At 36.4% G+C, this 72,089-nt stretch overlaps 3 protein-coding genes and 2 pseudogenes across 5 annotated transcripts; 2 read left to right on the top strand and 3 right to left on the bottom strand.

The window, feature by feature from the left end:
* Window positions 1-1,338: 1,338 nt before the first annotated feature.
* LOC143582719 (cytochrome P450 78A9-like) lies at window positions 1,339-3,795 on the bottom strand. Its single transcript, XM_077065207.1, has 3 exons — window positions 2,803-3,795; window positions 2,048-2,314; window positions 1,339-1,764 (listed from the first exon to the last, which is right to left on the bottom strand). The coding sequence occupies exons 1-3, from the start codon at window positions 3,751-3,753 to the stop codon at window positions 1,387-1,389; spliced, it is 1,596 nt and encodes a 531-aa protein (XP_076921322.1). The 5' UTR covers window positions 3,754-3,795; the 3' UTR covers window positions 1,339-1,386.
* A 26,992-nt stretch (window positions 3,796-30,787) lies between these two features.
* On the bottom strand, window positions 30,788-32,024 carry LOC143582717 (serine/threonine-protein phosphatase 5-like; annotated as a pseudogene).
* Window positions 32,025-39,030: 7,006 nt separating this feature from the next.
* Window positions 39,031-43,376, bottom strand: LOC143582724 (CDPK-related kinase 3-like). 2 transcript variants are annotated; one of them, XM_077065210.1, is made up of 11 exons: window positions 42,725-43,376; window positions 41,863-41,993; window positions 41,740-41,781; window positions 41,556-41,664; window positions 41,384-41,462; window positions 40,875-41,171; window positions 40,670-40,779; window positions 40,081-40,188; window positions 39,938-40,000; window positions 39,692-39,859; window positions 39,031-39,162 (listed from the first exon to the last, which is right to left on the bottom strand). In XM_077065210.1, the coding sequence occupies exons 1-11, from the start codon at window positions 43,262-43,264 to the stop codon at window positions 39,031-39,033; spliced, it is 1,779 nt and encodes a 592-aa protein (XP_076921325.1). In that variant the 5' UTR covers window positions 43,265-43,376. The 2 variants fall into 2 exon arrangements, with proteins under 2 accessions (XP_076921325.1, XP_076921326.1); XM_077065211.1 differs by lacking the exon at window positions 39,031-39,162 and adding an exon at window positions 39,165-39,193 and having other exon boundaries at window positions 42,725-43,374.
* A 15,020-nt stretch (window positions 43,377-58,396) lies between these two features.
* Window positions 58,397-61,553, top strand: LOC143582718 (rho GTPase-activating protein 5-like). The gene is made up of 5 exons (XM_077065206.1): window positions 58,397-58,977; window positions 59,841-59,961; window positions 60,053-60,172; window positions 60,239-60,469; window positions 61,038-61,553. The coding sequence occupies exons 1-5, from the start codon at window positions 58,583-58,585 to the stop codon at window positions 61,446-61,448; spliced, it is 1,278 nt and encodes a 425-aa protein (XP_076921321.1). The 5' UTR covers window positions 58,397-58,582; the 3' UTR covers window positions 61,449-61,553.
* A 2,127-nt stretch (window positions 61,554-63,680) lies between these two features.
* On the top strand, window positions 63,681-67,294 carry LOC143582723 (transcription factor bHLH14-like; annotated as a pseudogene). Its single transcript, XR_013144036.1, has 3 exons — window positions 63,681-64,433; window positions 65,785-66,111; window positions 66,773-67,294. The product of XR_013144036.1 is annotated as a transcription factor bHLH14-like (transcript).
* The last annotated feature ends 4,795 nt before the right edge of the window (window positions 67,295-72,089 follow it).

Genomic DNA, 72,089 nt, shown 5'->3' with positions numbered 1-72,089 from the left:
TCTAATTAAAATTATTGTTGTCTCTTGAAGATGTCGACATTTTGTTTATAAATTAGTAAAATGTGTCATTTTGAAAAGGAAACAATACATATTATAGTACTAAGGATTGATGAAAGTTATATTAATCCAGAAAAAGGTGAGTAGTTGTCTGCTAAACTGTAATCTAGTCCCAAAGACACTGGAACACCAACGATTATGTTTCTAATAATGTTTCATACACACACGTCACAATGTTCATATACTCACTTTGTTATTATTATAAAAAATTAATATACATACATGTATAAAAAATTTATTTACAGAAGCCGTCATGACTTATGACTTATGACTTATGACACAAGTACCTAAATTTACAATGAATCCCACAACAAAAGATAAAATAATGAAAGGAGAATAACAACAAAACAAAAACCACTTGATTCTTGTCCTTTTTGGATGGTTGCCAATTTGCTTCTATAAATGCCTTGATATAGAGGGATATCATGTAGAGTGATGACATCCCTTTCGTATTTATAACATCATCAATTATTTTGGATAAACTTTGCACTTCAATTACATATAATTTAAATTTTTAACTTTACCTTTTATTTGTTATAGAAAAGGTAAAAGTGAAAAGAAAATTATACTATAGCTATTGCCAAATACTCTTTTAACACTTTAATAATAATCGGTAAAACTTCACTTTTCTTCATGGCATACCACTAATCAATCGGTTCAAATATACTCAGCCAAATTATGTTTCTGATTGACCTGGATATAAGATTAGTTGTTTAGAAGAAGTAATACTTGGGGAAGCTTTTGCAATGACATCTTGATGACTCTATGACAGTTTAGAAACGATATGATCTTCCAAGTCAACAAGATTATAGAAGAAACAATCTTCTAACTCTATTGTCAATTATTTGTTTTTGTGGTTCATCAATACAAGTATGATCGTCCAACTCAACAAGATTATAGAAGAAACAATCTTCGACTCTATTGTCAGATCGTTAAGCTAACACTAGTTAGGTGGAGTGACTTTTGAACCCTCTAATGTATATGTAATTCTTTTCAGTAAGTTTCTAGTTTAATCATCGTTTCTCGAGTTTTTATGTTTAGAATTAAATTAATTGGACTTGAGGAGGTTGCATGCACACCGTACATGTGGCCATTTTAGTTTTTGTTTAAGCAAACTTAAACATATTATATTATAAATATTTATTTTACAAGGAATATATACATCCAAAATAAAAGCAAAATACACATACACTAAAATAAACCCTTCCAAAACATAATAAAGAAAAGCCAAAGTCACTAGCTTAATTTGCACACGGTCTATTTTTCATTTTTTTCCCTCCATTATTATTATTATTTTGTTTTTTCTTGGTTTCAACATATTACGCATTTCTAGACCTCACCATGAAGTGTGGTGGACCTAGGTCTTGATCGCAAGGTAACACAAAGTGGGTTAGCCATTTCACAAGATAACTTCAACACTTCTGACAAGTCAACATCGTACCCATCACATCTCTCAAACACAAACTCTTGCAACAATGACGCCACCCAAAAGCTCACCGTAGCTAGCCCAAGGCTCTTCCCGGGGCAACTTCTACGACCGGACCCAAATGGAGCCAATCTCATATCTGATCCCATAACCGACATATCCATTAACCCTTCCGTTTCATCCAAGAACCTTTCTGGTCGAAACTCTTGTGGCTCGCTCCAGATTTCTGGGTCCCGGGATATGGCCCACATGTTCACCATTGCAGTCGTCCCAGCTGGTACCTAGATAGAATCAAATAATGAAAGGTTCGATTCAATCAAATCAAGCACACATCATCATTCGGTTATAATGGTATTAGTATTGGTATCAACTAACTAACCACAAGTTCTTTAAGCTAGTTACATCATTAATCCTCGATCTTTACAATTTTACATTCTCAGTCCTTGACCATATTTTATTTATTATTATTATTATTATTATTATTGTTACTATTACTATTTTTTAGCTTGGGATTGAATTGCATATCTATCATGTAAGCTAGTCTCACAATATTCTGCAACGTACCTGATGCTCGTCGATTATTGTGTCCGTGATCGCTAGACGAGCCCATGACAATAGCGGCCCTGGAGGGTGTAACCTAAGAACTTCTTTCACCACGGCCGAAAAATACACCAAACTCGAGATGTCAGCTTCTGTCACTGCACGTGACCTCCCCACGACACGGTCTAGTTCATCTTGAACCTTTGTTTGAACATCAGGATGAAGCACTAGCCTTGCTAAGATCCACTCTATTAACACTGCCACCGTGTCGGTACCTCGGAATATCATTTCCTGTTTGAACAATAATAATATTATTATTTAAAAACATTAAAGATACTAAATATGGTAATGATAACGGAACAAGTCAAAACATAGCTACCTTACCTAGATAGTCATGTTTTTTCTCTTAATTATTTCCAAAAAGGTTTTCTTTGTATTTTCTCATAATATATTTTAGGATTATTTGTTTATTACTAGGTTAAATAAGCACTTTTAAGAGGAATAATTAGTTTTTTTTTTATTCTTTGTTATTATATTATATTGTTTGTTGTTCTAAGGTAAGGTATTCAAATGCCAAAAATACATGTTATACTTGTTATGTTGTATTTATTTTAGAATATCTAATTTTTTTTAATAATAACAACCAAAATCTAAAACAAATAAAAAGTCCTTTAGAGAGACAGGTTAACGTTTAACAAGCTGCACCGCCACCCTTTGAATGACAAAACCGATTCTCCTGAAAACAAATTTTATTTAGAAGAAATATATTGTTTGCTTACCCAAAGAACCGCGATCATGTCCGGTTCGGATAACTTATCGGGGCCTTCAAGCGATAGCAAGACGTCGGTGAAGTCACTGATATCCTGAGAAGGTTGAGCTCGGTGTTCATCGATAATCTGTTTGACGAAGTGGTTAACTTGAGGAACAAGTTTGGAGCAACGGGACCGAACCCCTTGGGGGTCGAAATCGGTTAACCATGGAAGATGGTCAGTCCAATTAAGCACCCCCAAAAGCTCATACCCTTCATACACAAGCTTCTTAAGCTCAACCGAACCACCATCGTTCGAGTCCACTCTATACTTCAGTCCAAACACGGACCACATCATGTTACACAACGAACCTCGCTTTAAAACATCACGAACCGTTACGGACAACGTTGTTTTATTTTGTTCATGTAACATGTTTTTCATTTGAGATATAGTAACCATCCTTTGACCCTCGGACACCTTAATCTGCTTTGGACAGAAAAGATGAGTAGCGGCTATTCGTCGTAACGTTCGCCAATAAACCCCATAGGGTGCGAACCCGATAGCTCGGTTAAACATTAAACTATAAGCCGACTCTTTAACAGGCCGGTCAGCAAAAACGGAGCTGTTGAGAATCTCCTTAGCCACGTCAGGGTTGCACGTGACAACCACTCGTGTCTCGCCCAGGCTGAAGGCCATGAGGCGACGGGCGTGACACGAGTTTGCGGTAGCATAAATTTTCCGGTGTGCCAGACCGGTCATAATCTGCATGCTGCCGATGAAAGGCAGGCCTCTGGGGCCAGGGATGGTGGATTTGAACCTGGGGCTCGACCAGGCTGGGCCGCCTGGTCGAGCCCATTGGAATAAAATTTTGATATAACAAGCTACTGCAAAGATAGTGAGAAATAAAAAGAAGTTGATGGAAGTGCATTTAGATTTGGAAGCAAGTGCAAAAAGCCATAGAGCATCTATGTGTGTGGTCATGAGTGTGTGTTTTTTAATGTTGTTTGGTGATTGAAAACCGGTGGAAATGAGTTGGTATTTATAGAAGTAACTGCCGACAAGGTGAATCTAATATGTAGTTTGAGGGTCAATAAGTCAATATATATAACTAGTAATATTCTAAATGACCACTTTGCTTATTACTACTACCGACATACTCGTAAATATATTTAACCAAACTTACACACCTACACATTTTGTTGTCTTTTTATATTATTATAATAATAACGTACACGTCAGTAGCACGCTTTCTTTGATGTTTTGTAAATAAAATTTGATAATCTTAAATTTGGTCTCATTCATACTATGTGGTTGTAAAGAAACACTAGGTGATCCCAAGTAGATTATGGATAATCTGGGGGTTAAGTAATGTTTCCCACGAGGGTTAGGTCCGGCAGAGATGGTTATTCTGATGACCTGCAAAACAGACACCGTGAGCTCGTCACTGAGAAGGGGGGGGGGGGGGGTCCTCCTTGTGACCACCCTCCGGCGTGAGAATCAGACTAGATTGCTCTGAATATAAGTGTATATAAAGAGAGATTGCTAGAGAAGATAAGATGCAAGATAATGATACCGTTCTAAGGTGTTGGAGTATTTATAGCCGAATGTAGGTTTCCAAGCAGGTACAGCCAGCTGTATAATATTCCTTTTCCACCAACTGTGGGCTACGCACGTGCCATGCTAGTTGGTGGGTAGGCAGCGGCTGATAGTGACATGGCCGGCTGTGTACTATTCCTTTTCCACCAACTGCAGGCTATGTACGTGCCACGACAGGGGTTGGTGAGTAGGCAGCGGCTGATAGTGACATTTTGTACTAAAGCGTGCTCCTCGTACTGTTGTCGGTGAGCTGTCACCCTGTGATTGGTTCATGGGCCGCTCTGGTCAGATCTTGTCTATTTTGTCCATACCTTGGTAGGTATAGTACAAAAGACCTTCCAGAAGCGTACGGACTGGCTCATTTGGGCGGGAGTATTCCCGCCTTGCTCATTCCTTCAGGTGACATTACTGAATTATTGAGTTAGTGCCTTATGCGTGTAGCCTTGCTGTTAGTGCGGGTAGCCTTCCCTGATGGCTTGTATCCGCAGCTGCGGGAACAGGCGGGGTACTTCACCATTGGGAGGCTTTTCCTGCGGGAACAGCTGGCGTACTGCGCGTAAGGTCTTCATCTCTGAGCATGGTTGGTCCTGCGGAACCAGTTGGTCCTTGCGCAGACGTCCCTCTTCAAGGTGAGTCTTGCGGGTCCAACTGGGCTCTGCTGGGACCTACCTCTTCAAGTCCCCCCAGTCCAATGTTCTTCTCATGAATTGTTAATAAGTGAGGTGAACTTTTGGACTTAAGCAAGGGGTTTTGAAAAGGGTTTTTAGTTTTAAGGTTTTCCGTGGGGATTCTTCCTGCGGTTTTCCTAATGTCACTCGCAAAAATTCCCGACTTTTCTGCCTGATCTTTGGCTATGATGCGGGTAGGTGTTTAACCCCTTCGCATATCGGGAGCGTTGAGTTTCACTTGCATAAATTCTTCACGAGATTTTGGTAGTTTCGGACATAGTGATCAGTTATGTTAAACCACCAATTCCGCCTTGAAGTTTCAAACAAGGTAGTTCTCAACGTTCCCGCTATGCGGAGGTGCTATTTCTCTTTCCGCAAGCACGGTCCAGAAGATCCTTCTTGGTTTCAATTCCCTGCAAGTGCTAAGTATGTGAAGGGTTTCGCCTTGACATTGTACCCGCACTCGTCTTATAGTTTCTTTACTTCCAAGGTATTCTTGGCTTCAATTCCCTGCAGGTGCTAGGTATGTGAAGGGTTTCGCCTTGACACTGTACCCGCACTTGTCTTACGATTTCTTGGATACCAATGTAAGGGGGTATATTCCCTCTTATTTTTGAATCTTTGAATCTTTTTGAATTTCTTTGAAATTCGAAGAGTTGGTGAAAGGATAAGAACAGTCCAAACTGTTGAAGGGACGTTAGCGTCCGACGGTTTCTTCTGACAGTTTCAGGACGTGCAGGAAGTTATGACGACGTGACAGTATGTGGTCATTCCAGACGCTTTTTCAGGCGCGTGGGCGCGAGTTTTCGGGCGCGTGGGTGCGGATTTTACGGCGCGCGTCCTGTCAGCAGCTGTTGCCAGCTTGCTTTTTTCCACGTGTCATAGTTTCATTGCACCAGCGCTTTTCTCTCTCCTCCGCATTAAATTCATCTCATCATTGCGATAAGTATATAAAGGGGGAGAGGGTTCATCTTAATCCACACTTTCACTTCTCTCTTCTTCTTCTAAACGATTTCCGGTGAATACTCTAAGCTTTGTCGAGCATTCTCCTGAAATCGTTCCTTCTTTACTTCTAAAACATGTCTTCTGCTCACGATCTTGAAGCTACCGCCGAAGAGTCTGACGTGTACGTCGAGAACCCGACATCTACGTCTGATAAGGACGATAAGAGCACTGCTGGCGAATGCCAGTGTGCTCTTCCCATCGAGCTTTACCAGAACATCATCAGGAAGTTCATGCTCGAGCCATTCGAGCCTGAGTTTCCTGAGCCTCACCAGACCGTGTATGATGCCCCCAAGGGCAAAATAGGGGTATATGCCGCCTTCTTCGTTTATGGGAATCTCAGGTTCCCATTGACGAAGTTTGAATACCGTGTCTTGGAGAGACACGGTGTACACCTGACGGAGGTACACCCAATGGCGATCGCCAAGATCCGCCATTTTGAATGGGTATGCCTCATTCTTGGCGTGGAGCCCCATGTTGACCGCCTGATGACCTTCTACTCCTGGAGGTGCATCCAAGGCTGGTACACCCTGGTCACCCGGATCAAGGGTTTGAAGATCTGCGCTACCGAGCGCAGTCTTCGGTCTTGGAAGCGGGAGTTCTTTTACATCTCTGCCCGTGTCGTCCCTATTGCGATGACATTTAAGAACGGGAGAGCACTCCCCAGCTTTCACGCCTCCAACTACCAGGAGGCGGAATGGTTTGCCAAGATTTCCCGGATCCAGTCTCCGGTTTACCGCTTTGCGGAGTCCGGGATGGTGATGCATGGTATGAGCCGGGTGTGGAAGGATGCTGGGGCGGAGGCGCCACAGATTCCCATCGTCCTTGAATACGGTTTGAACTTTATCCCTTACGGTATGCTCCGTCTTCTTTGTTGATTTAGGGTTTTATTCTAACTCTTTTTATTTCAGAGGGGAATGACTTGCAGTCGCTCTTGCATCCGCGGGAAGCTGGTGGTCCCGCTCGGCTAGGTACTCGTGCTCTTGATGAGAACGAGTTGCCCAACCTCGAACAGACGGCTGATCGGTTTGTGGAGGCCTACCCGCCAGGCCACGAGATACTGAGCGCCACGCGGCCAGGTAAAAGACTATTTAACCCTCGCCCTCTCAATGCTCAAACCTCTGCTGGAATTCCTCTAATCTTGTCATCTTCTGATGAGGAATCCGCAGATGGTCCTTTCCTTGCGCGGAAGAAGAAGGCTGTCGGCGGGAAGGGCAAGGCGAAGGTTGCCTCCACTGCCGATCAGGGGAACCGGTCTGAGTCGGAGACCGAGAGTGAAGAAGCGGCGGGGAACCCAGGTGGTGTTGAGACCACTGCTCCGGAGGTTGAAACGGCTGTCACCTCCGAGCAGCCCAGGACGACGACGGTGACCGGTACGAAGAGGCCGGCTCCATCGGGTTCGTCCCCGCCTGTTCGCACCTTCAAGCTTAAAAGGACCCGTAAGTGTACATAACTTTAACTTCATATCTTTCCGCTATTATACTTATATATCTTGTCTTCGTGCAGGCGTGGATGCTACGGCATTCCAGAGTGGAGCGGGAGGGGGCAGCTCTGGACCCATGAAGGTAGGTTTGGTCAACCTACCCGAGGCGATGACCCAGGCGTCTACGCCTGCTTGCAGTACTGGTTCAGTTGCTCATCCCGTTGAGCCAACTGTTCCAGCTGTAACATTATCCCCGCCGGCTGTCAGTGCCATTTTCACAGAATCCATCACTGAGCCGGCGGTGATTTCTCTTGCGGGTTCTTCCGCAGCCGCGGCCACGGTTGTGAGTTCACCTCCGGTGGTTTCCACTGCGGCAGCCTCCACCATGCCTCCTCCGGCGCCTGCGACTACGGCCAGTCCTTCAGGTACGTTTGGGGTTGGGGCGTCTAGCCAATCCTTGCCTCCTTCCCGTCTCCTTGACCTTTTGGATGGATATCCCTTAGGTTCAGGTGATGAGTTTGGTGGCTATCGGCCTGTTGTCGACCCTACAGGTGCGTAGGGTTATTTTGGCCTATATCCCTTTCATCATTTCTCTCTCTTAACTGTTTTTTGTTTTATTGCAGTTCGTGATTCCAACGAGGTGTACGCTCCTCGGTGGAATATCCGCCGGGGAACGACCCTCCGGACTGCTGAGGAGTGCGTCGAATGGGCGCGTCACGCCGCCCCAAGCGGTGCGCTGGGGGAGGCCATGGCCAGCTACCAGGAAGGTAGGCTGTCCAACGAGCTCCGAATCCTCCTCGCCCGGATGCAGCCGCGCGTCGAGCTACTTTGTCGTGAAAACGAAAAGTTAAAGACGGCGCGTAGCCTTGAAGTGGCTCAGGCGCGGGCTATCCGGGAGGAGAATGCGTAGCTTGCCGCCGTTGCTGCGGAAAAGGAGAAGGCCTTCAAGGCCCTCGAGGTTGAAGTTCAGGCCCGGGTCGAGGCCCGTTCCAAGGCTGCCCAAGCTGTTAACGAACAGCTTCGGTTGGCCAAGGAAACTCCACGGAACGCAACCGAGAGGGCCACCAAGGCTGAAGCTGTTGCTGAGCCTCTACGCATCGAGAATGAGGAACTTAAAGCCAAATTAGAGAGGCTCCAGTAGGCTCATGATGCTTTGGCCATGGAAGATGCCAAGAAGCTCCAAGAGATCTTGGACCAGAGGGGGGTGCTTGACCAAACTGAGCGTAAGCTAAAGGGCGTCGAAGAGGCTGCAGCCAAAGATGTGTTGCTTGCCAACCTTACAAAGAACGAAGCCGAACGCGCCCGTAATGAAGCTCAAGCTGCCCTCCAGGAGGCTCTGGTTACCAAGGAATGGCTTCTTCGAGAAGCGTTGTCGCAGGTATGTGCAGTTTCACAATTTCTTTACGCTTTTCCTTACACTTAGAAGAGTTTTTGATATACTTCTGTTTTGTGGGTTGTGCATCGGGTCTTTACGAACACATCATATGACGATGCGATGAGCGCAGCCCTCAACGCTTCTCATGAGGATGGGGAAAAGGCTGGCTTCCTGCTTGGTCTAGGGTTTGTTGAACAAGGCATGCCGCCTTCCAACTTCCCTCTTTACGATGTGGATACTGAAGCTGCTTATGACCAAGCAGTGAATCAGTATGCTGCCTTCCCGTATCCGGTGGTGGAGAAGGTGAACGAGATTAGTGTTGCTGATGATGGGCTAACTCTTCTCAAGGCTTTCCTTGAACCGCCACGCTCTACTGATGGTGCGGGTCCGAGGGGAGTAGTTCTGAAGCTTGATCCTTTAGATCCCTTTCCACCGTTAGAGTAGATTTTTATTTTTGTATAGATTTATATTCTTGTACGCGGGTATGTGCCCAGCAATTCTTGTAATATTTGAATTTTGATGGAATATAAATCTTTTGTTAATGCTTTGCCTTGTAAACCTTATATGTTTTGCTTATGCATATTCTAGTTTAACTTGGCAATTTCCTAAGTACTTTGGATAAGTTAACCTTTCCACGTGGTAGATAATAGGTTAAAGTTCTGCTTCCTCTTTCGTGATTGTCCGGGTAAGACCGTCACTTTCACTTAGTGGGATGGCTAAACTTTACCTATATCTGACCTGCGTGGAGGTTTTCCTCATCTTTTCCTTAGAAATTTTCTAAGTGTTTTGAATAAGTTAACCTTTCGACGCGCGGTTGTTAATAGGTTAATGTTCAGTTTCCTCTATCATGATTGTGCGGGTAGGACCGTCACTTGCATTTAGTAGGATGACCAAACTTCACCTATAACTGACCTGCGTGAAGGTTTTCCTTATCTTTCCCTTAGAAATTTTTACCGTTTTATGTGTTTATGCGGGTTTTGCCGCCTTCCACACGCAACGACTTACTTCTTCCCATATTTATGCGGTGAATACCGGCACATCAGTGTGGAAAGTTCATAAGTATAAAGGTAAGGCTATCAACACAATGTGATAAAGGAGAATCATTTCCATTAGAAGTGGCTCTAGGCCTTTTCTTTACAAGTTTGGAATTGATCTACATGTAACATTTGCGTAATTGAGCTCCATTCCATGTTCTTGGGATGGGAGTGCCATCGAGCCTTTCAAGCCGGTATGCGCCCTTTCCCAAAACTTCTTTGATAATGTATGGTCCTTCCCAGACCGGGGCCAGCTTTCCTGGGCGCTCTTGGTTTGAAGCCTCGTTGTTACGCAGTATGTAGTCTCCTACATTGAAGTTGCATAGTTTTACCCGCGTGTTGTAGTACTTTTGCATTTGTCGCTTGTAGTTCTCTTCACGCACTGCGGCTAAGTCTCTGCGTTCTTCGGTTAGCATAAGGTCTAACCGTCTTTCCGCATCATTGTCTTGGTGAGGGTAAACCAATTTCGACCGGGACCATGGCTTCAGTGCCATAAGTGAGGCTGAACGGGGTTTCTCCCATACTGGCCTTTTTCAGCGTTCTGTTTGCCCAAAGGACGTGTGGGACTTCGTCCACCCAGCCGGATCTGTGTTCCAAGAGTCTTTTCTTTATGCCGTCGACGATGCTTTTATTTGCTCTTTCCACCTCACCATTACCCTGCGGGTGCGCCACTGAGGTAAAGGTGTGGGTGATTTGAAGTTCTTCCAGCCACTCTTGTAGCTTCTTGTCAGCAAAGTTGGTGCCGTTGTCGCTCACCAAAGTCTGTGGAAGTCCAAAACGACAAATAATAAATTCCCAAATAAATTTTTTGATATGTTTTGCGGTTGTTTGGGCTAAGAGTTTTGCTTCTATCCACTTGGTGAAGTAGTCGATGGCTACCACTAGGAATTGAACGTTTCCTGCTGCTGTGGGAAATGGGCCTGTCACATCGATGGCCCACTTCTGGAATGGCCATGAAGAGGTGACTGGAACAAGTTCATTCTTCGGGCGATGCGTGTTGGGTGCGTAGAGCTGGCAAGACCTACATTTTCTGATGTATGCCAGTGCATTCGTATGCATCCCCGGCCAAAAGTATCCCGCATTGTTAAGCTTAGCTACAACAGCGCGTGGACCTGCGTGTACTCCACAGATGCCCTCGTGTACTTCCCTTAGGAGGTAGTCAGCATCTTGGTTGTCCACGCATCTTAGGAGTGGGCCAAGAAAGTTACGTCTATAAAGGACGTCATCGATGAGTTGATAGTTCAGTGCTTTACAACGTATTTTTCTTGCCTGTGTTTTTGACTCTGGTAGTATACCCGCCGCAAGGTAATTTATTATTGGTGTCATCCATGATTCTGTGCCGATTTGGATGACACGGATTTCCTTGTGCGGGACTGATGGTGCTCCAAGGAGTTCAATGCGGATATCATTTCCCAAGTGGGTGAAGGCTAACGATGCAAGCTTGCTTAACGCATCCGCAGATTTGTTTTCGCGACGCTTGACGTGTATGACTTTACAATCGTTAAAATCGCGCATAAGAGTCTTTGCTTGTGCAAGGTACAGGGCCATTGTGTCGTTCACGGCCGTGTACGTCCCGTTTATTTGGTTGGCTACTAACATGGAATCCACGTGGGCTTCCAAGTTTTTCACTCCCATTTTACGCGCAATTCTCAGCCCGGCCAAGAATGCTTCATACTCCGCTTCGTTATTCGTACTTGGAAAATCCAGTCGAATAGCGTAAGTATATTCTTGACCTGCTGGGTTGGTTAGTTTCAACCTTGCGCCTGAACCCTCGTTGCTGGCTGCTCCATCAGTGTAGAGTCGCCAGACCTCCTGGATGTCCTGTGCTGGGAAGGGTTGAGCCTCCTCCTGGCACTCTTTCTCCCGCGAAGCGGGGACTTCTGCAATAAAGTTGGCCAAGACCTGGCCTTTTATGGCTGGTCTTGGCTTGTACTTTATCGCGTATTCTCCCAATTCTATTGCCCATTTGGCTAGGCGTCCCGACAATTCAGGTTTGCCTAGAACGTTTGCAAGTTTGAAGTTGGTGAGAACGGTGATTGGGTGACCTTGGAAATATCGTCTTAGCCTGCGTGAAGCCTGTACAAGTGCTAAGACTAATTTTCCAGGGTAGAGTACCGGGTTTCTACGTCTGTTAGGACACGGCTAACATAGTAGATTGGCATCTGGATGCCTTTTCGTTCTACTAGCAGGACTGCTCCGGTTGCTCTATCTGTGGCTGAAAGGTATAGGATTAATTCCTCCCCCGCTTCTGGTGCTGTGAGCGTTGGGAGTTCGATCAAGCGTGACCGAATCTCCTGAAAAGCTGCTTCCGCTTCTGGTGTCCAGCGGAAGTGCGTTTTCTTTAAGCAGTTTCTCAATGTTGACACGAATGGAAACGACTTATCCGCATGGTTTGCCAAAAAGCGGTTAAGTGCGACTAGTCGTCCATTCAGTGTCTGAGCTTGCTTGATGGTAGTCGGTGATTCCATTTTGATAATGGCTTCGACTTTTTCAGGGTTCGCTCTGAAGCCATCTTTAGTAACGATGACTCCTAAGAACTTCCCTTCTTCCATCCCAAAGGAACACTTGCTCGGATTGAGCTTCATGTTTATCTTCCTGAGCGTGTTGAAAGTTTCTTCGATGTCTTTCAACATCGCTTCCGCGTCAGGGCTTTTGATGACCAAGTCATCCATGTAGACTTCCAAGTTTCTCCCAATTTGGGCATGAAACTCTTTGTCCATCAGGCGTTGGTACGTGGACCCGTCATTCTTAAGTCCGAATGGCATCATTTGATAACAAAATGTGCCATCGGGCGTCCGAAAAGCGGTTTTGTCCTGATCATCAACGGCCATGTGGATTTGATGGTACCCCTTATACGCATCCAGGAAGCATTTAAGGCGAAACGGTGCTAACGAATCTACCTTAAGATCAATTTCGGGTAACGGATAACAATCTTTGGGGCATGCTTTGTTTAAGTCTTTGAAGTCTATGCACATGCGCCATTGTTTGTTACTCTTCGGTACCATAACGGGATTTGCAACCCATGTTTGATATCTGCTAACGCGTACGATGCCCGCGTCAAGGAGTTCCTTGACTTGGGTTCTACACGCGTTAGCTTGTTCCGCCCCCATTACTCTGCGATTTTGTATGACTGGCGTAAAAGCCGGGTCACACTTGAGCTTATGCTCTGCCTTACTTCGAGGTACCCCAGTCATGTCAGCTGGTGTCCATGCGAAAATGTCAGCGTTTTTCAGTAGTAAGTGTTTGAGTAAGGTGCGCGTAGGATCAATGACTGTTGGGCCAATGGTAACGGCATGGTCAGGGTATTTGCCATTTAAGGCCCATTCTTCCGGTTCGGTGATGGTTGGTTTAGCCATCTTTGGTTTGGGTTTAGATGAGACAGATGCGATGCATACCTGGGGAATGCCGGTGATCATCGCTACACCCTCAGCTGTTGGCCATCCCATCATGCCGTGGACTGAAGATACCACGGCATTGAATCTTGCCATCCCGTCTGGTGTGGCTTCCTCATCAAGACAAAATCCACATCTTCTGTGCGGGAGTGTTTCCCGTCTGTGAGAATGACGGGGAAAGATAGGATACCCAGGGGGGTGTTTGTGCTGCCGTCGAACCCTTCCATCGAGGCGCAGACCGTTTCCAGACGTTCCTTGTCTTCGTCGTCTAGCTTGTCGAAGAACTGCTTATACATCACCGTTGACGAGGCGCCGTTGTCAGCAAGAGTGCGGGAAGTGATGTAGTGCCCCAGCTGGCTTTTGATGACGATAGGGCTTTCTTTGCTGGGTCCTCCTGGCACTCGCGGGAAGCGCACCTCAGCTTCCTTCCACGCGCATGGTTCTGTCATTCGTCTTTTTCTTCCTCTGATGTTACTATGAACCATGTGGATGCTGATGTCAACGGGCTTTCGTCCGTTGCCTTTGTATCGTTTATCATTCCTCCCTCCATTCTTGATTGATGCCACAAGGTGTGTAAGTCTTCCATCCTTGATGAATGTTTCAACAATATCCTTCAAGGATGTACACTCCTCAGTGTTGTGACCCTTTATCCCGTGGAAGTCACAGGATTTGCTCTGATCCGCATTAGGTCGCTGCCGGATCATTGGAGCTTTTGGCCATGGGAGTTTTTCGGTGGCAAATATCTCCGTGACGCTTTTGGTGAGTGGCGTCCACCGGTGTTTTCGGCTTGATAGGTGCGTGTTATCCCTTCCGCCTACTAAAGGGCGAGAGCTGGATGAGGTGTCAAAGTTTACCCTTGACTGCCAAATACCTAGCTTCCTCTTTTTGTTTTGCCGAGCGGTCCGAACGTTGTTTTCTCTAGTCCTCTGCGTGTAGAGGTGTGTATTCTGGGGAAGATCCTTACCCAGTTGCTTCTCCGTTTCGGCACAGCGCTTGGCCGCCGTCATGATGGCATCCCATGTGGATGGCATGCCGTCCTTACCCGTCAACGTGCGGATAAGCTCTGGGTATTCGGCGCCCTGGATGAAAGCGGCGCGAACAAGATCTTCGCTTATGGTGCCCAGACTCAGCTTTTTGGAGTTGAAGCGCGTGATGAAGTCTAGTAAAGATTCATCCTCCTCTCTAACGCAGTTGAGGATCGTCCACTGCTCTTCAGTATGTTTCCTCTGTTGACTGAAGTGTTGGCTGAACTTGTGTTGAAAGTCCGCCTAATCATAGATGTGGTGGACCGGTAAATGATCAAACCATGCCCTGGCCACTCCAACCAGCGTCATCTGGAACATATAACACCACGTGGGTTCCGTCCAGTTGCTGACGGTTGCCCCCGCTATGAATCTGTTCAAGTGATCGTCTGGGTCGACATACCATCATAAGTGCCTATGTTGGACATTTGTTTGGCACTTTTCGGGGCGATTGCTTCCGCAATGTCCCTTGCAAACTTGGACGTTCCCGCATTTGCAACAGTTGGTCTAAAGGTTTTGGAGAAGTCACGTGGGTTTCCCCCCGCGGTCCTTGGTTTGAAGGTTTCTCCGAAATTCCTTCTTGGTTGGAAGTCCGTTTCCTTACGCTTCCCTTTCGCCCTATGGCGAGGGTTTGCGTCAGTGTCGGATTCCTCCCGATCATCGTCCGAGTACTCGCACTCACTGCTCATGTTGAGCTGTTGTCGAGTGCTTCCGAATTCGTCAGCCTGTTGGAGTGAACGCAAGCGTTCATCCAACTCAGCTTGGAATTCCTTCTGACGTGCTTCGGCCCACGCCTTAACTTGATCGAGTGTTTGGCGGGGGAGCCTCGTCTGTTTCTCCAACTGGGCATCGGTGAGTCCCGGTGAAAGATTGTTTACTGCACTTGCCCCGGCTTGGGTAACCGGGGTAGTGTTCGTAAAATTTATGTAACTGCCGGTGTTCCCTCCAGTAGCTGGGGTTGTGGTTACCGGGGTTTCTTGGTCACTCACTGGCCTTGGGACCGGAGTAACGTTAACCATCTTTTCAGAGGTTTTTGAAAAAACTAAATTAGTTCTAGCTTTTATGCATGGACGGCGCCAATGAAGAAACACTAGGTGACCCCGAGTAGATTATGGATAATCTGGGGGTTAAGTAATGTTTCCCATGAGGGTTAGGTCCGGCAGAGATGGTTTATCTGATGACCTGCAAAACAGACACCGTGAGCTCGTCACTGAGAAGGGGGGGGTCCTCCTTGTGACCACCCTCCGGCGTGAGAATCAGACTAGATTGATCTGAATATAAGTGTATATAAAGAGAGATTCCTAGAGAAGATAAGATGCAAGATAATGATACCGTTCCAAGGTGTTGGAGTATTTATAGTCGAAGGTAGGTTTCCAAGCAGGTACAGCCAGCTGTATAATATTCCTTTTCCACCAACTGTGGGCTATGCACGTGCCATGCTGGTAGTTGGTGGGTAGGCATCGGCTGATAGTGACATGGCCGGCTGTGTACTATTCATTTTCCACCAACTGCAGGCTATGTACGTGCCACGACAGGGGTTGGTGAGTAGGCAGCGGCTGATAGTGACATTTTGTACTAGAGCGTGCTCCTCGTACTGTTGTCGGTGAGCTGTCACCCTGTGATTGGTTCATGGGCCGCTCTGGTCAGATCTTGTCTATTTTGTCCATACCTTGGCAGGTATAGTACAAAAGACCTTCCAGAAGCGTACGGACTGGCTCATTTGGGCGGGAGTATTCCCGCCTTGCTCATTCCTTCAGGTGACATTACTGAATTATTGAGTTAGTGCCTTATGTGTGTAGCCTTGCTGTTAGTGCGGGTAGCCTTCCCTGATGGCTTGTATCCGCAGCTGCGGGAACAGGCGGGGTACTTCACCATTGGGAGGCTTTTCCTGCGGGAACAGCTGGCGTACTGCGCGTAAGGTCTTCATCTCTGAGCATGGTTGGTCCTGCGGAACCAGTTGGTCCTTGCGCAAACGTCCCTCTTCAAGGTGAGTCTTGCGGGTCCAACTGGGCTCTGCTGGGACCTACCTCTTCAGGTTGATTTCTTGTTTGACTTGAATTCTCGTTTTACGGTAGATGTTTTTTAGGGTGCTTTTGAAAAGAGATATGGTAATATGAAGGAGAGAGGATAGGGATTGGTTCTTCTATAAAACATTTAAAAACAGGTTTTTGATTGTGACTAGGAGAGAGGTGAAAGCAGTGGTGTTTTTAGGGTTAGAAATGAGCGGAACAAACATGAAAAGGTCTCTCATGTTCATTTGTTTAATGTGTTCATGTATAGTTCTTGAGCACTTACCGAACAAAATATTATGTTCGTGTTTGTTCAGTAACGAAATGAATATGTTCCCTAACACAAATCAAATCGAGGGAGTCTGGATATTGAGATTAATATATTCATCAATGTGAATAGATGATAAAGGAAATGGGAGCAACGCAAAAATAATATGAGAATATGGTTTACTATTTTATGTTACGGGTAATAAATTAAACAATATTAAATGTTTAGCTAAAATAAATATATGTGCAAAAAACTTTCAATAACACAACATATACAAACGAACATGAACGGATGTTCATGAACACATTACCGGAACACAATTGAACGAGCGGGGGCTTTGTTCATGTTCGTTTGTTTAACTAATCGAATGAAATGTTTTGTTTATGTTCATTCATTTAATTAACAAACGAATATAAACGAAGTTCCCTATGAAATGTTCACGAAATGCTCGCTAAACGTTTGGTTCGTTTACATCCCTAGGTGTTTTTAACATGTTGTGAGTAAGGCAGGAGAAATAAAGATAGTGATTGGTTAGGGCGGTGCAAACTTGACACGCAAAAACACCTTGTATTAATGAGATTATTACAATGTGTTTGGTATGAAGTAATGATAGGAGGAATGAAATAAAACATGTTTGGTTGCTATTTATCAATTGAATGAATTATTCCTAATGAATACAATTCCTTTCATATATAATATTTTTCATTCCTTAATAAAAGATAGTTTTTCTTTCATTCCTTCTAGGAATAAAATGAAAAATGATCAATAATAATAATAATAATAATATTAGGGGTGAGCAAAAAACGGTTCGGAACCGAACCGGTGCCTCAGAACCGCTAATGTATATACCGGTTCGGTTCTCGGTTCTCAGAATTTGCATTAAACGGTTCCGGTTCGGTTCCGGGTAAAACCGGCGGTTCTAGACTTGTAACCGAAGAACCGGAAGATTCAAAACGTTTTAAATAAATTTACCAATCCCCATTTTTTTATAGAGTAACTTATTAACCGGCATTCATTCAATCATTTTTTAATTCAAATCTTCTTTATTTACGTTCAAGAACTAGCAACCATGATTAATTTTGATTTAAGTTATCAAGGTAATTTAATATAAAATGATATGATCTTCCATTAATCTATCAACTTGTTTTGCAACTTGCCAAGTTTGCATAACTCATTTGATAAATAAATGATCGAACCGGTTCTAGCCAGAACCGATTAGTGAGAACCGGCTTTAGCGGTTCAGAAACCGAACCGGTTTACTATAATAGGTTCCGGTTCTATTTTTCACTCATTTTCGGTGCCGGTTCCGGTTCGATTCTCACGGTTCTGAACCGTTGCACAGCCCTAATTATTATTATTATTATTATTATTATTATTATTATTATTATTATTATTATTATCACTCCTACTGTTATTATTGTTATTTTATCATCATCCTTATTATTTTATTATAGTATAAATATTATTAATTTATAATTATTATTATATTTTTATTACTATATCGCATTATCTTATTACCGTTTTATTAATTCACAAAAAAAAATTATGATTGAATAGGTTACTATTTAATAAAAATAATAATAATAATAAAGTGATGATTCATTTCATTCCTATATGTTAACCTAACAAGACAATGAAATAGTAATGATTCATTTCATTCATTTGTTTATTTCATTCATTTGCCATTTCATTCCCCCTTTCATTCCATCACCCATCAAACAGACCCCTAATGTCACATGACATCTCCTAACACCTCTCGATCCTATGTGGCACTACATAAGGCTTTCTAATCCCCCATTTTACCACATGTCAACTAATAAATACCAATAAATAGTAAATACTCATAATAAATACAAACTCATAATTAATCATTACAAATAATAATATATCATCATTATTACTATTATAAGTGGTCTTTTAGTAATCAGGAAAGACGTGGAAAAAAAGAGACAAAGTAGCTAAGAAAATAAGGATCGATCATCGGAATTTTATAAGTTTATATGTACAAAAGAGTAATTTGTCATAGTCAATTTTTTACAATAGATTAGTTAAACTGAATCAAGGGTTTTGTACAATTGGGAAAAAAATGATTACATGTTATAATCTCTAGCAGCGGGCAGTTTAGGAACGTTTTTTTACTGCAAAATATTGTTAATCGATTCATAATTTGACGCATGTCGAGGTGGTTTTTTAAAAGCATTTTTATTTAAAAAGAGTTAACGTGCCAAAGTGTGTTTCAACTTTCAGTCATGACTTTGGTGACAGATCTTTGGGTTCATGACTTTCGTGAAAGACCAAAAGACTGATTTGGAAATTTAAAATTTGGTTTTGGATTAGATTCAAAGTCAATATTTTTTTCATTATATTTTTCATTTGATAGAGGCCAAATTTTCTAAAAATAACATTTTCTGCATCTTGGTTTCTTTTAAACTATTAACGGGTCAAAGAAGAATTAATTGGTCAAAAGGTTGAAAATGTACATATGTTAGTCTAATTAGGTTATATGTTAGCCCACAATAATATCTCATTGTATGTATAATTTGTCTAGAGTTGTTAAAATTTGTGACAAGACATGGTGATATAAGCTACAAGAAAAAAAAACTGTGATAATGTTGTCGATTTACAAAAGTTTGAAATGATTTGTGGTTCAAATGTAATTTGGGGATATTCATGTTTATTGAATATTTCATATATCTGAAGATTCTTATTACTTATATAATTTAAATTGTTAAACCCGTGTAATACACGGGCAGCTAAGCTAGTTTACAATATAAACACATTATATGAATATCCTCACTTGTGACATAATGGTAGGAGACTAAGGTTCTCTAGTGGAGAATCAAGTTTGAATCCCACTTTTATCACTTTTGGGTGGATATTGGCAATGAAGAATTTCAGTCAGGCCTTGTGCAAAGTTTGTCAGTTTGAACCCAGAGCTCACCCGGGTTTTCATCCCACCGTGTATTACGCTAGAGAGTTATGCTCTTGTGGTGACACAATAACTGTTAAGTGACAGTCAGCGGTATGGTTTCTCGGAGGAACGCCTAAGCCAAACTATAAAGACAATGTGGGCCCGATTAAGACAATATAGTCTAGCTAGAGTGGAACATCGGTGCTCTCCAAATTAAAGAGTGCGGTAACCTAAATACAATAAAGTCGTCGTTCTAAAAAACACATTACATGAATGGATACATTGGGGGTTGTTTGGCAACTATGTGCTAAGTCATTAATATGCCTGACCGATTAAGAGGTAACGTCTAAATAAGTCAGCTTGTTACTGGCTCAACCGCTCAACACTTACCGGTGCACAGGTTGCCAAACAACCCCTTATCCACTAAAAAGTTTCATAAACTATTAAAAAGTGTATATTTTATATGAACCGAACACACATTACTTCTAGCTAATTCAAATATAATCTTATATTCTTGTAATTGAATTATTAAGAATTTACCAAAACAATCCTCTATTCTTGTAGTTTATTCATGATTAACTAGTGAGCACGGACATGGACATATAACATTGTTCGGCTTTTATGGGTGCAAGTTGTGGTGCGCCGCCAAGAGCATAAAAAAGAAACGAGAGTGTAGTAAACGCACCAATTAACATTGAATGCGTATTAAGATGTGTTTACTTTAATTTAATTAAAAATTGCAAAGCCGTTAGGATTGTTTATTTGTTTTTAGTTCCCATCAAAATGTCACTATTCATTTTCTATAATTATATGTAATGAAGTTGAAACTTCTAATTTATTTACTTTTTTAATTTGTTTGGTTGATGATTAAGACTCACACTTGTATAATTATAAATATGTGTGGTTATCATGCTTCCTATTATTCCTTATAATTCAATTTAATCCTAACTTATTGTTATTGACTTCTATTGTTTTTAATAACCAACAAACAAAGTTCGGTTACTCAGGGTAAATCAATGGAAAATAACAATTTCATACGCCCGTGAACATAAACAAAGTTAGGTAACCCTGGTCCTTAGTCCCAGTGGCGAAGCTTAGACATATACATCGAGGGGGACAGACTCAATATGTATAAAAAAAATCATAAACTAGAGGAGGGTAAATTTACACTATGTATAAAAATTTTCAGTCGGAACGGGTGAATTTACACCATGTATACAAATTTTCAGCCGAAAAGGGATAAATTTGCACTACCGAGCAAAAAAACGAAGGGGCCGGGCTCAAAATTTCAGTCGGAATCGGGTAAATTTACATTATGTATACAAATTTTCGGTCGAACAAGGATAAATTTACACTACAGAGCGAAAAAACGGAGGGGACCGAACTCAAATTTCGGTCAGAAACGGGTAAATTTATACCATGTGTAAAAATTTTCGACCGTAAAAAAATAAATTTACACTACCGAGCGAAAAACGGAGGGGGTCGAGGTCAGGGGCTAAGCTACGCCCCTGCCTAGCCCACCATCTTCTGTTATGGGAAAAACCCGTTGCCCGAAAGACTACAACATTAAAACCTGTTTCAGATCAAATATGAACTTGATACATTGCAGTCTTCAGCCCAAATTTTCACTTTCCATTCAATATCAGTTAAGATAAAGCTGATTGGCATTGTTATTGACTAATTACCTGATCAGCAATCATTATTAATTAAAACACAAATTAGTCATTAATTAAACATTATTTTTGTTTGAGTAAGCATGCACGTCAATCGGCTTTGCAACATACTGTTTTAATAAAATAAAAAAGAAATAAGTAACAAGCATATGTGTTTAATGACTTCTCTCGTTATTGTACTTTGTTGTCAAGACATGAAAAAAAGATAATTATGTCAACTCACGGGTGCATAAATAAATATGAATGATTATGTAGTGACGAGTGCTAAAATTCAAATTAACAATAAGAAAAAGATAAGATATTTAGTGGATATACCTTTCTTGTGTAGATAATTGTTATGAAAGATATGACTTAAAAGTTGTCACTAAAGGCATCCTATGTTTTTACTGAATTTACTTATTTATATGTTAAATTTATAAAATCATTGTTACCTTATAAAACTATATTATATGATGGTATTAACACATTTTCGTATGTGTGTAACAAGGTGGTGAGGCGTGTTGCGGACAGTGTTGTAAAAATCGCTAGTCGGTAGTTGGGCGGTGGGGCGGAGACTAGCGATTAATGGGATTAATCGAGATTAATCAGGATTAATCAAATCGGACTTTACTGTATATTTTTCAGTTTTATATACAAAAACACATTTTTATATTTAATTTTCAGTTTTATTCATACACAAACATATTTTGGTCGGAAATTGGCTGGAATCTTACCGGAAACCGCCGATTTTTTATGGAATCTTGCCGGAAACCACTTATTTTGGTCGGAATCTCGCCGTAAGCCGCCGATTTTGGCCAGATTTTACCGTTGACCGATTAATTAGCTGACTAACCCAAATTTAATCAGTGAAGCGAGGACTATCGATTAATCGGGGATTAATCGTGCCTAGTCGGGATTTTTGTAACATTGGTTTCGTGTAATAGGCTCTGGTACCCTAGGTACTCCGGAGACACTGCCGTCCTCCCCAAAATCTCTTTTTCGGGTGTTACAACTTGTGACTTTTTAACTGAATTTTATGATTGTCACAAATTTTCCATACTATACTATTTTTATTTGATTTTTCTAAACACGTAGATACTAAAAGGAGTGGCGTCACAGTTTATGATAGTTAAGAAAAAACTTAGTTGGTAATGCAGAATTAATCGGGTTTCAGAGTAGTTTAAAAATCTAAAAGATGCACACCCACCACCCTAACATAATGTTAGCTCATGTGCGAGTATGTTGGTGTTTTCGTATGTATATGCTGACTCAATCTTTTGGCTTACATAATTTTTTAGGTATCCCTTTAAACTGTATTTCATATAGTTTGTATTTATACCAATCTTAAATATAATTCCCTTAACGTCACAAGACATGCTTTTATAATTTTTAAAGAGCACTCCAGATTCGTTGGTTGATTGATTTATACTACTTTTAAAGTTAAATCATGACCTTATATAATCATTTGATATTAAAACATTCTAAAATTGTTTTTTATAATCTAGTAGATGAAACTCACACGTTACGAGAGTCGGTAGGGACGCAGAGGGAATTTGGTAGGTATTGCTTCGGTCGTTACAATACTGGTATGATAACACACTCGTTATAGCAAGTGATAGAGAAAACCTAAAAAAAGTATGCGAAATGCCAAAAAGAATATTGTCGCATACTTTATATCGGTAAAAACTCATAAAAAAACTTAGTGTTGATTCCAATCATACCGATATAGGTGCCGATGCTGTTTAGTTAGAATCGATTCGGTTCGTCAAGGTACGAGTACAATACATGCACTCGTATAGCTTACGATACAAAAATATATTCTTTATTTTGAACACAACTTTATTTTAATAAAATTTATATTAGAATATAGAGAAAATATTTTTTTAAACAATGTTAAATGATATTAGTTATTATAACAAACCTTAACATATAACCTAATCCGTCTCACGCATCCCTTTTGTCAAACCAATTACAATCTTTGGTTTTTCCCAACCCTTTGGGGGGTGGGGTGTGGGGGGTGGGGGGGGGGGGGTCGAAATGAATTAAGGATTTCCTAGCCATACATCTGTTTTAAAGAAAAAAATGAGTGGAATCCTTTAATTAATGGTAAAGTTCTTAAATGTGGTTGTTCTTGATCCTTAGTATGACATGTTTCATAGTTAATGGCACAGGTGGCATTAAGAGTGGGTAATGTGGGTGTCCAATCGTGACACATTTTCCTTCGGATGTAAAAATATTTGATATACATAAACTTATAAGCGCATTATTTTTATAATACCCAAACACTTTATAAGCTCATTTTTTTATAAATTACTCAAAGACTTATAGGAATTATTATCTTTATTGCTATAACTTTAATCCTCGTTTAAAAAAATAGTTTACATTATTTAGTTTAGGAAGACTTAAGGGGCATATTTTTTTTCCGGTTCAGCATAGGCAAGTGAATTATACGGGCCTCCACTAATTAATGGTAAAGATTTTAGGTTTATTGGATTTTAATAATACAAACTTTGGTCTATTGGCCGAAATTAATCCCAACTTAAGAAATTCCCTAGATTAATCCCAACTTTCACTCTATTTGCCTCCACTGAGCCTTTTCTTAACAGGAACCAACCCAGTTAGTTTTATAGCAAAATATGTCATTTCTACAAATTAAGGGGGACAAACGAAAAATGTAAATTAACTTAATAACTCAACGACACGGGCGCCACCACCACCGCGGTCGCCGCCACCGACACCACGACCCTCGACACCGCCACCACCACGACCGCCGCCGTCCACACCGCCATTACCACCGCGACCTCCGCCATTGCCTCCACCCCCACCACCGGTGGCGGAGGCCGTAATGGTGGTGGTGACGGTGTCGACGACGACGTCGTGGTGGTGGTGGCAGTGTTGAGGGTTGTGGTGTCGGTGGCGGCGACCGCGGTGATGGTGGCGCCCATTTTGTTGAGTTTTTAAGTTAATTTATATTTTTCGTTTATCCCCTTCAATTTGTAGAAATGACATATTTTGTCCTAAAACTAACTGGGTTAGTTCCTGTTAAGAAAAAGCTCAGTGAAGGCCAACAGAGTGAAAGCTGGGATTATTCTAGGGAATTTCTTAAGTTGGGATTAATATCGGCCAATAGGCCAAAGTTTGGATTATTAAAATCCAATAAACCAAGATTTTAAATGTGGATTCTCCGTTTAAGGACAAACATTTGATTCGTCCATAAGTTGAATTTCCCTTCATCTTATGTTGAAAATGATTTCAAGGCATAAAATGGTATTATGATTTGGTGTGATAAGGTTTCTTTAAGAAGTTTGTTCTTATAAGGCTGTGTGTACTGGGTGTCGGTTCGGGCGATTTTTAGGCGCGAACGGGCTAGAACACCGCCCCACGGCGATTTTTGGGCGATTTGGGGCGGGGGCGGAGTTCTTTTATCGCCCGGAGAAGATGAAGTATATTATTATATTATATATTATTATATTACTATTGTATATATATATGTATATGTATATATGTTGTGTGTGTGTATATATATGTATATGTATATGTATATGTTGTGTGTGTGATATATATATATGTGTGTGTGTGTGTGTGTTGTGTGTGTATATGTATATATGTTGTGTGTTTGTATATATACGTATATGCAAAATGAATCTTAGAAACAACCGAACCAACCGAACCACCCATTTCCTCCTTTCGGTCAACACCATGGTTCGCAAAACCAACCGAACGTGAACTTACAATGGAACCCGATGAACCTTACCAACCGAGCTATCCGTTTCAATTTCCCGACCCCGAACCTAAACATGTACGCCAACCGAGCTATATGTTTTTTTATATTTTTAGTGATGTATTTTTTTTTTGTATTTATTTTTAATTTTAATGCATTTTTATTTAATTATTTAAATAAATTGGTTTTTATTTACTTAGTTTAATTATAAAAAGAAAATAATAAAAAAAGATACTGTGGGCCCAACCTGTAGCCCCTACACCATTACACCCCAAAAACAAATTCTCACCCCTTGCTGACTGGGCGTCACGTGTCACAATTCACCCTCAATTATAGTCCCTCCACTACACATGACCTAAGGATAGACATATGCTTTGTCTACAAATGGGACTTCCCTTCATTTATTTTAGTTAATGGTTTATACGCATATGACAATTCCTGATACTTTGGTGACATGTTACATAGTTGATGATAATGGTTTCAAGTGGGAGGTTTGTTCTTTTAAGGTTAACATCTTCTCTGTCCACTAGTTAGACTTCCCGTTCATCTATGGTTGATAATTTCGAAGCACATGGTAGTTATTGATCCTTTTGATGGTATTAGGTGAGAGGTTTGTTTCTTTAATAATAGATGCATGCTTTGTCTTCTTGCGAGACTTCCCTTTTGCGTTGCTCATTTACATAATAAAGGATCGATGATGAACATCATTCATCTATATTAGCAAAAGAGTGACAAAAGAAGCAACTTTTGAGGGATCAGGGTTATCCCTCATATAGAATTTTTGAAACAATTAGGGTTGAAAATGAAACTTAAAAGCAAGATCATCTTCTTAGATTGCAATCACCCCTCTATAATTAAGTTAATCATGTGATATTTTAGGTGTCATATAAACTTTGTTCACCATCTAACATGGTAAATTAGAGCTTGTTTGTCTTGTAATAAACTTTTGTGATGCCTTACCTATGATGTTCATTGTTGATATATGTATCACATCATGAATAGGATAACTGGTTAGATTTCATTTTTTTCTTTTGCATAGAGTAATTTAATCATGAAACATAAAATAATAACTGGATTAAATGCGCCCCCAATTTATAAGCTAATAATCTTGTTATAAGTTAGAGAATAAAACTACGAGTATCAAGTGATATATATCTTGAACACACCTTTTATGTTTATCCTTTACTCCTTTATATCGAACGCACCTCTAGGAAAGACGTGGGCAAATGCTATTATTGGGAACGTTTACGCCATACATTTCTTATAATTTAGTACTTGGTTAGTTTGGCAGTTATGCCTTATCTAGTGAATAGATATCTATCGATGCATGACATACCCTAATATGGTAATGTTTTATACCATCCTTCAAACAGTCGTAATGTAAGACAAAATTTAGTGGCAAAGCTTGGACGAGAACGACCGGGGAGGGTGCTCAAAATGCATAAAAAATTCATGTACGAGAGAAGCGGGCTCAAATTTTCGATTGAAAACAAGTAAATTTACACTACGTATAGAAATATTCTGACGAAAAATAGACAAATTTACGCTACTGCGCAAAAATTCTTAGGTGTGGAAGAGGGGGGGTGAGGAGTCATAGGAACAAAATATGATGATGTCTGACAAAAGTTATTTTATACGAGTCGTGTGGTTACACATGATGTCCGCATATTTTGTCTGGTGTTTAAATATCGCATGTCTTTATAAATAACATAATTTATAATGTGTATACAAACACTAGCCCCTGGTGTGTGAATAAAGCTATACGGCTCGTAAAGGGCCTATACGAGTCGTATAGCCCTAATTTATTGGCATGCGTACGAAGGTGACAGTATGGCAGCTTTTTGCAGTTATACGAGCCGTATAGATTTTCCAGCTCGTATAGCCCACGTAATGCGTCTAACCTATACGAGCCGTATAGGGTCTATACGACTTATATATACAGCATGTCAGCATTTACTTTGACCGGAAATTTATAATAGGGTCTGACCTATACGGCTCGTATAGGGGTTATACGGGTCGTATAGCCCTATACGACTCGTATAGAATCTATACAATACAAAGGAATAAAACCTGACATTCATGATTGAAAAATACTTGACTATGCACCTATACGAGTCATATAGACCCTATACGACTCGTATAGGGTCTCCTGGTGTATGAATAACATACATGGTGTATGTATAACCCAAGCCTTTATAATTTACCCTATTAAAAAGGATACGAAGTGCGAATCATATGGGCAATTAAAAAAGTTGGAGGGGCATTTGTGCAATACGTAATATTTGAAGTTTCCTTCTTGTTTAAAAATAAAAAATTTTCTTTAATGGTTTATTTAACGAGGTTGTCTTTCATGTTTAATAGTATTTATTCAATTATTATTGATATTTTTCTTTGTTTTACAAGGTTTTATTTTTATGATAAACAGTTTTTAAGGTTCTGTTTTTTGGCTTCTTTTTTTTATCTATGTTTTGTTAGAACCGTTTAGCAACAACGCGACGCAGGTACTACATGAGTTAATTTCACATAAAAACTATTTTTGAGTGGTTTATTTGAAAAACTTTTATGATAATTTTGATTTTAGGGGGTGTTTGGAATTGTTTATTTTCACCAACTTATAACTTATAAATTTTTTAAGAGGTCATAAGGTGTTTAGGATTGCTTATGTTTTGAGAGGAAAAGTTTCATAAGTTACACTTTTGTAACTTACTAACTTAATGAAAAATTATAAGGAAGTAAAATAAGAAATCTCAAACGCCCCTTAATAAAAGATACTAAATGGACCACATGCATTTAAATATGAAAACAAGTGATCAACAAAAATAAATAAAAAAAGGTAAATTAAGTGAACAGTTTATTGCAATTTGGATTTAACTAATAAAATAAAGACCCATTCCATACTCATTGTCCGGAAATACCAATATTCGCTTACTAAACTTTATTTATCACAATCCAATCTTTGAATTTTACCAATTGACCACCCTAGTTGTAAATATAATATGTTTGTTTTACGGACTATTGATAACATTTTAATGATTTCATTAAAAATATACTTCTTAATCATTTAGTATTAGTATGCTTGTCACGCATCACATCCTCGACTCACCACCACCTCCTCCACGACCAATCACCACTACATCAGCGTACCCAACACATATTGGCTCAAATTCTATTAACAATTTAAATTTCTTACTGATTCAACACTTATTGATACAGATGTAGACAAGCATTCTCTTATTTATAAACACAGATATACAGTGTTTAGTCTCATAGGTAAAACTAAAATAAAATTTATATAAAGTAGTTTGAATCTATAATTTATATAAACGAAACCTTTAAAAGCTCTCTGGTTGCTTCATACTTTTTCTCAAGCAACCAGATTGTTTTCTTTTTAAATGAATGTTTCTCATGCATTTGACCGAATTCACGGGTATCAGTCTCACCAAACTCATATAGCCCTTAAACGGGTTATAACATCTCATTTGATTAAAAATTAAACTCACCAAATATTTGATATGAAATTTACTATAAAATCGGGATATACTAAAAAAATATATTTATAATTAAGAAACAATTTTAAAGTAAAAAAAATAAGTAGGCTATGGGTTTCACCAAACCCATATAGCTTTAAAAAAAAATTATAGCATCTCATTTATTTGTGAAACCATTTCATCATCAAAACCTAATTAAATTATTAGCTTCCTTACAATATATAAAATTAAAACCTTAAAAAATATATAAAGAATAAAAACGAATAATGTAAAGCAACCCCGTAATACGGGGGATAAAAGCTAGTGTTTATATAAATAAACAAATTTAAAAAGACTATCGTACAAGTCACACCTTGTGGTAAATGCATGTCGTCATATATATATATATATATATATATATATATATATATATATATATATATATATATATGAACTAACTAGCTTTTAGCCCGCGTATCACGCGGGTTTATTTAAGTTTCCATGTTTTAAATGAACTAACATGAGGTTTTTATAACATATTTGTTGTTTTGTTTAGATTTAATACATACATTTTAGTATGCTCCCTACACAGGTTTATATGTTCGCAAAGTCGTATAACGAAAACAACACGTGTAAACAACACTATGATTAAAAAATAGTATAACATTATTATACGTAAAAATAAGAGTGGGCATGCTTGTGTGTTTTAGCCTACTATTTTGGATATACAAAAATATTTCCCAAGCGGTTAATACTTTTTTGACCGGCCATATACAGAAAACATGTGCAGTCTAGTTCCAGAAAACACAATTGACATCAACTTTTATTGCCGCTAGTTATGATTAGCCATACATAAAATGTGGCACCTAGTAACACAACATATCCGACACCTTCTATTGCCTAATCATCATATATTTTTTGCTTTGATTATAGCCATGGTTTCACGTTCTAATGTTTTGCCTTCATAGTATAGGCATGATTTTCCGTTCTAATGTTTTGCCTTATTGTTATGTGATTCCTTATCTGTGAAGCATTACATGTATGAAATAAATGAGTGGTGTTAATTGAACAAAAATGAAAACAAAAGAGATATAATAAAAGTTTATTCATATCATAAGCAGGAGCATCAGACACAAAAAAGCAAATAAGAGTAAATTAAACCAAATAATAAAATTGATACTACTTCTTCTCTGTTGACACAAAAAAGAAATCATCCAACAAAACAATAACAACAATAATGCCTATGCCTAAAGCATGAGCATGGTGCTTATTCAAAGAACCATGTGGTCTGCCCCTAGGTCTCTTTACAAAACCAATGCTAGAGTACCAAAACTCATCAGCTTCACCACCAGCAGGCAGCATTTACAATAAGATCCTCAATGTGTTTCTTCTTTGCAAGTTTATCAATGAACAACAGAAAGATAAAACTGAAACATTAAAACTACAAAACAACACAAAGATAAACTGAAACATAATATTGCAGGAATTAACAAATTCTGTAACTTAACCCTAAGTTATCATTCAAAATTCAAACCGAGCTTATTTCAAAAACTCAAATTCAAATCTCACATAGACACATGACCACTAATAAACTCCAACCCACGCCCTCATATTAAATAATCATATTTCCAATTTAAAGCTTGCAAAGCACGTTCAAGAATCGAATCCCTAATTCTCATATAAAAACATCTCGACAACAATAGAGTTTTCTAAGCCAATGTAATTAGGGTATTTGTTTGTAAATAATCTACAAAAAAATCACTATTTAACTAATAATAGCAATACCAGGTTTTAAATGAGTAGATTGTTAAAAATAAAATAATTAAGAAATTAGGCCCATATAAATATCTTGAGTCAAACTTTTATGCCCGATTAGCAAAACCGAAAAAACCAAACCTAAAACCATATCGAACCCGAAAACTAAAAACAAAAAAACGAAACCGAATGGTTTTAAAAAATCAAAAGACCGCAATTCGGCTTTAACCCAAAACCGCACCGAACCACACCACACACCCCTAAATTTACTCTTTCAAGTCGTCATTTGAAGTTGAGTCGCCTTAACATAAAAGCACCATATAACGTTTATTCAATATGTACCATGTAAATGTTTAATTCAATTATAAATTTCACTAAACCGCATGTGTAGAGTGTTTTTACAAGTAGGCATTGACCTGAACATGATTGATCAGAAGATCACCAGCTATGTAACACCACACCTGTCTTGAGAGTTTCAAGCCATATGTGCAGTTAAAGATTAGAGAAACCAAATCCATTCCCACCCAAAATGCCAGATCAGCAAATAAACATGAATTGAACATGCGTTGGAGATTGCTGGCTACGCCATTGACTTCACATCAGGGTGCAAATGAAAGTTATAAAAATATATATATTTATTAAAGAGTTCAAAAAAATATCAATATAGAAAACGCCGAAAAAGAATTAATGTTATTGTAAAAAAGAACAATACTAAATTACCTAGTCATAGTAGTTTGGACCCGAAAAAACCATAATGAGTTTACCATCATGTTCAATATCATGCCCTTCATCTTTGACCTCATGAGAGCGCACAACTAAATCTTTAACACAAATAACAAAAAATAGTGGAAATGTGTCACTAATATCAACCCGTATAATCAAACTACTTTATTCATCTCATAAAATATAAACATTACCTAGATTACTATCCTTCACAAACCTTTTTGTTACATCTCCACCAAAAGAAAGACCTACACCACGCTTGCTCGGTATCTTACCAGGATTAGGTTGAGTATCACTCCATAATATCTCACACATCAGCCCTGAATACAAAGTAGACAAAATACCTTCCTATGGGGGCTCACAAAACCGATCAATTGCTCTGTGTCAGAGAGCTTTACTCCATTAGTGCTAAACAGTCCACTATGAACAACAGATATCTGCTCATTTATAACAATGAGCTTAGGGTAGATAACATAAAACTTCTGCAAATAGCTCCACATATTTATCACTCAATTTAGACCGCCCTTCACCCTCAAACTCATAAATCTTGTTCATGATTTTACTCTCATGATTACCACATGAAATATATATAGCTGGAACAAATCAAGAAATTAAACCAGGTAATTAAAATGGAAAAATTATAAACAGCTAAAGGGTAAAGGCAGAAAATGATGTAGCCATATTACCTGATGGAGGCATACACTTGAATGCAAGCAATGTTAGTATATACCCTCCACAAAATACGATCCACGGTCAACAAAGTCACAAGTACGAGACCATTGATTGCTTGAGTGGCAATTTAGCTTTAGATCTTCAATTGAAATCGACCTTGAATCAACTTAGATAGCTGCAACTCGTGTTGGTCAACCAACAAAAATGCCCAATACAGCAAAAAAAAAAAATATATATATATATATATATGAAACCATTAAGCTCTTTTATAACAATCATAGTACCTTAGTAATTCCGCTGATTTCAATTGACGTTTGCCTTAATCGCAACCTGCAACAACAATCAAAAGGATCTATAAGACGGTTAAAACTAAACCCTAATCAGAATGAAACACTAATAAATAAATCAGAGACAAACCGGGATCACTATACTGAATAACAACGATCAGCGAATGAACAAATAAACATACCTGTACATTGGCGTTTGAGAACCGGACTTCAATCGAGAATGATGGTGCTGAATTAAAGGCAGTAGAAAGATGAACTGACCGTTTGAGATACATCGAGAGATTAGTGTTGATAAGGAATCAAACATATGATTGAATGGAAAGAGTTTGGAGGCAGAAGTTGAAAGATAGGGTTTGAGAGTAAATTCTGATGGTTACGTGGTGGTTTAGGGTTTGAGAAAGGGGAAAATATCATGGATGTGTTATGACCCGTGTAACAAAATGGATCAAAACCGGGTTAAATTGATGAGATATCACCATTTATAAATTAAGCAATCCGGTAACTCCAGAAGGGGTGTGAAAGCGACACATAAGATTTTATGGTAGACAATTATATAGATAGTTAGATTAGTGGTTATTATAGTTTTGATTACTATTTTGAAAAATTCTTAAAAGGTGACACATATTATTATTTATGACAATTTTAACACAATGCATGTTTAATTTAAACAGAATTACAGAGATTTTCCTTTATGTTTGTTTTCAATTTCACCCACTCTTTTATATTTAAAATTGATTTGTTTTATTTTTTATGTTTATCAATCCAACAGTGCATGTTATTTAGTTTATTGCATAATAATTGTTATAAAGTTAGTTATATGAATATTACATAATTATGTATTATTATGTATTTACAATATATATTGCTAGTAACCATGAACTAACGTGGTTTCCTACTTTCCTGATTAGGTTAAAGGAAAAACAAATAGTTGTTATCTAGAAATGGTGAGACAAGAACAAGAACAAGTATGTAAAGGCGTATCTTATAATCTTATATATATTCAATTTCCTCTGTATATTCGATACTAGACGGGGGTGCCCGCGCGATGCAGCGGGTGTTTGAACCTGTTAATCACGTAACAAATATAAGTGTTTATGGTTCGGTTAAAACCTTGAAATCGTTTAAACCGGTCATTGGTTTGACTTCTTTTTTCTTTTTCTTTTTTTACTTTCGGTTTGTTGGTCGGTTTCAAAATTTTCAAAACGTAGTGAACGGTTGGTTCACGGTTTATACTGGCAACCAACCATATGAAACCAGACCATACTGTAATTGTTGAATGCATTTTAATGTTTTTTATGATTAATTATTAGATATGTTTTGTAATATATATTAGATATAGTTAAAATTTAATTGAACGTAATCTTTTTATTACAAATAACTTGACTATACAACTTCAAATTAACCTAATTGCAGTATGATTCATTTTGTGATCTTTGTTGTTATTATTTCACGTCCTAGATCTTCCATTAATATTTAACATTTATGTGGCTAAAATTATCATTATTTATAATCCTCTCAAGTATCATATTATGTTGGTGTTTAGTTAAAATTGATGGTACATTTAAATTAATAATTATTTAAACTAAATTTATTATTAAAGTTTAAACTGTGAAACCAAATTGGAACCAGACCGTTGGTAACGATTCGGTTTTAACTTTCAATGGTTGAGTTTGGTTTTGGACGACAAAAAAATCAGTTTTAACGGTTGGACTCACAAGTTTAACTTAAAAACCATCAAAACCGACACTGAACACCCCTAAGTAACATATTAATTTATTTAAAATAAAAAAAATTATATAACAATATCATATCTAAATTAAAGAGAATAAAATGCTCGTTTTTATGGTGTAATTTTTTTATAAAAATATTAACGTTTGAAAAGGTTATAGTCGTTTAGAAAGCATGGGTGGGAAGTTAGTTTACAACTTAAATTGAAAACATAATATGGTTAAAAATGAGGGACCAAACTTGTAAGTTGAATAGATTGTGCTTAAAAGACAAGTTTACCCTTACTAACACATGTACCTCATGCTTTAAATGTTATAAATTACTTAAAAATGAGTGTCTTAATTTGCCCTTATTTAGTGTATTATATATAGTATAGATAAAGATATGATTCCAACATATATATACTTTCTTTAGGTTTTTTTTGTTGTCATATTTCACAACTTTGATATTAAAATCTTTACTTTCCCATTTAGAATTTATCATTGACTAAGATGACATATATTCTGATTACCATATGACAATATGGACCAAGTCAATACTAAGAAATAAACAATCATGGTTATTAATCAATAAAATAACTGTGATAGTAGTAAAATAAAATAATTGTGAGTCAGTAGCCCATCAATGATTCAACTAACTATTAAAAAAGAAACTATGTGATTCTGTTTTGATTAATTAGGCTTCAACTTCCAGTCATTCTATGTTGATGATGTTAAGACTAAAAATTTATAAATCATAATTTTCATTAACACACCTTTCAGGGGTAGGGATGAAAAAAAACCCGAATTCAACGGGTATATTCAAGACTCGAAACATATGAGACTGATATACTTTAAACATGACGGGTATGTGTCGTGTATGGGATTAAGATTTAAAAAATTTTGCGGGTAAAGGCCAAGTATGAGATTAGATGATACCTGACCCAGTTACCCGAAACCACATACCCGTATGAGATTAGATGACTCACGGGCTTAATTTGTTTGGTTTAGTTCCTTTTCTTTACGGGCATAAATATTTCCATTAGATATTCATGTATAGTACAAGAGCTTGTGTGTGTTGAACATCCTTGTTTATCACTATAATTTAACTAAAAAACATATTTTTCTCTAAGTTTTGTTTACTTTTCAAAAACCTCTCATATCTAATTTTCTATCTATGTTGTACTCACAAGTACTTATTTTTATTAATTTTTATATACTCATAGCAAAATATAGATTGTTGATTATGAATCTCAAAATATAGAGTGTCCACTTCAGTTTTCTCTAATATTTTTTTTATTATAGAAACTTCAATATAGTTTATGTTTTAATTGTTTTCTCTAGTTTTTTTTATCTCTTCATGTTATATAAAAATACAAATATTGAAACTCCAATGTGAAGGCTCTATATGAGCTAAATTATATTTATATTAAATGTTTATGTTTATAAATTTTTAAATTTCTAAATTGGTTTTATAGCCCATATGGGAGTCAACAAAGGTGTGCAGAAAGCCGAATCAATCGACTCATAATCAAATTAACCAATGAAACAAACCATACCAAAAACTCGTGGGACTGTTAAAGGATTTTATGAAAATCGACTATAATGGGTCTGATATATTTAACAAGTTTTCCATACTCGCAAAAACCAAACCGAACCGGATATATGTATATATATTTTTATATAATTATAAATTATATCTATGTGCTTTGAATTTCCATGTAATATACTATTATATACAAATATGCAATAACAATTTATGTTATAGTAAAAAAAATTTGAAGCCAAATAGTGGCCAATCATACTACCTTGAACCATTTTTATCTAGACTTAAATCCACAGTTACCCAACACACTATAACCTTTGACACACATTAGACAAATTGTCATACATCAATAATGGTTAGCGTTATCCATTAACATAGGCTACAATTTGTTGGAATTAAAAGAAAGTCTAATATATCTTTAATATTATTAAATATAATATTAATATATCTAATTGTTTTAAAAAGACCACCAGATGAGTTTTACGGTATATAACAAAAAGAAAAGTTTTTTCTTTCAGTTATTTTTTCAAACCCTAATGAGATAACAACAATCATCCTCTCTAATATTCTGATCATACGCTCATTCAATCTTCATCATTGATTTCTTCTTGAGTACACAAGAATACTTCAATTCATCTCTGTGTTAACCTTGGAGAGTGATTGGCAACATCTATTTGTACCCCGGTAGTGCTCAAATCGCTTTTAAGGCAGTGTGATTACACACGACACAGGTTTAAGTTTATTATTGCTTTCGTTTATTCAATTGTTTGGCAGATTCTTCCAACAATTTAAAAGCGATTTTGATTTCAAATCACCCAAGTAGAGATTATGAATCTGTCAAAATTTATTCCTGATCTGTCGAAACTCGAACCATTAGACGGAACCAATTACCGTCGTTGGTCTCAAAAGATGTTAATATTTTCGAGCATTTGGATATAGATTATGTTTTAATTGAAGATCCATCCAAATACCATGTTCAATCAGCCCCTATTCAGATTATTGCTCCTTCTTCATCCATGTCATCAACAGAAACTGTTAAACAATATGAGAAGGATAACAAGGCTGTTCGTGGTCATTTATTAAACCATATGACCAACAATTTATTTGACTTGTTTATTGAATACAAATCCGTAAAAGATATTTGGGATACATTGAATAAAAGATACGGGTCTGATGATGCGGGAAGGAAAAAATATGTGGTAGGGAATTGGTTGCGGTTCAAAATTACCGATGATCGGTCAATAATGGATCAAGTGCACGATTATGAAAATCTTGTGGCCGCTATTTTATCCGAAGGGATGAAGATGTGTGAAGTCTTACAAGCAAATGTTCTGTTAGAGAAATTTCTTCCATCCTGGAGTGATTATAGAAATTATCTCAAACACAAGAAAAAAGACATGTCTTTTTGCAAGAACGGATCGGTCATATGCGAACTGAAGAGGCTAACCGACTCAAAGATAAGCTTTCCAACATTTCGTTAAACACTTCTAATGCTAATCTTATTGAGTCCTCAGGAACCGAAAAGGGTAATAAGTATAAGGGAAAAGACAAGAAAACTAACAATTTTAAAAATTATGGGAAAGGAAAAGGGAAGCTTGGTGTTTCAAAAAATGATGGGAAGTTCAAGAAAAAACCATCTCAATGCTATGTATGTGGGAAAACTGGTCATAAAGCTTATCAATGTCATGAAAGGAAAGATCAAGGTGCTCAACTAAATGTTGCTGAAAATGAAGAAGTAATTGCTGCTGTGATTGAACTGAATATGGTGGAAAGCAAAACCGAGTGGATCTTGGACTCCGGGGCTTCAAGGCACTATTGTAACAACAAGAGTTTAATGTCCGATTTTCAAGAAGTGGTCAATGGTGAACCGGTTTACATGGGAACAAGGGACACGGCTGGAGTTCACGGCAAAAGGAAGGTTATTCTAAAACTTACTTCTGGAAAAACTTTAGCTTTATCTGATGTTTTATATGTTCCTTCTCTACGTAAGAATATAGTGTCTGGGGTAGTTCTCAACAAAGTTGGCCTGAAACAAGTAATAGAATGTGATAAAATTGTTATTTCAAAGAATGGCAACTTTGTTGGGAAGGCCTATCTTAGTGGTGGATTATTTGTGATGAACACTGTTAATGTTTCTGATAATGCATCTAGTTCTGCTTATATTGTTGAGTCTGCTAATATGTGGCATGCTAGATTAGGCCATGTTAGATTTTCATCTATTAAAAGACTTAAAAATGCGGGCACGATTCATGTTAGCAATATGTATGAACAAGCTAAGTGTCATGTATGTGTAGAAGCCAAACATGCTAAAAAGTCTTTTAAAAAAGTAACTAGTAGAAGTACTGATTTGCTAGAACTTATTCATTCAGATTTAGCTAATTTTAAAAATACGAGTAAAGGAGACAAACATTATTATATAACTTTTATTGATGATTATTCGAGATATACTAAAGTTTACCTCTTAAGGTCTAAAGGAGGCAAACCCACTATGTGTTTGCCACCACCGTATTTTTGACTTGTCAGTTGTCTACATCTCAGTTTCCGAATTTAATACTTGATAAGAAATTTAAATTTAATTACTTCTTATATTAAAGTAAACAGAAAGGTGTTTAATTTGTGTTTGTTTTACATGGTCAAACCCATGCTCATGGGTTTTGTACTTTTGTTAGAGGGGATGAGTTATTTTATTTTACTTTACTTTTTAATAAATCTTTTATATTAAGTTTATTAGTAAACCAGTCACCATCAAGTAAGGTATATATTTATAGAATATATTGTTTGTAAGTTATTAGAGATCACTTGGTCCGTTGGTCGTAAGAAATAATGTACATCCCCTGTTAAAATAACTAAAAGATTGGATATTTTAATTCGAGAAGAAGTGGTCTTAGCTCGTGAATATTCAAATACTGTAAAAGTAAAAGATACTATTCAATCATAATGCGGTAGAGTCTAAGTAAGATGAAACGAAATAAAAATCTTGCCTATATAACAAGATATAAAAAAAAAAGATTGCGTCTAAAAAGACCCTATTGGATAGACTTGTTATCATTAATTATTATTATTATTATTATTATTATTATTGCAAAATATAAAAACTTTTAGAGTTTACCAAATCGGTTGATAGTAAAACTTAAACGTGAGAGAATGAGAGTGAGAATGTGCGATCCATATTTAAGAATCAATAAACGTCAAAGGCTTTTTTTTATAAAAAACTCATTTCAACTCTAAAATCTCTCTTCGACTCGCATTTTATTATGTCTTTTAGTAATCATAAAACCTCACTTCAACTTGTTTTTCTTTTATTTTAGAAAAACAATTCCGTTTTTAAGAACTTATTTTAAGAAGAAAAAAAGTTTGAGCCTACATGATTATAAGTTATAACTTGTTTGGTTGGCAGGGAGTTAGTACTTGGTGTCATTTACCTCCTCTCTATGCTTTTTCGGTGATCGATCTCCTCAAAGTTGATGAAACGAGTGATTTGGGCCATCTCAAAAGTAAGGTGTTATATATTATTATTCTAGCCGCTTGCTAGTGCATTTGGAAGACAATAAATGATCACATCTTCTCTAACAAACCGATTTACTTATCTATAATAGCGGAGGATATAAAATCGTTGGGTTATCTATGAATCAAGAATTGTTCGCCTCTCAAAAGCATTAGATGGATCTATTGGTGTAATTTTATATTGTAATCATTTCTTTACCATGTTATGGTTTCTAGTGTCTCGCTAGTTGTTTTAATAAAATTCGCCGTTTAAAAAAAAAGGTTAAATTATAACTTGGCATGCTATGATATCTTTTCTTCTCAAAATGCACGCAATCTTAGTTTTATTTTCTTAAGATATTATAAGTTAAATTGATTAAATAATCCCTTTTGAGGTCACCCACTTGTGATTTTTTGTTCTGCCATATGCTCATTTTTTCTACACAAGTTACCCCTTTCGTTAATCTTAACCAATCACAAAATATGGTAAAACAAGAATAAACAATAACATACCCAAAAAAAAGCAAAAAAAATATATACACACAATCAATGTTTTGTGTTGGAGCTTCGAATGGTGACTCCATGCAAAAATCTTGTATAACCATGCAAACTCAATTTGCCATCACTTCTAATCCAATCCTTCAAAATTGAATGTGCCGTGTGATCCAAGTTCAATTCCTGCGTACACATCAACAACCATCCATCATAACTTCAAACTCATAACACCACATAAATATAAAAGAGTGAACTGCGGTTTTCGTTCTTGTAGTATGTCCAAATATGCGGTTTTAGTCCAATAGTTTCAAATTTGCGATTTTCGTCTATTGGTTTCATTTCACTTGCAATTAAACTCGAATTCATTAACTCTGTTAGGTCTGGTCGTTAAACTCATCAGCGTGCCCCGCACATGAGGGGCATTTTTGTCCTTTTTCTCCCCAAATAAACCCCAACCATAATTCGCAAGCCCCCTCACGAGAGGGTTGGGGTGTATTGGGTGGGGGGGAGAGACAAAACTGCCCCTTACGTGAAGGGTGCGCTGATGAATTTAACGACCAGACTTAACAGGGTTAATGAATTCAGGTTTAATTGCAGGTGAAATAAAACCACAGGGATGAAAATCGTAAATTTGAAACTATTGAACCAAAACCGCGATTTGGACAAACCACATGGACGAAAACCGCAGTTTACTCTAAAAACAACAACATACCCGCGCCAGCTCATCAACAGAAACCAAACGGTTACCCTCTCGTTCAAAGTGATCAAATGACGTTGACGCGATTTGCTCCCATGTGTCAAGTGCTTCTAGTTGATATACACTAATGGCTGCTGCACAAAATTCTTTAAAATCCATCTTCCTATAAGATAATGGTGCCATCTACAAAATCATACAAACCTATTAAATATGATGTTTTTAAGGTTATATAAAAATAAACTTAGTTCTTTGGTTCCTTACTGTGTTTAGAATATCAGGAACTCTAGATTCCTTCATTGCGTCCGTAGCTTTACGCGTGAGAGCCTGCAAATGATTTATCAACACTAGGATTAGCATTCATTTTAAGAAAAATAAAATAAAAGCAAAAAAAAGTAAGAGTTAACCGCTCTGAAGTTGTCAAGAGATACGCGACCGTCTTTGTTTGGTTCCAAAAGCTTAAACTGAGCTCTTAGGTAAACCAATTCATTTTCTGTCAAAGCTTTTGATAGTGCCTGCAAATATATGCCAAAGAATAATGTTACCTTAAAAGTTAAATCTCAAGACACGGTTACAGGTGTAAACGAGCCAAGCCACTAATGAACCATTCGAGATTAGCTTGTTAAAACCTTGAATCGAGTTGAGCTTAAATGAGCTCAAATCCAAGCCTGAATATGCTTGTTAGTTACAAGTTACAACTCAAATTTTGTTTAGCTCGTGAGGCTAAACGAGTCTATTTGTTAGATAATTTATATTTAATATTTAAAGTATATATATTTATAATATTTGTTACTATATTTAAAATTATGACAAAAATAACTAAATAATATACATTATATTTAAAAAGTATCTATTAAGAACTTATGAATGTATATACTTTAGAAATAGAGCTCAAAATGAGCCGAGCTCGGCTCGAATTAGCTCGTTTACACCCCTAGATATGATCATGTAAATAAAGTACGGAGTAATAAACATCATTTCAAAACAACACCATACCTTAAGTGCAACGCGTTTTAGTGGAGACGAGTTTAGATATGATTTCACCAATTTATAAACCAATATATCTAAAGGAATTGGATGGCTTTCACTTGACAACCATGGATTAGCTATCATCAAACATGTCATTAAAATTAAACCTACTTCTAACAAAAAAAAATTAACAAAGCAATAAATACGATTTTTTTTAAAGAACTGAACTTACTTAGAGCTTGAGCAGCACTCATTCTTTTTCTATAGTCCTTATTTAAGAGTCTTTTAACAAAATCTTTCGCTTCTGGTGAAACAGAAGGCCATGGAATATCATCAAAATTAGGGTCTGCTCTCAAAACCGCACGAAATATTCCCGATTCTGTTCTTGCCCAAAACGGTCTGCTCCCACATAATAAAATATATGAAATGACACCGATACTCCATATATCGGCTTCCACACTATACGATCTATGCAGCACTTCTGGTGCGACATAATACGCACTTCCAACTATATCATTAAGCCTCTCTTCTGCAGCAACAACAACCAAAATTTTAATAATAATAATAATAATAACAATAATAATAATAAAAACAATACTTAAAATTAATAATAAATACACAATCATACTATCCTTCATCTTATCATTACCTTAACAACCACAATATTAATACTAATAATAAGAACAATAATTAAAACTAATAATAAATGCACAATCATATTATCCATCATCTTATCATTACCTGGTCTAATGAAATCAGAAAGACCGAAATCGATAAGCTTCATATCAGAATCGTCACTTTTGGACACGAAAAGAAAGTTCTGAGACAATTAATATAACGAAAGGTCGATAAATACCAAAATATTACGAATAATTAAACCTTGGAATATAAATAGTGCATTTTATTTTATAACCTCAGGCTTTAGGTCCCGGTGCGCAACGCCTTGAAGGTGGCAAAAAGCAACAACACTTAGTATCTGTGCAACTGTTAATTTCGCATCCGCTTCTGCATATTTTCCACCTCTGCATTCATATACAAACTTTGTAAAAATAAGATTAATTCAACAAAACAGAAATGTAAATAAGATTTCATCTTACCTTGACAATATCCGATCGAGTAATTCCCCACCTTCACACAATCTATGTAAATTCAACAAAGCAAGAACCGATAAAATTGTGTTGTTTCCGTAATCCAAAAATATTGGGAAATGAGAAACGTACTCCATAACTATGTATACATTATTTTCATCTTCACATGCATCATAAAAACGGATCAAATGCTTATGACCAGAAAGAGCTCTTAATATCGTTACTTCTCTACGCACATCCTCAATCGAAATCGCAGTTGTCATCTGCAATAACACAACATGTAAAAATTATATCAAACAATAATGTCACTATGCAATGCCAAAAAAGAGCAACATATTGCCAGAAAAGTAACACATATGCTGAAATAGAACGGTTTAGATTAAATTTAAGTAATACCTTTATTACTCAACCAAATATCTAGAGGTGTAGAGGTGCGCATGAAGCCGGAAAAACCGATCCCAAACCGTAAAAAAAGAAAAGAAAACAAACCAAACCAAACAAAAACTGACGGTCTGTTTTTATGTTTTCGTGAAAACAAAAATAAAAGAAAAAAAGAAAACAAACCAAGCCAAAACAAAACTGAAGGGTTTTCAAAAACTCAAAATCCAACATTTTGATTTTAGCCCAAAACTGAATCGACCATATATCACTACCTCACTAATGCAGATCATACAAAACCTTACGAAATATTTATCCAAAATTGAAAGAAATTGCAACAAGATACTCTTTTCGTCCCATTAAAAGTATCAATATTTTCTTTTTTGTATGTTTCATTACAAATGTCAACTTTCAAAATTTATTAGTCAATTTTTAAGTTTACATTTAAACACACACAACTAGCCTTAATAAACACTATTGATAGACCAAATTTCTAAGGGCATTATTGTCATTTGTAAGCAAAAAGAGTAATCATTTATCTACAACTGTGTATTTTTCAAACCATGACACTTCTAATGGACGAATTAAGTACAATTAGCAGTCAACAAAATAATACCTTGACTTTGGATATGATCTTGACAGCAAATGGATGATCCTTGAGTTCCCCATTTCTCCCTCTAGCATAACAAGTATGACCAAAATGCCCTCGTCCAATCTCCTTCCCCAACTCATACTTCACCCCAAAATCATTCCCATAACCAAACTTCTTATCAAGCAACTCCAGTTCCATCTCAAATGCATCTTCTTCAGGTATCGGACCCTCCCGAGGCGGTTTTGGGTGCCCGAACCGTCTCGCGATCGACACCTTAATATGTTTAGCCGGTGACGGCGGCGGAAACGGTCGTTTGAAAAACCTCCGGCCCGGAGTTGACGATCTCGCCGGAGATGGTGTCACTCCGTCGTTGACTCCGGCAGGGTATGGACTTGACCATGGACTTGAGGTAGTGTGTTTGTGATTGTGATTATGATTATGATTGTTAACATTGTTAGTTGATGATGGGAGTGGTGATTGAATTTGAGGATAATAAGGTTGTTGTGGTGGTTGTACGATGTTGTTGTCGGATGTCGGAATAGTTTTGCCGTAGCATAGGCCCATGATCCGAGGAAAGTAAAAGTCAAAACATATGAAAGTGTTTTACTGTTTTAGAAACAAAAGGGTAAAATTGGGATTATTGTCTGACAATATTATTTGAAGTGAAGAGTATGAGTTGAATCATGGGATTTGAATATTTGATGAGTTGATGTTTGGTTTTGTGGTCTGGTTGTAGATTGTTGTCAGCAAAGGAAGACTGGAAGAGAACGCTTGCGAGTAGTAGTTGGTTGGCTTTTTGTCTTTTTTTGTTTAATTTATGCCAGCTCTGAAACGACATGTATTAAATTGCTCGATATGGAAAAAATATGTTTTGTTGTTGACAAGTCCTTAAATTTTATTTGGGGCATTTGTTATTTTGTTATCAATTTTTTTATATCAAAATCATACAAATGTGTGTATGATTTTTTGGAATTTTTTTTTTAACGTTGATTTGTATTTTTCTGTCTGAAAAGGTTTATTCAAACATGAGCCGAGTAATGTTGTCAGATAAGTAGACGTCGATGTTTTGAGCTAGTTACATGTTGTTATGTGTGAAGACTTGCCTATGCATTTACAAAGTCACTCGTGTTTGCATTGGTCCGACAATATTACATAAATGAATGTTTGTGTTTTTGAATGGGCGCTCTTGATTTTCAATGGCGTAATGGAAGCTCGTGTTTAGGAATGGATGGACGCGCTTTTTAATGAACGACAATTTGTCGTGTGGCTTGTTTAATTAGATTAGTTTATAAGGTCTGTAGAGGTGGTCATGTTTAAGAATGAGCGCTCGTGTTTTTTTGATGGACAACGGTTTTGGCTTGCAGCTTATTATGACTAGTTTACAAGGTCGGTGGAAGTGCTCATGTTTAAGAATGGGCATAAGGACAATAGTTTTTGTCTTGTAGTTTTTGCCCGTTTAGATACCCGTGTTTTTATTGGTCAATAGTTTTTGCCACACAAATTATTCTAATTAGTTTAAAGGATGACGGAGACGCTCATGTTTGATCAGATATGGGTGGAGGCTCTCATGTCTCGGTGAACTATATTTTTTTATTTTTTAAAAAAGAAAATCAACCGGAGATATCGAGGAATACCAATAAGTAAAATGCACATTTTAACGATTTTCCCTAACTTTTAAAAATACATTTTTTTAAAAGGTACAACATTGTACTTTAACGTCATCTCTGATCACCTATTCCCTTCCAAACACCCGTATCCACCTCTCACACTACCGGAATCAAACGCTTATCATTCTCTTTCCTACTTCCTCATTGACTATAAGGTCAAGTTGTATCAAGTTCATTAAGCATGGAAACCTGTCCGATTTGAATTAGAAAGTTGTGCCAAGTTCTTCAAACATGAATATGTGTCACTTTAAATTAGACCCTTGAAGGTTAATGATACAATGTGAAAGACAAGTGTCATGTATATAAATGAATTAACCTACACCAATTAGCATTCCCTAATTACTATTACTAAAGTGTATTAAAGTTAAAGGTGTAAACTAATCTCATTCCTTTTGAACAGCCTCCAAATATATTAATGTGTAAGTTGTGTGTAGGAGTTAGTCAGACAAAACAACGTCTTCGGTTATTCAAGAAACATTGTTAGTTTTCAATTAATGCGTAACCGTCAAGGTAGAGGTGCACAAATCGGGTTTTTCAAATACCCTGTTTTGGGTATGGCACTAGGTTCGGGTATGACCGGGTGTTGAAAAATTGGGTATTACCGTATTGGCAAAACTCGGGTCGGGTCCGGGTATTGTCTCTAAAAACAATACTCTATGTATCGGGTTCGGGTCGAGTATAAAACCGGGTATTTAAAAACCGGTTATTTGAATACATATTTCCACGTAATGGAAAAACCCTGTTTTTGGATTTTTTTTTCAGGGTATAGATTGAAGTTTTTAAGCGGTTGCATTTTTTAGGGGTATTTTTAGGATATATTTCGGGTAATTTCAGGTATTTGAAAAACCCGGTTTCGGTTTTCGGGTATTACCGGGTACAAATCTGGTCCGGTCCGGGTACGTGTTTTGGTTTCGAAATACATACCCTACCCGTACCCTACGGGTAGGATCAGATTGAGTTCGGATATTAAAAACCCGGGTATAAAAAAACTGGTTACGGATTTTTTTTTCGGGTTCAGGTTGTTTTTTCACCTCTACGTCAAGGTATTGGGTTTTGGCCCAACATAAAAACATTTTACTTTTGGGTCTAGGGCTATAGGTGGATGGCCCAACATACACCTTAAATCCTTAATTCATGTAAAAGATCTGTCAACAAATAATAGTATTGTGGGTGGGTTTGCTTGATATTTAACATAAAAAAATATATTTTTTTATGTTCCTATGAAGTATAAAGACACGCATGCTTAACCCATGGTGATTATAAACGATGATATTCGACATAAGAAGAATAACATAAAAAGCCACAATCACAAACTTTTAAAAAATCTATCAAATGATATAGGAATTAATATATATTGTAAAACTAAATGACAGCTTTGTTAACGATGGGTTGGTCTTTTGTCCATAACTGAACGGACGCAATGATGTTTAGTTGGTTAGAATTGACAAAACCGAACCATGGGTTATACCTTTGGATTGAGTATTTTTAATTGAATAGTTTGATTATTTAGATAATAACCTGACGTATCGACTTTATATTATAGTATTTTTATTGAATAATAACAGAAGAAATTGATCATAAACTACCACCTTCCTCTAGGAAAAGAGTACACGGATTGATGAATTAGGTAATTTATATAAATGTTTTAAAAATTAATCTAACTATATATAATGCATGAGTGAAGGACCTCTTAAATTTTAAGAGGTACAATCACTCTTGCTTAAGGTATAATCACTGATGCAATCAATTTTGAAAATCTAAGGGTAGTATAGTCTTTGCTTACTATAATCATGTGCGATTGAAGTTTTAACAATTTAAATATACTTACAGTTATGGTCCTTAAACTTAAAGGTAAGTTTTGTTAACTTATTAAATAGTTACATATTAACCCACTTATTTTAAACTAACAACCCCACGAAGTTTTAACGACAATAACTTTTTTACATGTTAATATTTTTTTAAAAAAATTACACCATAAAAACGAGCATTTTATTTTCTTTAATTTGAGTATAGTATTGTTATACTTATTAAAATTTAAAAAATAACATGTTACGTGATATGCAATTAGGGCCGCAACGGGTCTGGTGGGCTTGGGTCATGTTTCAGACTGAGTTACCCGTTCACCGATTAATGGTTACACGTCCGACACCGCATTACATGCATACTATAGTCAGGCTACATGCGTACTATATTGAGGTCACCGCTTATGCGTTCGATTTCGTGTTTGAGTGTGTATCTCGCAGCATCACGCGGGCACCAAGCTAGTTGTCTAAAATACATCAGTATATACAACCATAGCATGAGGAAGTGAAAGGGGTTAAACTCAATGAGCCTTTGAGAGGTGGGTTTTTTACAACGATGTCTGTGATTGCGGGCGTATGGGGTCGCTTTTGCATTGGGTTACCCTTGGTTTGTCGGACTTTATCGGTTGGTCGTTCTAAAAAAGTAAAGTTTCCGAGAGAAAAAAGCTAAATACGTTACAAGTGACAAAAAGAAATGTTGTACTTCAAATGGAAAAACAATATTATTTGGGAACGAAAAGCACATGCATGTGTACTTCGTCCCTTTATATTTCTACATTTTTATAGTGTATTGATTTCACATTCATTTACTATGGCTAGAACTAAACAAGTAGTTTGTAATTAAATAATAGTTTTAATTAATGATGTCGACCCATATTCACATATTCATAGTTAGGGACTTAGGGTGTCTACAAGATGAGTAAGTTTAACCTGACTTGTTTAATTTTAAAGGTTTAAAGCTCGAGCTCGTTTTGTTTTTAGAACTTGAGATTGAGTACGCTATAATTTACTATTTAAATTTAAATATATCAGTTACATATGTAACTACTTTTTATGTTTTCTAAATTATAATTGTACACAACATAATATGTATATTTTATTTTCATCATAACTATATTATATATTTATGTAATTATATATTTTATAAGCATTAATATATTTTTATAATAAGTAAATATCTGTTTTCGTCTTTTAAGTTAAATTTCAGTGTGTGTCCTTTACTTTTAAAAATTTTCGAGGTTTGTACTTTTATGTTTAAAAATTCTTGCACAACTCGTCATTTTCACTAACAGGCGTTATATTTGTCGGTTAGATTTTTAAACATAAAGTATAAATTCTAATATCTTTAAAGTAAATGACAAGTGCTGAAAAATTTTACAACGTAAACGACAAAAAATGCTATTTACTCTTATATATTGTTTGTGAGTTAATCAAACTTGATGTAAGTAGTTTAGGATTCACCTTGATTATTAAACAAACTTCAATTTTATGCTTGAGTTCAACTTTACTCGAGTTTTTAACAAGTCGATTTCTTAAGTTAACTCAGGTTGTTTACAACCGATCCGATTAATACATATGATATAAATAGAAAGATTCAAATAATTACAATTAAGAATTGAGTAATAATGATTGATGGTCTACCAAATTAGGATAGAAATAGGCCATTTAAAGCAGCTTCAAAGGTACTCGATCGCATTGAAAGTAACAAAGATTACATTATAAACTAATGGTGCCATGTCACCTTGATTAATGAAATGGATGGAGTAAAGGTAAACGACATAGAGTTGGTATGATGTTCAAATCCCACACCCATAAAAAATAAAACACATGTATAGCATATAGATATAATATTGATCAAAAAATCAATATGGATTGCATGTAGTATTTATATTTTATATTATTTACTCCAAAACACTCTCAATTACTACCCTCCAACAAACGAAACCAAAGAGCATATCTCAAAGCTTAGAACTTGAATTTGTTTTAATAACATGTATATAATTTTTACAGATAAATAATCCAATAAAAGATTTTCGTTAATATGATGAAACAAAAGTTGTCCGTGTGAATGTTTCATAACTTGACCGGTCGTTGAATTGGTTGTTTTATGGTTAAACTGGTCGAACGGTTTTAGAAGTTGTATGACGACATTAGTAATTAAGAATTTTAAATGAGAAATATGCAACAAATTTAAACAAAATATGAACATCGGTATCTTTCTGTTTGGATTTGTGGTATTATAAAAGTTTAAAGCATTAAATAGATTAAAATATGAAGTCTAAATATGTAAGCAGGCCATTAAATGCGATGCAAAAAAGAGATACGAAAAAATTGAAAGTCAGTCTGTTTCCCGGTCTAGTCTAGCCTGTTCAAATAAAGACAGTTCACTACACACAACAATTTAATACATAAACTCGGTCCTATTGCTTGTCTGGTTCGACTCAGATAACAATACTCGAGTCGTGTCTTGAGTTAACACTTGCAGGACACTGGATTTTATCATAGACATAAGTGGATCAAATAAAAAGAAAGAATTGATAGGTAGCTCGTTTAAAAAATAAGGACGTTTTTGGACCACATTGATCACCATGTGACCTTCTCTATCATCCCGAACATCATAATATCTTTTGTTTATTTGAACAAATATAGACACATATTTTGCATACTATACTTGATATTTCATATAATATATTGTTGCATCACAAACTTTGAACTTTGAAGCTCAACAAAGGGTATGCTTCCTACTTTATACTTTCACTAGTAGCCTTTATATATGATATATAGGAGCGGGTGGGTCTACTTGTGTTTTAGGCCTATAAAGGAACTTAATTTTAAAAAATGAAGACTTTTAAAAAAGAAAAAAAATATCGATAACTACCATTTTTATTTATTCAGCCACAATTATAAAAAGAAATTTGAGTCTAACGGGTTCAGGAGAACACATGGGTTTTACAAATTCACATAGCAATGTATAAAAATTTTAAGTGAACCGATAAAAAAGGGTTCCTAAAAAACACAAAAAAAACGATAACAAAGAGTTTCTTTTAGTTAAAAAATTTAATAAAACCGATGTAATGTTTAACCTTAGCGCCCGCCACAAAAGGGTCGATGGAGCAGGGTGGGTTGTTGATGTGATTTAATATGTACTTTTTTTTTGTGGTGGATGGGTCGGTAAGTTGAGAAGAGAATAGAAGAATTTAAATTCTATAAACAAGTTTATAAACCAAACACATTAAAGATTTTCTGAGCACTCCATTAATTTTCAAATCCAAATCAAATCAAATTTCAATTTCTTTAAAAAAAATTGCAAACCCAACACGCCCTTAGAAATAAATTAAAACTAACAATTATATATTAGACACTAAATAAAATTGTTTACTTTTTTATAATTATTATTTAATACATGTAAGAGGACTCCCCCCATCACGCGTGATGGCATCATAAACACCGCCGCCACCTCTCATCACGCGTGATAAGAGGGTTTACGTGATGGTCATCACGCAAACGAATCCCCACACAAAAACCTATATATATATATATGTGTGTGTGTGTGTGTGTGTCTGTGTGTATCAAAACTATCACATTTACCACCACCCTCACTAAATTACATCACTAGTGATGAAATGTGATGGGGTGAGGTGGCACACCACCATTGGATGTGGTGGGTGATAGATTTGGAACCACCCCCTACCCCCTAAGAGCATTATAATCCCACCCTCTATCTGTAAACCTAAACTTACACTAAACTTAATTACATTTTCTTTCTTCATGTAAATTAAATAATAGTTTTATTATATTTTTATTATTCTATTTTTTTTCTCTCTCTCTCTCACTTATAACCACTTTAAAAAAATATTAAAAACTTATATAGAATGAATAGTAGCTTTTCAAATATACAGAAAAATTATGATGTTCTCTAAAGTGTAAAAACTCTTTAATCACAACATCTTAAATCACTCACTAAATTTTAAAAACACCCCTCACATACAATTGAGGGTTGGATGGGAACGCTTTAACTCTCTAAAATTTAAGGTCATCTAAAATTAATGGCCTACGTGATAAGAAATGATGAAATAATGGATTGGTAGACCCAAGTCACCATAACTTTGTACTATAGCTGATAGAGGTTTTGGTTGCAAACATAACATCCGAATACGAAGTATTAATTAAGTAGGTTAAACTCATTTTTATTTGGGTCAACTCACTGTGGAATCTTTTCAATAATTATGACAATATGAGTTGATGTATTTATTGTACATAATAAATGTTCTAACTATTATATATACCACTAGTTTGAGCCTCATGTATTACACGGGTAATTGATTAAAATTTTATATTTTAATCATTAAGTGAAATATAGTTAACAAAATGATCATATATTTTATACAGACAAAGACACAATTTACATTAAAATAACATAAATTACATAACAAAGAGCATTCTCAACTCATCCCTTAAATTTATGTGATGAGAGTTTGTAAATTATATGGTAGGTTTTGAGTGGTTGTGAGTGTAAATTATAGGGTGAAAAGAGAAAATGTCGGATTTTTTGTAAATTTATGGAAACTTCGTTTGTCCCTATTTATTTTTAAATATTTGTTGAATTTGTTGTGATTAGAAAAGAAATAAAACTATAATGATAAATGTATAAAAAATATTATTTAATTGAACAGAAGAGAGAATTGCAGTGTTTGTAGTATAATTATAGGGATGAGGATAGGGAACGGGCTGGGAATGCTCTAAGATTACACAAATAACAGAGAAACATGCAGATTACATGAACTTTGATGATATAGTCATCCTTAATATTCTGTGTATGGCAAATTTTACTTGATTTTATATTTTACAATTAACAATTGTATAATCAAACAACATATAAAACCGGAAATTAGAATATAACAAAATGATTTTTTCATTTCATATTAATGGAAAATGACAAAGACATACTAAAGTGATTATTATGAGTTAGTAGAACATTTAAAGATTTAAAGTTGCATAAAGTGAAGGTAGTGGTTCTTATTTATAATAGTTGAAAGTATCGGATAAGAAATGTTTAAATTTTGAATACTAATCTCGTGTTATTAGTTAATATTATGGGAGCTGTTTGATTTTAAATCCAAATTTGAAACCAATCTTATATAAAAAATTATGCACCGTTGCTCGAATCCTAGTTTAAAAAACAATTTTTAGTTTACCATATAAATCCAAATTCTTCGACAATAATGCACCTTTATTTTCTTTAATTTGCAGTTACACGTGACTTAAAATTTTATTTTAACAAACATGCAACTTCAATTTTAATATTTTCTTATTTTCTTATTTCATCATTAATGTTAATAAATGAATCGATTATAATTTACATATAATAAAACAAATTTGAATTCATATATTGACATGATTTAAAAGATAAGGACTATATATTGAAATGAGTGAAAAAATATGAGGATGGCTATGTGATTAAGAAGTGGCAAAATTATGTAGTCTTTTATTATAATAGTTAGATAGTTAGATTTGCTTATTATCATCACTATAAATAAATGTTAACATTATCCATATATAAATTTATAAATCATGTATTTAGTACGATTAACGGGTAGCGAACCAAACGACTTGATGGGTGTCACTTATTTTCTTTATTGACTGTTGATATAAAAACTCATGTTTTTTCAGAAGATGCTCGTATTTCTTTCGTTTGAAAATTTTTGGCAACCGAAGGATCGGAAGATCCCTTTGACTTCCTTCGTTCCGCCCCTAAATCTAGAATATGCTATTAATAGAAAACACATAGTTTCTTTAAATGTGATAATTGTAACTTGCTCATCAATAGATGGTTCGATTTTGACATATATATATATATAGGTTTAAGTTCAAGAAAAAATCAAATTATTGCAAGAAATGAGAGAAATAAATATGAGCCACTAGTTTTATTTTAGGTTTTAAATATTTAATAATAAATAAAAAGATGTAAATGCAACAATAAATGCACCATCTCTCTCCAATTAATACAACTAATATAACCATAATAAATATCTCTAATTAATATATATAACTAATTTAACTATAATAATTAAAAGATAAAAACATTACTTTAGTTTTATTTTTTATTTACACATTCTTTATTTTATTCAACATAAATACAATTTATTCATATAATACTATTTCTTTATATTAAAAAAATAATTTCCACTCAATATATTAGCATATATCAACGTATTTAAGTTCAATAAATATAAAACCTACACAAAGTTATATAACACACACTTGTTTTGAGCAATAAAAACGTACAACATACAAAAAACATATAACTTACATATGTAATTCGACATCAACAATTATATAAACTACACAAAGATACACATACCCTACACATGCGTAGGTCATATGTTTTTCGTATGTAAGCTATATGTTTTCTTATTCTTATAACAAGTGTAGGTTATATGTTTTTGTGTAGGTTGTATATTTTTATTGACATTTAATGCAACCATGTGTAAGATAGTTTTTTGTATTATTCATCACAATGTAACTACGTGTTGATGGATATTGATATGTTGAGTTTGAAGAAATTGGTTTTGAAAAGAAATTAATGTATGAATAAATTGTATTTGTGTAAGATAAAACTTTAATGTGTAGGTTATATGTTTTTTGTGTGTAGGTTATATGTTTTCGTGTGCATGTGTATTTTATTGATGATGAATTTTGTGTGTATGTTAAATGTTTTTCGTGTGTAGGTTATATGCTGTCTTATTATTTGAACAAGTGTAGATTATACGTTATTGTGTAGGTTGTATATTTTTTGTTGATATCTAAGCAAACACATGTAAAATTGTTTTTTTGGTATTATTCATCATAATGTATGTATGTGTTGATGGATATTAATATACTGAGTTGGAAGAAATTAGTTTTGGATAAAAATAAATTTTAATGTATGAATAAATTATACTTGTGTAGGATAAAAATTTAAGAAACAAAAAGTAAGTTATAAAAATAAATAAGTTCTTAATATTTTTTAATTATAATATTTTAATTAGTTATATTAATCAAATAAATAAGTACTATGGTTTATTAATTGTATTAATTGAAGAAAGAGAATAATTAATAGTTTCTTTATTTAGCTTTAAGCATTTAAAACTTAAAACAAAACTTAGTGGTTAATATTTATTTCTTACATTTCTTGCAATAATATCATTTCTCTCTTGAACCATCCCTTATATATATATATATATATACACACACACATTAGTGTTTGTTTGTTTCTACTTCGATTATACGAAGTATTGTATGGTAGACTCAAAATAAACAAAAAATCAGAATATATAGGTCATATTTTATATCACCAAATGGTCATTATATCGCCACCACCTATCGACCAATCTTTGCTTCCACCACTTGACGATGGCTAGAAACACCACCGATGCGACTAACACTGTTGTCGATATGCACCCACGGTCTAAAGTCTAAACTACCAACACAACCTCCACCACTGCAATTGTCACTGTCATCTTAACCATGATCATCACTTCTCCATTATCGTCATTGTGACTCTTATACTAGTGTATTCTTCCCCTCCCATACATGTCGCTAGTTATAACAATAAAAATATATATACCACAGCTACTTTAATTTTAAAATAAACTCATTTTAACACACGTTTAGTTCGAATTAATTATATTCGAACCAAAGTGATGCTTTGTTATTAACATGACTTGTTCTAACGTGAACTCATTCTTAGATCAAAATTGGCATCCGATCATCCCTTCCCATGTGTTTCAAGACTTTATTCGTTTTTAAAGTATTTGAATTTTCATTTGATTTCCTTTATGACACAAGAATAAAGATAACATAAGATCATCCCACGAGGAGGATTACGACAAGCTAAATGTAGCAAATAAATAATAAAAGTAGATACTCCCATCTTATTAAAAACCATAAAGAAATAGTTAGGTAACTAACGCTTTACACTTGCTTTTTATTTATATTATATTATATTAGCAATTGATGATATTGATATAATTCAAATTTTTTAGATTTTTATTTTTTTCAAGTTATATATATATTTTTTAACGACAACTTAGATGATTGACGGACCACTTACGTACCCACTTGATTATCTTCATTCCTCAAGTATGAAACTCTGGGAGTTTGGGATACTAGGCTAACATGTCTCAAACGGAACCTCGTATATCAGTTCCTACTCGGAAACCCACCAGATATACACATATATGATTTTGAAAACTTAAGAAGCAATTAATTTTGTGTATTCAAATCATGTAAGATAAACCAAATGCTACACTAGTGTGGTGTTTGTTTCTAAAATGGTAAATATCATATATATATTTTTTTCACTTAGAGGTGTCTAAAAGCTCTTTTGTTAAATCTTAAAACTTGCATGTTTTAATCAAATCTCTAATGTCTTCTAAACCCCATAAACATTAAGAAATCCCCACCAAGTCCCCAACCTAAATCATCACACACTTCATCAAAACCATTCACCGTTATAATTCTAACAAAAAAGTAAAATACATATCGATCGCAAGAAGAAGACACTAGAGTAACAAACCAGAGGCATGGGGGGGGTGGCGCATCCGATAATGGATGATTACGGTTTTACCATTTGAACAAAAAGAGCTAAAGTTTGTTTGTTTTTTTTCTTCTTTTTGTTACTGTAGGGGTATGGTGCTAAACCCGGTCTTACGAACCTAAATTTATTATGTTTGGCTTATTTTATTATATGGACTAATACATTGTTATTGGGCTGAGGGGGTTTTGTGGAGGTAACCCTAACTGGGCTAGGCCCATTAGGGTACCATGATGGTGGCTATGAGACTCTCTATATAAGGAGGTCTCCACCTCCTTATCAAGGGGTCATGCTCAATAAGAGCCACCACCACTTTTTTGTGTCTGTAAACAAGAGATCTTAGGATTTCTTAGCAGTCACCTCCACACCCCCGAAAAACCATTGCAGGTCTCAAGCAGCCGGAGAAGAAGATCAAGACGTGGTTCGTTCATCTCGAAAATCCGTGGAAACATCGTCATGGATCAGGTCAGATTCATTTCGTGCTTCGACATTGGCACCATCCGTGGGACGGCAACGAACTACCCTTCGATCTTCATCTCGGCTGTCAGATCTCTCCCAGGAAAAACCCAGATCTGGAAGTTTACAGAAAAAGGCTTCAAAGCTTGTTCTATTAAAGCTCAAAAAGATCAATAGATCTAAAAGAGGCTTCCAGATCTGTGCGAAAAGAAACGACCTGATTCGAATGATCAGGTCTCCGGATCTGTGATGGTTTTAAATCGGCTCCGAGCTTCAGATCTATCTAGATCTGATTTACAGATCTAGATCTAGATTACAGACCTGGATTTTAGGTCTAAAGTTGCAGATCTGACTCTAAAATTGCAGATCCAGAAATTACCAGACTTCCGCCGCCATGTACGCGCGCCCGCGGATTCTCACTCCGCAGCCGTGCATGTGCCGCCGCGGAAACCACCATCTCGGTTTTGCGCAAGAGACCTCCGCCATGCACGCGAATTCACGAGTCACCACTCCATCGCCGTGCATGCGCGCATCAGGCCTCGCGCCAAACTTCAAGGTTGGGAATCCTCATAATATCCCATATGGCTACGCGCCAAACTTCAAGGTTGGGAGTCCTCATAATATCCCATATGGCTACGCGCCAAACTTCAAGGCTGGGAGTCCTCATAATGTCCCATATGGCTACGCGCCAAACTTCAAGGCTGGGAGTCCTCATAATGTCCCATATGGCTACGCGCCAAACTTCAAGATATGGCTACGCGCCAAACTTCAAGGTTGGGAGTCCTCATAATATCCCATATGGCTACGCGCCAAACTTTAAGGTTGGGAGTCCTCATAATATCCCATATGGCTACGCGCCAAACTTCAAGGTTGGGAGTCCTCATAATATCCCATATGGCTACGCGCCAAACTTAAAGGATGGGAGTCCTCATAATGTCCCATATGGCTACGCGCCAAACTTCAAGGTTGGGAGTCCTCATAATGTCCCATATGGCTACGCGCCAAACTTCAAGGTTGGGAGTCCTCATAATGTCCCATATGGCTACGCGCCAAACTTCAAGGTTGGGAGTCCTCATAATGTCCCATATGGCTACGCGCCAAACTTCAAGGTTGGGAGTCCTCATAATATCCCATATGGCTACGCGTCAAACTTCAAGGTTGGGAGTCCTCATAATATCCCATATGGCTACGCGCCAAACTTAAAGGTTGGGAGTCCTCATAATATCCCATATGGCTACGCGCCAAACTTAAAGGTTGGGAATCCTCATAATGTCCCATATGGACACGCGCCAAACTTAAGGGTGGGAATCCTCATACCACATGCTCATGCACCACATATGCTCACACATCACATATGCTCACGCATATTACACATGCTTACGCATCACATGCTCACACATATCACAGTCTACGCGCACGCGCATGCAACATCTGCGCGTGGCGCATAACACAAAACCAAAGCCTATGCGCAAGCGCATGAAACATCTGCGCATGGCGCATGACACAAAGTCTACGCGCATGCAACATTTGCGCGTGGCGCGGGACATAAAGTAGCTCGTAAGTCGCCTCACGCGCAAGCTCCATTATTATTATAGCTCGTAAGACGCCTCGCGCGCAGGCTGTTATTATTCTTAGAGCTCGTAAGACGCCTCGCGCGCAGGCTGTTATTATTCTTAGAGCTCGTAAGACGCCTCGCACGCAGGCTGTTATTATTCTTATAGCTCGTAAGACGCCACGCGCGCAAGCTTTATTATTCTTTTAGCTCGTAAGACGCCTCGCGCGCAGGCTGTTATTATTCATACAGCTCGTAAGACGCCACGCGCGCAAGCTGTTATTATTCTTTTAGCTCGTAAGACGCCTCGCGCGCAAGCTTTTATTATTCATACAGCTCATAAGAAGCCTCGCGCGTAAGCTGTTATTATTCTTATAGCTCGTAAGACGCCTCGCGCGCAAGCTTTTATTATTCATACAGCTCATAAAACGCCTCGCGCGCAAGCTGTTATTATTCTTTTAGCCCGTAAGACGCCTCGCGCGCAAGCTCTATTATTATAGCTCGTAAGCCGCCTCACGCGCAAGCTTCATTATTCTTACAGCCCGTAAGTCGCCTCACGCGCAGGCTTTATTATTCATACAGCTCAACTTAATTATTTGTTAACAAACGTTTATTTACTCATTGACTTAAATCCTTAAAAAGGTTATATTTTAAGCAATTTTCCACTTTCAAATCACATACATATATAGATTATTAAAAGACATATGACCACAGTTTGTCCCACGGATATAAATAAATTTGGAAGTGACACAAAAGCTTCCAAAATTTACAAGTCCGTATTGTCCCCTCTTTTCTTATTCACGGGCCTACCACCTTTCTTCCTTATTTTGATTGATTTCCCCAAATCTATTATAATAATAAAACAAATCAAAACCATACTTAAGTACAAACAAAAATAAATCCCATTTTTACTTTTTATAACATTGGTTTTTTTTTTACATAAAAAAGTATAAATCCTTAGAGTAATTATATTAAAATTAGAGTAATTATTGTTATTCTATTTTTTACGTGTAGTTATCAGGGGGCGTAGACGTTTTAAGAGAACGAGTTTGGCCGAACCCATACAAAATTTTGTTTTAGTGTTATATATTAGTGTCTTTTGACATCGAACCCGTAGAAAACCCAAATCTAAGTTATAAACAATCTATTGTCCGTCCCTCGAAATTTTCCAAACCCGTAGAAAAAGTTTCTGGCTACGCCACTGATAGTTATTGCTTGTGGTGGGGTAGTAAGAAAGAGACTTGATGTTCCATGTGACCCAAGTCCGATTCATGTCTCCATCATATAGTTTCAGCGGTACTAGAAGATGATGGGAGACTATATGAGTAGGCGACGTTCATTAGTTGATTCCTTGAACTGTACGAGTTTTATTATACCGCACTGTCGTGCCTTCTGGTGAGTTAACGAACATTGGCCTTAAGTGAAGGTTTTTCCCGGATCAGAATTCATGTGTATCCCGACGTGAGTTCAGCCAGAAACCCATTTAAACAATTCGGTTGACCGAAAAATAAAACTGATAATAACGTTGGGTTAGTTAATTTTATTTGTAGCAGATTGCAAAATTACATAATAATATCATGACTCTTTCACTCACACGTTGAATAATAATAATAATATTATGACCCAGAAATAAAGGTAACATAGTTGTCACTTTCCACATATATCATTCACCACCATATCTATAACACCACCACCTCCCATTCATTCATCTTTAAGTTTACTCACACTTCTTCATTTCATTTCATTTCATTTCATTTTCTTCAAACTCTCAATCTTTACTTCTTAAGTAAACCGATATGAATTAATAATAATAATAATATTAATAAACAAATGACAAAACTTTTTAGATCCAAATCTTACGCCGGAGCACCACCACCCGCCGGAGATTTTTTCCAGCAACAACCCGATTCCGGTGACGAAGAATATCAAGATTATTCATACTTCCACACCCCAACTATCACTTCGTTTATTAGCCCGGACCACCAGCCTCAGTCTAATAATAATTATACTGTGCTAGCTTTCGTATTTTCCGCGCTACGGAAGTTCACTGTTACTTGCGCGGTTGAAGATTCCGACGATAACTCGTCGGTTACTTCGTCGTTGGATATCGGTGTTCCGACCGATGTCCAACATGTTTCACATGTTACATTTGATCGGTTCGATGGGTTTCTTGGACTCCCGGTTGAGCTTCAACCGGATGTCCCTAGGAAACCCCCTAGTGCCAGGTAAATTTTTTATTTAAATTATTTTATATTTTATCATTTTATGTCTGGTTGATGTTATTTTGGATCTGGGTAACTCGGGTTAGATGAATTTATGAGTAGAATATTATTATTTAAAAAAAAGGATTACTCTGTATGATTGTTTCAATCATGTAACTCGTAAAATCTTTTTTTTTCAATTAGGTCACTTAAAGTTTTTTTTTGTTCTAATCCTATATATTTTACGTGATAGATGATTTGTAGATTTTTTTTATTTGTAAATAGTTTGACATTGCAAAATATTTTTAAAAAATTGACAAAATTAGTTAAAATTGAGAAAAAAAGATAATTGTAAAAATTTGCAAAAAATTGCAATTTTTCAGTTTTTAATTTTTTTTATTTTTGCAATTTTCCATAATATTATTATTTTTTTTGCAATTTTTCGCAATTTATAAATTGTTTTTTGTCGGTTTTAAATTTCTTTATAAATTTTCCATAATATTACTTTAGTGACTTGACTGTAACAAAAGATTTTACGAGTGGTATAATTGAAACAATTTCAAAACTTTGTTACTATTTTATAGAGTTGTCCCTTAAAAAAAGTAATTCTGTTAGTTAATTCGTTTACTTTTTCACTGAATTTGAAAAAAAGGGGGGGGGGTTGAGATGAACAGTAAATAATTTAAGGATGATTTGTGCATTAAGAAAGTATGATTAAAAGTGTTAGTTGGATATATTCTCTGTTGATTTATGAATTATAGTACCTTTTTAGTACTTGCAAAGTAAGAAAGGAACAGGCTTTACAGATAGGAAATGGATTCTTGATTATTTCACCTTTTTTTATAAAAATATTGTGAAATGTTTCTAAATCGACCGATTTTAAACAGTATACGCGTGTTTGGAGTGTCTGTTGAGTCGATGCAATGTTCGTATGACGAGATAGGGAATAGCGTCCCAACGATACTTCTAATGATGCAAAAGCGGTTATACGCTGAAGGCGGTCTTCAAGTATTGTTTAGTTTATAACTTTTAATTTTTATATAGATTTTTTTTTACATTTTGTTAATTTGGTTTTATGATTTATGTGTATCGGTTACAGGCAGAAGGAATATTTAGAATAAACGCCGAAAACAGTCAAGAAGAAGATGTTAGGAAGCAACTTACCAAAGGGTTTGTTCCTCATGGGATAGATGTACATTGCTTAGCTGGTTTGATTAAGGTAATAACATTTATTTGTTTATATAATTAAATAGAAAATGAAAATGATTTGTGTTTGTAAATATAGGCGTGGTTTAGAGAACTACCGACTGGTGTTCTTGACTCGTTAACTCCTGAGCAAGTAATGCGTTGCAACAGTGAAGACGAATGCACGACGCTTGTGAAATCCCTTCCTCAAACCGAGGCTGCGCTTCTTGATTGGGCGGTTAACTTGATGGCAGATGTTGTAAAACATGAACCGCTAAATAAAATGAATGCGCGCAACATTGCTATGGTTTTTGCCCCTAACATGACTCAGGTTCATTTCACTAATTTCTTTTCACTTACCATAATAATAAAGATTATTAATCACTGTTTTAAAAACCGGTTCAAACCAGTCGGTTGAACCTTTCGCACAACAGGTTCGTATTTTAAGTCTGGTATTTTTTGCTAGTTTGCTAGAACATCGTACTGGCGGTTTTTTCTAAAATGCCGGTTTTTACCGGCAAACCGGTTTTAAGTTCGAAATTTTTTAATATTTGTGGCCCATATTTTTTAAAATTTACTTTTAACCCAACAATTAGCATAATCGTGTAAACTTTAGGACTATTTTTTTAAAATTGAGTGCTTTCGTATTATTTTTTTAATATGGATTAACTTTTTGATTATTTTTTGTTATGGAATTATTTACTTTTGGGTTCTTTTTGAAATTGAAGTTGTTTTTATACGAAATTATAAGGTAAATTATTTAACCAGTTGAACATTCCGGTTTAACCGGTTGTACCATGTTTTAGCCCAATCCGGTACAAGTAAAAAACCGGTTTCTAAAACATTGATATTTACACCTCTAAACAAATGAATTCAAGAGTCAAATTGTGTAAATGCAGATGGCGGATCCTTTGACTGCGTTGATTCATGCGGTTCAAGTGATGAACTTCCTCAAAACACTCGTGATCAAAACCTTACGAGGACGAGAAGAATCGGATGAAACGAACTTTTCACGTGAAGACGATGCAAAAATAGAGCAGCCCGTGTCTTTAAACCGGATAGGAAGTGAAAAAGATGAGAAATTTTGGAGTTTTCCTAGAAAAACTGGATCGGTTGTCGGAGGTGAATACATATCCGGGACGAACTCACCGGTCAACCACCAGTCAAAGCAGGAGGAGGAAGAGGTTGCGGCGGAGGGGATATTGGAAAAGTTAGGTTTGAGAAAGGGAGTAAGGAAGTTAGGCAAGCAAACTGTTTTTCAGTTGAGTAAAAATGGTAAGAAGAATCGAAGCGAGGTTGTAGATACTTAATTAGAGGCTGGTTGTTTCGTGACTTTTTTGTTGTTTTATATTAATTTTGGTGGCGGGTGCTTGTTAGTTATAGCGTTTGTTGATCGACGTTTGGTTTGGTTTGGTTAGGTTAATAATGTAGGTTTGAGAGTCTTGTAATGGTCTGTTTGTACTAACCATACATTGTAGCTAATGATTGTATAACATCATATCATACTTTCTTTATTCTTTCTTTTATTATTATAGTTAGATTAGATCTTTTCTTTATATTTAGGTTTGGATTTGCACACGGAAAACATTGTTAGTCTTGTGAAATAACGGGTACAAGACTAAGTATATAAATGTTGTTACTTGGGGTGTCGGCTTTCCCGAAAACCTGAATATCGAACCCAACCCGAACTAACCTGAGCCCGATTAACATGAAGCATGAACCGGATTAAGATGGAACCCAATTAGCACTAAGAAAGAAGTTTTCAAACAACCTCTAATCCTCTCTGACTCCATTTTTCAACAATATCTTATTAGGCTTCTTGCTTGAAAATAAAAGGTTGTGGGCTGTGGACCTTAGACATGTCATGGACCCATTCTGTATTTGTCCGTTTCCCTCATCTTATTGGGCTCAATGGTTCATCCTAGAGGTGCAAAAAAACCCGGTTCGGAACTGGTTGACCGGAAACTGAAAAGGACAAATTCATTTGTTAAACCGGTTTCTGTCAAATCGTACCAAACCACCGGTTCGTATAGCGGAAAGTGTGTTGTAGACAAGTAGCGGTAGAGTGTGGTAGAAGCGGTAAGGGTCTAGTAAGGGTGTTAGTGGCATGGCGATTGTACTTGGTAGGGTAAGCCTTTACACCCCAACTTCACTTAAACCTTAGAACCAGCAGATCAAAACATTTAAAAAATTTAACTTTTTGCAATCGTAGCAACGGCTTTCCACAACAAGGCTTACCCCCGGTTACCACAAGACAATACCAATCCCCAGAGATACTACCACGATTCACGGGACCAAACAAATCCATATGGAGTCGTTCAAGAGGAGTATCAATGGAATTAAACAAACGGTTTTCTTTCCCAAAATAGCAACTGTCATTAACTCCCTTGTTGACACATTTATTGTGTGAGTTATGACTTGATTGTGATTGTGATTGATTATTCTTTATTTCACAATCAAACCGGTTTTAAAACCATTTTTTTGTCTTACACTGGTTTAAAACTGTTAAACCGAACCAAACCGGTCCGGATCAGATCGACTAGTTCAATGCTTAAACCGGTTTCTAAATCGAAGCGGTTTAGGTCAAGCCAGTTTTGAACATGCAAAACCCAAACCGCAGTCATTAAGACTCTCTCATTGTGTAATGTCTAGCATTTTATTAAATTGGACGCGTGTCAAGTACTGGAGTCATTAGGACTGTCTCTCATTGTGTAATCCTTGCAATTGTTTGATCTTTTTAGATATCCAAAATTGTATGTTCTTAATCAATTCATATCTAAAGTATTAGGTTGTTAGTTATTACAATTAAGTTACTTATTTTTGTGATTGTTTTATGTGTTAAGTAAACTCAATTGTGATGGGCCACTGCTTTCTGAACTCATAAGAAGCTGGGCTTATACTGGGCTGAACTAAAGTGGGCTGCTGGAGCTTAAGGAGCTGCTCGATAGACTATTGAACTATGAGCTGAGTTGGGCTGGGCCTCGCGAGTTTGTTATGCGGCGTGTTACCGATCGAGTTTCGAGTGATTCTCGTCTCTCGAAGGAACGACTCGTTTAGCTATTTCAAGTCTCACTCATGTTTTCGTGTTTGTTGCCGTTTCAAAGTTCGTCTCGATACCACACTGAACTTTGTTCTGTTATTGATCTTGTTAAACATTTAAGACACTTAAAAAAATCAACTTTCAAGATTTTATTTTATGCATGTGAAGATGAAAAGTTAAAAAAACTTTATATAATTATATATATATAGTTTATATAGTACAAACTTATTTTCAAATTCCTGTAGCTTACACTTTGTCCATATTAGGTATCATATTTCTTATATCACAGGAAAAAGCAAATAGTCAAAAAACTTATGAGAAAAATATTATAAAATAATACTCACATTAGTTCCACACACCACACACCACACACCACACACCAGTGTCTTTGTCACAAAACAGAGATTTGGATGATTCTTTTATTATAAAACTAGTAACATCCCATATTTGTACTACTTTTTATTTTATTTTATTTTATTAAACAGTGTCTTAATATCATTGATGTAGTCATGTAGAAGGGAGAGTAATATTATTTAAACCAACAACTTAAAACTATATAACCATATGTTACTTCTGTCCCATTTTATTCCAATTCCAATTCAAATTCCAATTTCAATTCCGAAACGATGAACCAATTTTTAATCATGTCACCTTCAGATTCTTCGTCCATGGTCTCAGTCACCGACCACCACCAAAAACTTCAATTCCTCCTCCAAAGCCAACCTCACCACCCGTGGGCGTACGCCATTTTTTGGAAAACCATTAACCATGACAACGGTCACGTTGCCTTAACATGGGCCGATGGTTACTTCCTCCAAACCCCAGATGACACCGACTGGTTCTACGCCGTTTCCTTAGCCAAAACATTCACTTTAGGCGATGGCTCAGCCCCCATAAAATCTTTTTCTAGTAACTCTATCATATGGTTAACCGGTGCTAATAATATTATGTCGTGTGATTGTGACCGAGCTAAGGAAGCTCATATTCATGGGTTGGAGACACTTGTTTATGTTCCTAGTTGTAATGGGGTTGTGGAGATTGGTTCGTTTGATTTGGTTAATGAAATGGAGTCTGATTTAGTGCATCATGTTCAGTCAATGTTTGGTGCTGGATCTTCTTCTTCATCGTCATCTTCTCATCCGGTTACTTTGGTTACACGACAAGACACGACTAAAGGTGGTTTGGGTGGCTTGCCGGAAGATCTTGGAGAACCTACGTCTGATCAACAAGTTAACAAAGTCGGAAAGATTGGCCGGTAATAATGTTGTAAATAAATATGTTACTATATGGGTATGTTTGGGATTGCTTATTTTATCTCCTTATGACTTTTAACAAGTTAAAAGGTGTATGCATGTATGGGAAAGTTAACGATTGTGAGTGGATAAGTCATAAGTTACAACTTTTTAACTTATAACTTATGATTTATATAAGTTATTAATTTATTATGAGATTAAATAAGGAATCCCAAACACCCTAATATATTTTATATTTTATGTTTAATAAATAAAAAGGGTTTTTAGCTTGTTGGTTTATGAGTTTGAGTTGGTTTCTACTTTGAGTAGACTATAAGAACCAAACTTCAACTTAAAAATCAACTGCAAACACTTTTTTATTATCTTAAAACATCCTTATCAGGATTCTTAAAATAAGAAACTATTTTACAAACCCTACAAGGATTCTCTAAAGATTCAAATACATATTCATTTTCTATATCTATACTCATGTTTTTTTAAGTAGTTGTGATTAAAAAAAAAAAGAGTGAGAGAGAAAAGGTAATAGAAAGATAAAAGAATAATTGAGAAGGGGTTGTTTGGTAGCCTCTTAATGACAATTAAATTAAGAGGCTACATCTTAATGGTTAAGATGTGACTTCAAGTCTTAATGGATAAGAGGTAGCCATAAAGATATTATCTCTTAACCATTCAGACTTAAGGTTACATTTTAATCATTAAGATGTTATAAACCATTAAAATATAGCCTCTTAATAGCCACTAAGAGACCGCCAAACACAATGTTTTTAAGAGATTAATAAATTATGAGAATATTTGTATCTTCTTTAGCTAAATTATTTACAAGGATACAGGTTAAAGAACCTAAGGTGGATGATATAACCCACCTGATGCTACAGCTATATCACTCCTATATTATTTCACACTATAGAACGGCCATTCACAAAACACTCACACGACCATTTTAACCAAAAAAAAGTCATACTTTGAAGATTATGATCAGAATGACACTTTAAATAATATCCGGACATCCGTTCTAACCATAAGAGGTTTACACTTTGAAAATTATTCGGCAAACTATCATGGCGACCGTTCTGACTATAGACGATCAAACTTTGAAATTTTCTTTTGTCATAACGGCCATTTGACCTCTATCTGGAGGGTTATTTAAAACGGTGTAAGATTAGATATTGAACGGTGTGTATATCTAACCCATATAATAAATCGTATTTAGTAAAGTGAGGAAGATGTTGTGAAAGCTATATGTTTGAATATTTTTAGCTAATTTATTTATAAGGATAAGACTAAAATTCTTTTATAAAATTTGAAATTTAATACAAGCTCTAATAATAACATATTTATTTACGATATTTGCAGGATCACAAAACCTAGTATTCCAACTTCAAACACAACATGTGAACATTCTGATTCCGATTGTCAGTTGCTTGTTACACCCACCAAAATCCCAGAGGTGAAAAAGAGAGGAAAAACACGTTGAACCACGTAGAGGCGGAGCGCCAGCGGCGTGAGAAGCTCAACCAACGCTTCTACGCCCTGCGGTCCATTGTCCCAAATGTCTCCAAAATGGACAAGGCGTCCTTGTTGGGTGACGCCGTGTGTTATATCAATGACTTGAAAGAAAAAGTGGAGGAACTGGAATCAAAGCTAGAGATTAACAACCAGCGGAAGTTAAAGAAAGTAAAGGCATGTAGTAAGAGTTTGTACAAAAGATGGTGTTATGTGGCGGATCCAGGAATTTTAGCTAGTGGATGTCAAACAGGTCGATCTAAAACGGGTCAAACCAAAATGTGTCGAGTCAAAAAATTTCTTTAAATAAACTAAGCATAACAATGTAACCAACAATCTCATCAAACATAATAAACAAAACACATATTACAACTGATCTCTGTGTGATTTCATTATTTGACAACGATCAATTACAACTTTATTCTTAACACTTGCAAGTGTTTCTTTTTCAACAATTGCAAATTTTAAAGTGTTCAATCTTTCGTATTTTTGCAAACTATCAATGTACATACCTGACATATGAAACAAAAGGAACTTGTTCGTATCGCACTCCCTCTAAGTTGCAAATTACAAATTTTCAATTGATGAAGCAGCATGGGCTTAATTGTTATTTATTAAAATAAAATTAAACGCGGACTTTGAAAGTTGAGCTCCAAAATTTGGTTGTTGGGCACTAATAAAATATGGGCTTATTAGAAGTTTATAAAGGAAATCATAGATTTGAGAGGGTACCCATAGTGTCCCTAGCCAAACAATGGATTTCTTGCCATTATATACTTAACTCATGTTTAGATAATACTACCTCTAACGTATGTTCTAATTACATTATGTCTAATAGGTGGAGATGCCGAAAATGAGTGTCAACACTGTCCCCATACCGACAACAAAGATTTATAATATGGCGAATAAAAAGAAAACGATGGATGTGGAAGTGGATGTGAAAATGGTGGGTGAAGATGCGATGATAAGAGTGCAATCGGAGAGTAAGGATTGGGCTGAGTCGAAGTTGATGAATGCATTGCGAGAAATGGAAGCTAAAGTTCACCATACAAGCTTGTCTTGTGTTAATGATGTCATGCTTCAAGATGTTGTCACTATGATCTCTGGCTTCACACAAGATGAAGTGAAATCTTATCTTATTACTAGATTGAATAATTAACTAAATTTATAGTTTTACTTCATAATTTTATCTATGTGGTGATCTTGTCTCATATAATATAGCTTACGATTATCACCATTTAGGGCTTTAAACGAACCAAACTTGCAACGAACAGTTCTCGAATCGTTCGGCGGGAAATTCCTATACATTCATTCGTTTAATAAATGAATGAACATAAATCCAAAATTTTGTTCGTTTAGTTAAATGAACGAACATGAACAAAGGTTGTGTTCGTTTATTTGTACTCTTGAACATTTGATAAAGTGTCCATTTACGTTCGTTTGTTTATATATGTTCGTTAGTTGAAGGTTTACGTTTTCTTTTGATAATATTCTATTTCTAATAAGTAATAACCAATCTATAATTTAAATTTTATAAGTTTATTGTTTATTTTCGGTTTCATTCGTTAATGGTCTGTTTATAAAGTTTTGCTTTAACTAACAACAAATTTAACTTGCGCTTAGTTGACATCGTCTGAATAAAAACACCGATAAGGGGGGGGGGGGGGTGATTATGTTTATGACTATTATTATCTCAAGTGTTTAACTTTATATATAATTAAGGTGATTATATCTATAGTTTTGGACTAAGAATGTTGCTTGATGTACATAGAAATATACATATTTTCAGCATCAAATAATCTCTAAAAACTGCAATTTCTATCTAATAACATAGCATAAAAGGCTACTTATCATAATAAAACGTAATTTCAGGTGAAACCAAACCTCAAATGAAGAAACAAGCAAAAAGACGAAGAAAAACAGAAGAAAAAACAAAGAAACACGCCCCCATGTCTCAAGAAACACGCCCCCATGCTTATGGAACAAGAAAAGACAAAATCTGAGAACAGAAGCACGGGGCCGTGCTCGGCATGCACGGGACCGTGGACGGGAATGTAGAAAAGACAAAGAAGAATTGAGCACATGTCACTAAAAAGCACGGGACCGTGCCTGCTAACCACGGGGCCGTTGCCAGCTCACACAAAAGACAAAACAAATCTGGCACATGTCATAAAAATACACGGGGCCGTGCTCATCAAGCACGGGGCCGTGCCTCACCATCCAGATTTCCTATAAATAGTGGCTCATGTTGCATTCATCAAGTGTGCCTTGAAAAGATTTATATCTGATTCTCTCTTATAAAAACACACACTAACACTCACCTTGAAGATCTAGTGAAGAGTTTGAAGGTTTGGAGGTCATCACCACTAATCATCATCATCAACCATCATCCCCATCATTAAGAAGAAGGATTCATCTACATTTGGTTAGATTGTTCAAAGTTTAATCATGTATGTGTTATTATCAATCATCTTAATGTTCATCATAATGCTCATTATGAGCTAAACTCCTTTTACCATCTAAAATCTATGAAGAAGCTTTGTTTTACTTGATAATTAATCAAGACATGTGATGTAGTCTAGTTAAGTACATGGTTATATTACAATTGTCTTTTGATGAGAAATGTTTCACCATTTTAAATCACTAATTCAAAGTTGGTGGTTGTCAATCTCTTTGGCAATCGTTCATGATCGATTCATGTTCTTGAAAGATAGAAATACTTTGATACATTATCGAAACATGGATCCTTATATTGTACTTAGAAATGATGAGATATAAGTTATGGTGTATTTTTCTAAACCTTGGTAATCCGAAAATGGCTTTGCTTAGGATATCAAATTAGCTAAAGAAACCATATGTTAATGGAATGTGTAATCATAACCTACTTACATCAACCAAGGGGAGGTTGTGTGATGAACTACAATCACCCGAAGTTGTTAGAATTGGTATTCGAGAAATTGAAGTCAATCCTAATCTTTCTACTTAACGAAACTACTTGCCAACTTAAATTGACATCATTGAAATGGTATGACATTAGGAAAGGGTGGACTTTAAAATGCGCATATCATCTCCTTAGTGCCAAAGATGTTCACTTTGGGTTAAGGAGTTATCTATCATATATTGCTACGGTAAGTTTATCACATGTCTACATATTAATTATCAATGTTAAAATGGAGTGGATTCTTGATCTTAGATGGTAACCTTCGTATAATTGAACAACCCATTTAGAATTTCTTATCTTGGTCACCTATATATTATATATATATAATTATTTATATTTTATAAAAAATTCAAAAATTAACCTTAAAATGATTAAAACCTCCGATTGAAGTAAAACAACGATTTATTATTAGACACCTTTGTGTCCACGGATCGATACTTGGTTCTTACCAATGCTATTCTACATATACGATAGGTACACTTGCCTATTTTGTGTGTGTTTAGTCTTTGTAGAAATCACTTTTATAAATTTAAAACACGATCTTGTGCAAAAGCTAAATATCCAATCTATCATATTTTATACAAGATACACAGCACGCATCAAGTTTTTGGCGCCGTTGCCGGGGACACGGTACGTTTCTAAGAACGATCCAAGTTTTAATTTAATCATTGTTTATAGTTGTACAAATTTTTAACTTCTATTTCACTTTATTTTTAATTTTTACTAAATACTAAAATATAATTTTACGGCTAGCCTACTTTTTACCTTTATTTACCTTAACTTTACTCTAGTTTAATTAAGACCTTAGTTTATTTTAGTTAAAAATAGCGTAGCATAACTCATATTTTAATACTAGACTAACCTTTTAGACTAACTTTGGCTAACTTTTGCTTTAGTGTTTAATTTTGATTTAGTCCCATGTATGTCCTCTACTTTTGAGCCTGAGCTTGTTTCTCCAATTTCTGAACCGGAACGACTCTTTCGTCGACGAACTCGTAAACGGACTACAGAAACCGCAGAAGCAATCGAGACAAATCAGTAGACACCACCACATCAGGAGAAAATCAAACCGAAGAAATAATGGCGGCCCAGAACAATGAGCCGAACATGAGCCAGTATGCCAAGCCAACTCTTGAAGGCTACGACAATGGAGTGGCTCCACCCGAAATCACCGAAAATTTCGAAATCAAATCAAGCACCATTCATATGGTGGAAAATTCAGTTCAATTTCATGGTCTCCTCGACGAAGATCCTCTTTCTCACATATCTCGATTCTTACGAATCTGCGGAACCTTTAAAATCCAAAACTGTTCAGAAGATTAAATCAAGCTTAAACTCTTTCCGTTCTCTCTAAGGGGCCAAGCCCTAGAATGGATAGAATCTCTTTCCTCTGGTTCCATTACCACTTGGGACCAGATGATTAAACAGTTTCTCCTCAAATATTTTCCGCCCGACAAAACTGCCAAATAACGAGCCAGCATTACCGGATTCCGGACCGATGATGATGAATCGTTACACGCAGCATGGGAAAGATACAAAAGTCTTTTAAGAAGATGCCCACATCATGGACTGAGCGTATGGTTACAAGTTCAAACTTTATTTGACGCACAATCCAGTCAAAACAAACAGGCCATCGACCAGATCGCTGGTGAAGACCTGGGATCCAAATCACCTAACGACGCATTTGAAGTCCTGGAGAAGGCCGCAAAGAAGAGTTTGGCTTACAACCCACCAAGATCTCCACCTACCCATAAAGGAATACACCATGTTGATTCCAACACCCTTGTCACAGCACAGCTTGAAGCTCTTTCTAAAAAATTCGAACAACTTCAAGCCGAGCTATCAAAAAACACACTCACCTATGACACTTGTGGAGGAAATCAAAAGACGAGTGACTGTAAACAAGTCATTATGGTCATGGAAGAAGTCGATTTCATCGCTCGACAGAACAACGCTTTCAGCAATAACTACAACCCAGGTTGGAGAAACCATCCAAACTTCAGCTGGAAAGACGGAGGTAACACTCAACCCCTACCAGGATTCGAAAAGAGACCGATGAATCAATCCTTCCAACCTAAAACTAAATACCAAGACCAAAGCTCGAGTAACCATCAAAACCCGAGCTACTCAAAGATCGAAGAAATGTTAATCCAATTAATGACCAAAACAAATGAAGCAGAAAAGAAAGCCGACTCAAGAGCTGTTGATATCAGCGGAGTATTATTAAAACATGAAGCCGATCTCAAAAGTCAACAAGCATCACTTTAGAACTTAGAAACCCAAATCGGACAAATTGCCCGACAATTATCCGAAAGACCACCTGGCGCCCTTCCAAGCAACACAATCACCAACCCGAATGCAACAGCTAACGCCGTTACATTACGAAGCGGTACGACCACTGTTGTCTCACCAACCTCAGAACCAGTTATGGAGAAGTAGTCTTCTGATGAAACGCAGGAAAGGCTGACCCCAACAAGCATAATCCAACCTAAGGAGCCAGTCCGAACTTATGTTCCACCTATTCCATATCCTGGAAGACTGAAGCATGAGCGATTGGAAGCCCAGTATGGGAAGTTTCTAGAACTCTTCAAACAACTTCATATCAACATCCCTTTTGTCGAAGCTATTGCTCAGATGCCAAAATATACCAAATTTCTCAAAGAAGTGCTGACAAACAAAAGGAAGCTGGAGGAACTCTCGCATGTCACCCTAAGTGAAGAATGTTCAGCTGTCCTCCAAAGCAAGCTACCAACAAAGATGACCGATCCAGGGAGCTTTACTATCCCTTGTCTCATAGGAAATTTATCTGTTAGCAATGCCCTGGCTGACTTAGGAGCTAGTATTAATTTAATGCCTTATGTGGTTTTAGCAAAACTAGGGATAGGAGAACCAAAGCCCACCCACATGAGCATTCAGTTAGCTGACCGATCCGTTAAATATCCTAGGGGCATTGTTGAAAACATGCTTGTCAAAATTGACAAATTTGTTTTCCCAGTAGATTTTGTGATTCTAGACATGGAGGAAGACAAAAGTGTACCTATAATTTTAGGTAGACCCTTTTTAGCCACCGCAAAGGCTATCATTGATGTTTGCACCGGTAAACTTACTCTCAAGGTCAATGACGAGGCAATCACTTTTGACATAGGAAAATCTATGCAATATCCGCAACAACACGATGACACTTTATATTGTGTTGACATCATAGACTCCATCG

Source organism: Bidens hawaiensis, unplaced genomic scaffold (assembly GCF_021521415.1).
Source record: "Bidens hawaiensis isolate Kalapana, Puna unplaced genomic scaffold, B.hawaiensis_p1.1 tig00031846_1, whole genome shotgun sequence".
NCBI lineage: Eukaryota > Viridiplantae > Streptophyta > Magnoliopsida > Asterales > Asteraceae > Bidens > Bidens hawaiensis.
Note: the sequence above shows the minus strand (reverse complement) of the source record. Positions and strands in the feature narration are given on the sequence as shown.

Excerpts from the sequence above, each read along its gene's own strand:
- LOC143582718 (XM_077065206.1), top strand. The coding sequence starts at position 58,583 with ATGACAAAACTTTTTAGATCCAAATCTTACGCCGGAGCACCACCACCC. Across the intron at positions 59,962-60,052 it reads ACGCTGAAGGCGGTCTTCAA|GCAGAAGGAATATTTAGAAT; the intron begins GTATTGTTTAGT and ends TATCGGTTACAG. Across the intron at positions 60,173-60,238 it reads GCTTAGCTGGTTTGATTAAG|GCGTGGTTTAGAGAACTACC; the intron begins GTAATAACATTT and ends TTGTAAATATAG.
- LOC143582719 (XM_077065207.1), bottom strand. The coding sequence starts at position 3,753 with ATGACCACACACATAGATGCTCTATGGCTTTTTGCACTTGCTTCCAAA. Across the intron at positions 2,315-2,802 it reads ACATGATCGCGGTTCTTTGG|GAAATGATATTCCGAGGTAC; the intron begins GTAAGCAAACAA and ends TTGTTCAAACAG. Across the intron at positions 1,765-2,047 it reads CAATAATCGACGAGCATCAG|GTACCAGCTGGGACGACTGC; the intron begins GTACGTTGCAGA and ends GATTCTATCTAG.
- LOC143582724 (XM_077065210.1), bottom strand. The coding sequence starts at position 43,264 with ATGGGCCTATGCTACGGCAAAACTATTCCGACATCCGACAACAACATC. Across the intron at positions 40,780-40,874 it reads GAGTGCTGCTCAAGCTCTAA|CTAATCCATGGTTGTCAAGT; the intron begins GTAAGTTCAGTT and ends GTTTGATGATAG. Across the intron at positions 40,001-40,080 it reads CTCTTGACAACTTCAGAGCG|GCTCTCACGCGTAAAGCTAC; the intron begins GTTAACTCTTAC and ends AATCATTTGCAG.